The following is a 72,089-nucleotide window of genomic DNA, read 5'->3' on the forward strand; positions in this document are numbered from 1 at the left end:
TACGTATCATGCAGTATGAATCAACTTCAAATTTGACGCTCTTTCTTCAGGCAGCGAGGTCTGTGACCCAGGCGAGTGACGTCATCCTTCAGATGGCCGATGATTGGACGTTCCTCGACCTCGACGGTATCTGCAGACAGACAGTCGCCATGACAGCAAGCCGAAATCCAGCCAAAAAGTACACCGCTATCATGAATTGTGCGTAACTGATATCATGTGTGACGATTTTGCATTAATCCCCATACTCCTTCCTTCGTCTCTCTCACTTCTGTCCTCTCACATTGTTGATTCTTGGGGGGGGGGGGGGGGGTGTTTCATAAAGCTGTTCGTAAAGTTACGAACGACTTACGAGCAACTGGTTATCAGTTCTTGTGCTGAATTATGGAAATTCTGATAAGTACAGCACATCAGAACTGATCACCAGTCGCTCGTAATTTGTTCGTAACTTTACGAACAGCTTTATGAAACAGGGCCCAGAAGGATATAAAACTGATAATATAAAATATTTCGGATAAAATCGTAAGGAACATCCAAACATTTGCGACAGTACTTGAAAGGTGATACAAAAATAACAGGCGGCATTGTCTTTCATATTCTCATCCCAGTTTTATTCCTTTCTTTACAGTGTGTGACGACTTTGAGAAAGTGCTTGAGGATGACGTCACTCTGGAGAAACTCATTGGTTGGCTGGACAGACTTCTAGACACCTATGTCACGAAGGTGACTAATGATCCATTTCTCTTTTATTTTGGTGTATATTTTGATGGGACTAAGCCCCCTGTACGACGTGGCGTATCAATATCTGATTTTGGTTTTGGCACGGCACAAGATGTATCAATTTTATGCTTGAAATTTTATGTTTCAAGTACATTAAATTGTGTATAAAACGTTTGCTGTACATCGCATCCATGAACTTGGTGCAGAATATCGGCAGAAGTATGAATAAAACAGGACAACCTCTGAATAAAGGCCACCCTCACGTGACTGTGAGGTTGATTGCTATCTCACAACATCCTCATTATTATTTTTCCCCATACATCAATCAATAGAGTACAAATGTTCTGGAATTTGTATGAGTAATCTCATTATCTTGTCTTGGGATAGAAATGGCATGTTATGTTCGATATCATGAGCAGAATTATGAGTGAAATACGTGAAAATAATAAGAGACGACAGACCGGTGCGATATCCCTTGCAGAATTAAACAGTCACATACTCACATCATGTCTATGACTTTTCAAGGGTGTTCAGTGGAAAAATTACGTTACTAAACGTTTCATGACCTCGACTTTATTGTAATAATCTTCTTATATCACAAACGTTCCACATTGTGTGTGGACCATTTTCATTAATCTTAATTTGCGCGTAAGAATCTCGCGCACTGTCTGTAGTCGCCTAATTGAACAACATTGTGTCTTCACATTGTCCTCATCATTTTGACCTTCATCACACAGCCCGGTAGCGACCAATCTGATAGTGTCGCAAACCTGACCCGGAAGTTCTTGCTGACCTGGTCAATCATGAGCACAAAGGTCATGCGTGATCTTACATTGAATAGCGCCCCCAGCTTCGGTGAGTGTCTTCTGACAATGAAGATCTCCTTTGCAAATGCTTGGTGTTGATGAGAGAAATCATTACGCATTTCAGTGCCGGGAGTGAATTTTGGTATACAGTATATGTCCCCACCCAAAAAAACATAAACAAAAAACCCACACACACAAAAAAAACAAAAAAATAAAACAAAAACAAAAACAAAACAAACAATCGGATTTTCGCACTGATAACTTCCAATATGATTAAATTGCCTGAATGATATTCCAGGATGAGTATAACATCTTACCCATATTTTGCAGAAAACCCCATTCAATTTGGTTAAGTGGTCACAGAGAAATGTGGACCGTTGTAAAGCATGTCATGGGTCTGATTCTTCCAGGTTTAGTACGTGGATACTCTTGGAACTGCATAATGTGTGAACACAATGGACAGAACTTGGGGGGGGGGGGAAGCGATTTTTGACATGCTGTACAAAAATTCTCATTTCTCTTTGACCACCGAAGCAAATCGGATGGGGTTTTCTGTAAGATATGGGCAATAAATTATAGTTTTATACCCTAAAATTGTATTTGGATTGATTAACAAGTTTAAAAAGTTATCATTGCGGAGGGTCCCGTTGTAATTCTCTTTTTACATACGGTATAACAATGAAAAAATATGACAGTGATTATGAAGAATTGGTGTTAGTGACGCTGTAAAGCGAGGTTCGGAAAAACTGACGCATGTCCATAGACGGGTTATGCCTGTTTGTGTGTGAAAATGTGTATTTGTGTATGATATGATTATTTTTTAAAAGTTTTTCTGAACGTCGACACATCGCACTAACTGATCGATCCGTAGGTTCCTTCCACGTGCTTCATTTGGTGCTTGAGGAGTACCTGCTCTACAAGTCTGACCTCATCTTTGCTGAATGGAGGGTTAACATGTCTCTCCGTTATCTACAGGAGGCGCATGTCGAAGGTAGGCGTCAAGACTATCATGAACTGTTCTGGTATATCATTACCTCTATGACGCAAGAAGATTGCTCCTCATTCGGTTTCTAATGCAGGCAAATTCGACAGTTATCACATTAAAGTAGAATATAGGAATTTAGAATTTCTGTGTACAGTATAATGAAACGGTGACTGATACTTCAACATAAATGTAGGAGATTCTTGGATTTCCGCCCGACCCCCAACCCTAAACCTTTAACCTCTTAAAACATAGTCATCATTGTCGTCAGCATAAAAATGAAAATGAAGCACATGCGTACAAATCAAAACAAAAACTATCACTCAATGTGATTAATACCCCATCAAATACCGAGAAAGTAAACTCAGCTAACAATTAATTTGGATACTGTTTGTATAATGTTTATCCTCTTTAGCCTATTTATTCGAGTCTTTAACTGATCATGAATGTTTGTTTGCATCAATGGCACATTCATATTTGTCGTGGCAGCACTATACAGTATTGCGTTTATTTCATCTACTTTGAAGGAGAATTGGAAGACTTGTGGGTTGGTCCGCGGAGAGGTGCTCATGCGCCCCACGAAGTGCTTCAGTTGTCGTCTCGTGGTGTAGCCAATCATGCATCTCTGTCGTCGACCAATGAGAATGCAGCACGCGCAGAGGGATTCAGCTATTGGTCCAGAGTTCAGACCAGCGACGGCAGTCGTACGGATGTAAATCGAACACACCATGCTGTGTATCAGCAACAACAGCACGAATTTCAATACGGGCCTTACGAGCATGCGCACCATGAGAGGCAACTTTCATCGAACGCTTGGAAGGTTGGTTCTTCATTGGACGTTGTGCACGTGGTTGGGTACAATGTATATATACAGTTTAATGTACATTGTAATAAGTACGATGAAAAGGGCCTCCGCGCCGTGTAGCGACCAAAACACGTCCTCACAGGCGTGAGCTTATATATAAATCAGAGACTCCAACCCAAAGCACCTTCTGATCTGGAGATTCTCCCGCCTGAAACCCCTAGCAAACGGGAGACTCCAAGTTGATGTGTGCGAAGCGCAAAGTTCCTAGGGTTCTAGATGCTCTCTGGTGCTATCTAAGGCTTATTTTTTTCAACATACAATAGCAATAAGTAAGAAATCCTTTCCAACGGGAGACACAGAGCCAGGGCGGGAGAAATTAAATCTCAAACGGGAGAACGGGAGATTTTGCAAAAATGGGTTTTCGGCGGGAGATCTCCCGTCGAAAACGGGAGAGTTGGAGTCTCTGTATAGATTAATTATATAAATTATATTCCGTATATCGCTGATATACGGAGTGCATCAGAGAGGAAAAGAAAGCGTTTCATCTAAAAAAAGACCGTATCGTGGAAAAAAAATGATGGTTGGAAGTTGATGGTATAATTCACAAGCCCCAGAAGACTAATTTTTAAATAATTTATTCTATTATTATTATTATTATTATTATTATTATCATTATTATCATCAACATCATCATCATTACTATTATCATTATTATTATTATTATTATTATTATTATTATTATTATTATTATTATTATTATCATTATTATCATCAACATCATCGTCATTACTATTATAATTATCATTATTACATTATGAATACGTTCGGGAGCTCTTACCGATCTATTATGCCTACTGGTATTCTAAGAATGATGCCCACAGAAGTCCTATAATGATAGAAAATTATAGAAGAACTAATAAGCTTATACACAGTGTATCTACGGATATATTCATGTATGATTCAGTGTGCATGTCCCCATGTTGATATCTAAAGGGTTCTGATTATATTCATTACTCATTTGCTCACTTTTCTTCTGTTGAAAACAGACTTTCGAGCATCACCATGTGGGAATCGTGTCCGCCGGTTCCATCATCCATCCGTACGGCCCCACCCAGCATCAACACCACGGCAGCCCGGCTCCCCAGCATGCCTTCGCCACCACACAGCTCACACACTTCTAATTAACCAATAGCGAACGTTCAATCTCCGACGGGAACGCTAAGACGGAGCTAGTTAGGCCAAAAAGGTGTTCTGCTCATGCGCGAGACAGCTGTTTCCGTTACCCACACCGGGAGGCTGCGTCGTCTTAGCGTCGCAGACCTAAAGCTCGCTAATATCAGAAAGTTACTTCACCACAACAACCAGTATCGCTCACAATCACATGAAAGTTATGTGAGGGAAAATCATAGCTTAGTGCCGCCTATCAGTTTGCTCATACGAATAAGAATACACATACTGATAAGTGTCAATTTTGTTTTATTTTTTTGCTGTTGATAATTTACAAACTATAATCCCTCCCCTTCAACACTTCATCATCATGAATTCATAGGAATAATTTGATGCAAAGAGATATCATTAATTTCTTCCTACTGAATTCAGTTTAGTAAAGCTTTGTATGCAGGTCAGTGGGAGGTTTGTGACGAAATGTCGTCACCCTTTCTAATTTGTATGTCATTATGACATGCACTGTTACTTTGCAAACATGTGAATATCATTGTCAAAACAAAATCTACTATTATCACACTTTCATGTTTCACTTTAATGAAAATTTCCACTGTTTACATTGCTTTACTCTACACTTACTTTTTCAAAGTCAACTCTTTGACATGACGTTTCACTTTAAAGTACACGCCCATGTATCTTTGAATGTGGCATTCTTTTCAAAATTATAGTTCTGACAGTCTTTAAACAATATTCAGATGCTTACCTAACTCTTGAGCTTGAGGAAAAAAAAAAATGAAAACACTGCAAAAACCAGCTATATGTTGTAGATAGCTTCACAGTAAACAATCTCAGTTCCGGAAGACATAATGACCTTGAGACCTCTATCTACTCCGATGACCACGATGGTATCATCCCCGTCACGTTATTCAATCCCTTTTTAAGACAATAGCTTCCGCTGCCACAATTAAAAAACAAAACAAAACAAAACAAAAAACAAAGTAAGGTCATCCCTCTCCTTATCTTACGAGAAGGAAATATGAGCGGTCTGAAAGCGGAAGAGAAGCAATCGTAATTTATCATTCACAGATAAATTACACCATGGTAGATGGGTGTTTCAGAAGGGATAGCTTGTGGTATTTGCAGCATTAAGTGTCATGCTTCTTAATGAATCGTATCATGTTGCCCAGTTGAAGAACTTGGATTACACGTATCGGAGGCTGGTTTCTATTGATAAATGTATGGATATGTGAGTTGTATCATGCTGTGCCTTGTATGTCCCATTTTATGATCCATTCTTTTCACAGAAGTCACATGAAAGAAGCAACAACAACTCTCTGATTGCATGATTTAGTTACTTAGGTTTTATTCAATAATTTATTCCTCACACAATCTGGACTCACATGCTACACACAAAAATCTCAAAATCTAGAAGGAAAATAAGAGATGACATGGCTATTGCATCTGTTCAGATATGAATAAACTGTGAATCTAATTTCCTTTAATAGCTCTACCACAATTTAAAGCACTTTTAACATACCTCATTCCTCAATAACAGGCAACTTGGTCCAGAAAACGTTCACTGAATGCTAATCTCATCATATCAAGGTTTCCTTCGTAATCTACTTTTCTGATACCATTCAACACAAATACAAATCAGTTGGTTTTGAGAAGGCTGAATTCATTCTCTACCTCTCTCTTACAGGTGCACAATTATACCCGGACGGTCCTGGACCAAACAGTACCATGACTGTAAATTGGAGTAAGAACCACAGTCTGATTTGCTTGCGACATACAAATATGTCTGGCGGGATTGGTATAGGTGTGGAATAACATTGTACAGTCCTGTATTTTCCTAATCACTCAGTACTGTAAAGAGGTGTTCTAAAAGTGGGTACGAGTACAATGTATGTATAGAATACACTGCTAATCACATGGCACTGTGAGTGCAGCACACACAGTGTACATGATACTGCTACTAGTAACCTCAATTATAGACGTACACTAAGGCATGATGTATATCACTTGATTTGGTTTGCTTTGGCTGTGTTCAATCCTTGCTTAGGAACTGCGTTACTGTTCAGGTATAGCATGCTTTCAAAAAGAGCAAGAAAGACCTTAACACATTCATTACTGATCAATGCATAAAGACATAAGCTTACTACAATTGCCCTTTGTGGACATTTTGTAAAACAATCAATTAAAAATGCATAAACCTTCAATTGCAAAGAGAACCACTAAAATCCTTTGACCACAATTTTCATACAGATCAGCCTGAGTAGAATATGACATGCATGTGCACTCTTTAAATATCTTCTCAACATTGTAAAATCAACTTTATCTCCTTTTGACTCACACTGTAAACTGATTCCACACTGTCAAAATGCCTGCCAAAGGCTTGAATATGATGTTTGTCAAATGACTATTGTTATTACTTATTAGTTAATATTGTAACCACTTTGTTTATCATTATCAATATCATCATCAATGATATCATTTTTTTTTCATGATCATCATATGTAATAGATACTATCATTACATATTGTACAATCATCTAAATTTAAGATGCTTAGCTTTGACCAGGATTCTGTCATGCCCTTTCTGATTATATGAATGATATTTAGTGCACTCATTTTTGCAAAACATATCTAACATGTTAATACCTTTTAGGAAGAGGACAAAGTAATAGAGATTATGAAGATAAAATTGAAATCAATAAAATATATGAGATTACAATCATGTACATCTCCTTAAAGGATGACAACTTTAATGGAGGTAAGGAGTTCAGTAAAAAAAAAAAAACATGTCTTGCCAATCTTCATTGTATGATAATGCCATAATGTTAACCATTGTGTGAAGTAGAAAATTAAGATTACTTTCTAACTGTGGAAGGAGTTAATTCCACAAGATTCTGTAGCAGACTGACCAACTTACTGACATACATTGTAGTCTAATTGCTATGCTACTGTACACCTCTTCAAACTCAGTTTGACAGTCTGAATAAAGTATCACCAGCTACTTCATCTTACACATATTTCAACATAGACGACTTCACTTGTGAGCATCTTTGCAAAACTGCATTATTGCTGATAATTACGTACATGTTTGCAAACATTTCTTCTCAAAGAAATACAATTCAGATTTGAATACAATAAGACAATGTAGAGTTGTGCCTTACAATCAAATTGTTTTGCTCAGATTAAAACAATCAAGCACTTTTTTTTAAACAAGGCTATGTTTCTACACAAATTCCTACAATAATTGACACTTGAAAAATACTTGTGAACAGAGCATGACTATCCCTGTCTATCTTTAACAAATTAGGTATATGACAGCACCAATTAAACCTAAAATATACAGCACATCCTTAGTCACAAAGGACAATAAATCATTCTACCCAAGGGTCTCAACCCAATAGGTCAAATTGAATTCAAATATCAATCCACTGCAAAGAATGCATTTTGTAATGGATGGGGAGATTCATTTAATTGAGTATTGACTTTTACATTATTTAAAACAAAATCTCAATCATTAGCTTCCAAGTGTCAAATGACATGTGAAGACAGAGCTGCCACTGTACCTTGGTACATCAACATTTCCTGCTGATAAAAGACAAGTCTTTCTAATTAATATAGCTAAGTGTGAGTTGGAGCCAATGGCCCAATCAATTGAGAGGTTTGCAGTTATCGAAAGCTGCAATAGTTTGCAGGCACAATGTCTGTAGCCAGGACACACCCATGAGCATGAGCATTTGAAATCTGTTGTTGCTGTTACTGCAACTTTATTCCCACTAATAAGAGTGGCAGTAAATCTTGAGCTGTGATGGGGTTATGAAGGGAACAAGAGTAGTACCAGGAACAGAAGAACTTTGTAAATTGACACTGAGAAATTGTAGAAAGTTTAGTGAAAATTAGGGAAGAAGTTTTGAGGATGACTTAATAGTGTATTTTTTATTCTATACAATCTGTAAAACTAATATGCAGTGTAAGACATTCAGAATATTGCATGGTATGCACATATTGAATGGAGAAAATAAGTGATGTGACAGTCTGATTGAAATATATTTGTTGCATACACCTTGTTTGTTTGCTTTTATTCTTTCACATTGAGATAGTATATGTCCTGAAATAGTTACTTTATCCATGGTAGCAAAACTTGCCACAGATATAACATAAGACTTAGGAAAAAATAATGATTGTACATGAGAAAAAAAAGGTCAAAATTGTATTTAGAATACCTTAGATTAATAAAATTGAGTGATAATGATGAATCAAAAGAGACTGATTATTGATTAAATAAATGCAACATGATTCAGTTGAGGGTATAATACCTCAAAGTGGCAGTGTGTGTATCAGTTTATTTGTCCACCGATGTCTATCATACATAGAATGCTTAAGATATTGCCATTGGTGCTTCCATCCTAATCAACCATTCTACATCATGACAGGATGATCTACACAACCTGCATAATAAAATATGTCAAATTGAAAAAAAGGGTCTCACTGCCAATAAACCCTTCAAAAGACAGTGTACATGATTTTATTTGATTTGAGACTACTGAGTCTACTGAGACAACATTCTTGCATCATACGTGTCATAAAACAGCCCTACATCTCTGCTCTATGGCAAAAATAAAACTTGAAATGCTAACACAAGTCTTTCATTCAGCTTGAATTCAGGATGCTACCATGTTTGCTTGATTTTCTATTTTGTTTACCAATCAACCTCTCTTAATGACAGAATGAGTAGGGTAGAAATACATGTATGGCAAAACACATGCCCCAACTTCCATTATGCTCCCTTCTCACATTCAACCCTGCACTGCTAATAGGATATACATGTAGGCCTACAAATTATGTACAGTAGATGTGATGTTAACCATGGGTACATTATTTTATATGACTGCAAATGGTTATACACCCATAAAGCAATGAATACACTGCCATTCAGTAAGAGCTCTGTGTAATTATGAGCCATGGGTACTGGCCTTTTTTGGTCTAAAAGGTAGGAAGAATATAGCGTATATGGATCGAAAGGGTGATCTTTGTGGGCACGGCAGAAAAATAATTTTTGGGTGAAAAAACAAACAAAGTTCACCCTATTACAAAATAATTTCATTTCAAAGCACTCAGTACAAAAAACATTCCCAAGAAAGACACAACACTGCAAATGAAAAGGATAAAATCTTTTGACTCTATGAGCCAAGCAGTGAGATACACCTACCGGACCTTGTATTACAATTCATATACTGTCCTTGGTCTCAATAGTCTGTTTAATATACTAAGTACTCTGGGTTTCAATAGATCAATATACTGCCTTGGCTTCAAAAATCAGGTCTATATGCTGCTTCCAGGATTATAAGTATAATTTGGTTAGTTTGATATTGCCCTGGGTTTCAATTGTGAAGGCAAGAAGACTACAGTCATTAGACTGCTTTCTCTCACATAGAGACAGCCCACACACGGTGCATCAATACGCAATGAATTTTGATCACATACATTGCAGTGCATCGACAAAAAGCAAAGACCTGATAGTAAAAATAAAGATGATAACCTTAGCAATGATGAATTTAATCAGTCATAATGATAGGAGCAAAAATTACAATTACGACATGATCCTAAGTATAGTATTTTTGTTTGTTTGTTATAAATCTGCAAGTTTGAATGGAAAAATTCTTCGCCAAGGCACACAAGCATTTTTTTTTTTCATGCAGCATGCTAACATCATGATGAAAACAAATCACTGCATTATGCCTTGCAGCTTTAAAAAGCAATATTTTTCTTTTCCTGAAATTGAGGCTAGTCATTGGCACATGCTAGCTCTGATCTCATGAGTCATTTGATTACTCGCGTGTTTGGTATTCACAGGCAGGAGTAGGCTTGGAAAGTCTGTCTAAACAATAAAGTTCTAAAAAATATTTCACATACAAAACGTAACACACTAAACCTGTGAGAGTAAGAATGTAATGTAACAAGTAGCTGATATGCTTCGGATCCTTACATGCACTGTTAACCCATCATCCCTATTCTCATGTAAAACCAGATTTTTTTTTCTTTTTTTTGCTTGAATGATACTTTTATAAATGAGCCAAAACTAGAGTTAGGGCCAGTAGAACATAAAAGAAATAGAGGTTGTTTAATTATTGTTGGCTGAAAATTATTTTACTTTTATTTGGGAGACTGTGCACAAAGACTAACCAACCCAATGTCAGAGGTCACAGGATTTTGATCTTGAGTTGACATGTTGACTATTTGCCTGCCAGTGAGGGAGGCAACACATGACTAACTCCAGCACAATGTCTTCTGTTTGCATATTAGTCTACAGTGACATGCACTGACACTAATACCCTGGATAGTCACCCACCAAGAAACCAAGCAAATGCCACTGAAATACCAGCTAGGCCTACTACTACGGTAGTACTATCGTGTACGTGTATTGTTACATTGTGTCTGTAATGAACCCATCCATTTAGTGCACCATCAGCTTGTCAAGCAATCTACATTGTAATTACTGTATCTATTGTACAGTATGAAAGTGAAATTTTCCCATAAAATTTGCCTGCTGAATTAAAGGTGTGATGGTTTTTATGATAGTAAAAATGTGACAAATTATTTAAAGAGCACATGAATAATACAAACAGGCAATCAAAACACTGTCCCCTCTATTTACTGTAAGCTGAATATTGTACTGATGAACTGATGTCAATTACTCACTTGTAATCTTTTGCACAGTCATTAAGTCAGACAATGAAATACAGTTTTTAATATCATGGACAAAGGGGAAATGAATCCCATTCATAACTTGCCATATCACCTGCAATTATCAAAGTGGTTAGAATGATTAAAATCAACTAAAGTTCAACCCAAAGCAAGGCTTTGTAAATTCATAAGAAAAAAAATATTCCAAAACATTGCTTAAAATAGGACAACAACGATGGTATATGGACATGTGAAACTACCCTAACAGGCAAAGTTATGATTATGCAGTGAGGGTACTTTGTAGACAGTGCAACTTGTATAATTGCACTGATACACCAAACAGTCAATGACATTATGGGCTTCAATTCTGACAAATGATGTGGTTTCAACAACCATTTCACACATGGTCTTATGATCAAGTCCATACATTGTAAGAACAATAATGACACATTTTCATGCTATGGTGCTATGGCCACTGGATGATAGTGTAGTACCTCATGCCCTGAAAAGCAAATTTTACAATTTCATTTTGTATAACCTTCTTTCTGGGGCACAGATCTCAAAACAGTAGAATCAACCAAATACACATAAGTAGCTCTCAGCTACATAAAACCCCTACAACAGCTCTACCTGGAAAAAAAGACTTTTTTGAATTCAAACATTTCACTTCGCAGACATGCACACACAAATATCAACATATAACAGTCTACAGTGCTCTAATTAATTTCTTTATATTTCTACAAAATATAATAGTTACAAATTATGTACCATACATTGCAAAATTATCAACCTACGTTTGCTAAGTGAGTCTCCTCTACATTCTATAATGGCAAGATTCGTGCAGTAACAAATCAACCAAATTTCCAACAAATTTTCACAAAACAAAATGATAGAATGTATCAAACAATTTGAAAAAAGTAAAAGGAAGAAATAAGGGATGGAATTAATCTCTACTGTCATAATAGAATTAAGAGACCTAAGATAGGAATACAGTGTTAAAGTAAAATTTGTCAAAGAATCAGTAACATTAGAACAACAATCTTACACTTTCCATGACAAGAGTTGAGACACTAACTTTAAACTTCAATTGAAATGCATGAAATGAAAAGATGCTGCCAACCCATGCATAGTGTCCACACTTGAGTTGATAAATAGAGCATTGTATCAAAGTCCGCATTCTTTATTCTACAAAATGAGAATTCATTACAGCAACTAGAGTAAATGCTTTTTGTGCAAATAATCTTGACCTAAAATGAATACCGAATGAGAGATTTTAATGTATCAAAGCATGTTGCATTCTGGAAGCAGTGGCTTTTATTTCAATGTAAAAAGAGTGGAAGCAAATACTGTGTTTTAAATAAAAAAGGAAGCATTTTGAAAGCTTGGCTCTTATGCAACACATCACTGGTTTGGTTATGCACAGAACATCGGCACAAAATATCAGCACATGCAAAAAACCCCGACCTGTCCACATTTTTTGCAACATCTTTTTTTTTTTTCCATGATAAAGCATGCAGCAAGCTATTTGGTGCTTTCACCCTTGTTTTGCTGACTGTCTAATACATGCATATTACAGCATTCATACAAAACTTATATGATGTGATTTAATCAAAGAACTATTGTAAGATAAATTGTCTCAGTTTGGATTTCAAAATTGATAAGGGCAAGTTTAGTGCAGTGCTAACAATTTGCAAACCCTGATTAGGCATAAAAAATATAAGAATATTTCATCTTTTGTAGTTGATGAACTATCTGCCTACCCAAGAGAGGGTAGGAGCTGTGGTTAACTCTACATGACTCATGCTACAAATCTAGTCTCTGATCCCAGGTGTTCTGCACCATGTTCCAGACACCATCACACACATTACACATCTGCTGCAATGTAGGAGGGCATTACAGCCTGTGAAAAGTCTACTGAGATTATGTTACTGAACCAGCCTTTGTTAGTGGGTTGTCACTGAGATCCACATAAGACAAATGACCACAGGAGGACTTGATGGAAGGGAAATGTTAATTCTAATTTGCTCTTCAGTCTTAACTATGGTGTTCCATTTCCCTTAATCTTGAGCATGTGATGATATGCTTGAATTACATGGGAAATCCTGACAGTCTAGAAATCACACAGCTAATATGTGGAGAAGGAAGTATGCGTAGTCCGCATGTGTGTGTTTGTGTGTGTGTGTGCGTGTGTGTGTGTGTGTGTGCATGCACGGGGGGGGGGGGGGAGGGAGGGAGGGGGGTATTAAAGTTTGACAGTAAGGATTTGTTAAAGCAGGATACAGACAAACATTTCTAGCAAAAGGATCATTTCATTAAGTGACAGACAAATGCTTCATAAAATATTAGCATTAGCTCTTCTAAATTAGATTTCTGAGTTTGCACTGAAGTGGCCTTGGAAGTCATATTTCTTGTCATTATTCCATTCACAATTGTCTATTACAAGTGTGACTACGAAACTTCGACTATACACTTATGAACAGGAGGGACTGCTCTGAAAGCTATTCGGTGACTCTAATCAAATACGCTACGGTAATTGAATTACATTTGTAATGCACTTCACTTCCAATACCCCCTGAAGGTCTGCCCCTTGATCATATCTGTCTGACATTACTTGTTTTGTAGAATGTCCCAGCTGGTGTATTACCTCATGCAGTAATTAAACCAGTTTGTTAGTGTGAACACCACTGACAACCTCACCTAAAATGCAAAAGGATTTCACTACAATGAGATGACATACACGATAACATCACAACCTCTTCAAGTCACTGTATCACTCCCTTAACCCAGTACCTACATTGTACTGGAACCAGGCATTATCTGTATTCACTCAATAGTAGATTTCCACACCTTGGAGGCAATGAATTGAGCTATAAGTGCTACTGAACACAATCTCATCAGTAGTGTCTTAGTCATGGGGGAGGGGGGGAGGGGGGAGGGGGAGGGGGAGGGGGAGGGGGAGGGGGAGGGGGAGGGGGAGGGGGAGGGGGAGGGGGAGGGGGAGGGGGAGGGGGAGGGGGAGGGGGAGGGGGAGGGGGAGGGGGAGGGGGGAGGGGGAGGGGGGAGGGGGAGGGGGGAGGGGGAGGGGGGAGGGGGAGGGGGGAGGGGGAGGGCATTAGAAGAATGGAGACTTTGATATCACAAAATTTCCCATTGGGTCTGTGTAAGAGATTATTCTCAGGCTGTCACTCGAATGAAGCTACCAAATAATTATAATACTGGTATTTGCTTTCTTAAGATGAAGGAGCATCCAAAATGTACACATGCATACAGGTAGGCCTAACCTGGGTACTCTTATTTCTGTGCCTGCGTGGATCAGCACAATACCTACAGCTGTAAATGTACGGTGTACATACAAGCGCATACATTACAGTTGAACCTCTCTTATCCGGCCTCCCTTTATCCGGATCTCTCTATTATACGGATGCAATCTCGCCGTGATTTTTGTTTTAATAATTACGGGAGGAAAGGGGGATTCCTAACTCCTTGAGAACTCCTACACAAACACACATGAATTACATATTACTTCGAACATGATTAACATACATTACATCAAATTTATTTCCAAATTGCTTACCTTCAGACATTTTAACATTCCCAAACATCCCCAAATGTAACAACGAAAGGTTGCAGTATACACATTACTACATGTGGTACTACAATTCGCTACATCAGTACATGTGTATGTATATGTACGTGTATAAAGCATTGAGTCTCCCGTATCCGGCCAAATCCCTTATCCGGATGAGCCCCGATCCCGACTTGTCCGGATACGAGAGGTTCAACTGTATATGCATAGTATGTGTATGTGTTGTGGGGGTGGGTTGGATGGGGGGAGCAACACACATTTTGAAAACTCCTGAAAATGAGTCTAAATCTATGCTCTTTTTGCTTGTACATATTAGTCACGAAGCCAATACAATCATTCCATTTCACAGCATCATAGATGCATTCTACAGTCACACTCACTATCATTTATAGTGGGCAAATGTGACACACAGTCAGCACTGCATATCAAAAGTTGAGTCAACTGGGGTAGGAAAATATGCTGCAGTTCAAGCAAACTTCACTATTCATAATGAGATTCAAACAAATTCTAGTCTTGTAATTTTCTTCTACTTGGGAACAAATTTGAGATATGTATTTTAACATATTAAAACATAGTTGACAAATGCATCTCACAGGACTGTATGACACACCTTGCTCTAAAATACTTGTAATACTCCAAATTGCAGCATGGCCTATGCATGGGGAATTCCTTGAACTAAAATGACTCATTTTTAGATGATGTGAATTTAGTTGCCCTCTGCCTAACAAACCAGAATTCGTAAAACCACAAGAAGATGCAACCCTTTTCCCATGAAATGAAGACTCATTCATGAAGAGGGTTTACAGTGCAGCTGCACTTCCCTCTGGTACAATAACAGTCGTGTGCATCTGAGGAAGTCAGCCATAAGATAACGAGCACAGCCAAAGTCACTGCAGCGATAATCAAATTTTTCCATCTGTGAAAGCTGATTAAGGGAAGCAAGGCAGAGCATGACAAAGAATGTAACCTCAAGAACAACTTTCCGACCATGTACATGCATAGAACTAAGATGTGAAAAAGTGTTTGATCCTAGCGGGGAGGCATTTAATAAAAGAATCTCCCTGGTTCTGGCATTAGTTGTGTGGTGAGTTGCTAAAAAGTCATTTTTTTTCAAGTATTACTTGCATCAATGACATCATCGACACCTGCCTCTCCTCTGGTGATCTTCTTACCCCGTGGTCCCTTCCCCTTCTCGTCTGAGGAGTGCTCGTCGGGTGTGGCCAGGTCAACTGATGTAGGGTCGTGACCCATGACCCTCACAGGGTCGTGGGCAATGTTACGGATGTTGAAGGGGCACGTCTTCAGGTGTTCAGCAATAGGGGGATTGTCGCAGAAGCCCCAGGAGGTCACAGGGGTGAAGGCAGTACTGAAATGCCACACCTATTGAATGAGCAGAAGAGTAAACACACCCTAATTGGTCTACGGTCTCAATACATTGGTTCATGATATTGCAACACACATTCTTAGATGTTTCATTAAAAAATATATACTTTAAATTTCATAAAGTTGACAATCAGCTTGAATTATTGATTTTTACCCTGATCCTCACGGCAGTCAAACCAATAGTACACCAATACGAATCACTGATGATCTACAATGAATGGCTTTTGAAAGCCTGTTAAACTTCAAAACCTGACAAACTTCCTTATTCTTTGTCAATTTTGATGACACTTGTACAATTCTCTTTGCTTTGTTCTCCTCTACTCATGTGTATTCATACTACCATGACTGAGTAGGGTTTCCCTTTTTAATCACACTCATTCTTGAGAGCTGCTGACTGTGTCAAACTGCTTCCATTTTGCTTCAGTGAAGATGGTAAAAGTAAAAGGATTTAGACTGCCTCATTGCTACTGCCATCCCTGCCCCCAGCTTACCTTCATGGTGGTTCTCCAGCGCCCTCGATGCCTCTCCCACTGTAAGACCACCATACCCCGCTCCTCCAGGAGACTGCAGCACACCTGACGAAGGAGCTTGGAGACCATGGCCACGTGGTTGATAGTGAAAGAGTCCAGGAAGCGCAGCAGGTAGCGCAGGAGCTCAAAGGGCAGCTGGCTGAGATGGTCAGTCTCCTTGGAGACTCCTTGGGAGTGTTCCCCAGATGGCAGACAATCCTGGTGGGATCCACCTTCCACCTCCTCAACCTCCAATCTCTCCTTTTCTATACTCTGGACACCACCATTAACAATCATGTCGATGCTTTGATCACCCGCATGAAGATGAACATGTTCTCTCTCTGAGGCACTGGGGTCAGATGTGGCAGGAATGGAGGAGACCTCCACTCCAGATTTCTTGCTGCTGGTTTCCATGGAAATGACAGCATCTTCCTCCTCATCCTCCAGACCATTCACCCCTGAGCCAAAGTCTTTATCTAAATCTGAATTGCACTTTGTTGGTATACACTCATCACTGTGATTATCTCCAGGCATTCTTGTACCTAATCCATCATGTTCTCTGTCATCCTTTACATTAATGCTGCTTTCACTGGAGCTAGAATTCATCAATCCATTACAATGAACTCCACTGTCATTTTCCTTTCCACCAATTCTCTGGACATCTTTGACTGGTATCACAGTTGACATACTCATAGAGTTTTCTGGCATCCCACATGTGTCTTCCTCCATGCTCCCAACACACAACGATTCCTCTAGCATTGCAGGCCCACTGCTGAAACCCGAAGACTGGACATTCTCGTCGAGACACAAGCCAAAACTCTCCAGGTTTTCACTGTGCACTATGTGAGCGCCACGGGAACTGGGAAAGAGGCGGCGCTGTGAGTAAGTGCAGCCATATGGTGCTAGGGGGCAGCGCTGCTCCATCCATCCATTCAGACCACCGTGGATGTCACTGTGAACATTCTGGAAGTGGTATGGGTATTCATCCCTACGAAATTCCTGCCATGAGAAATGTTTCACAAAAATATACACTTTATTCCCGCACATCTGTGGGGCAAAAATGATCACTCACGAATTGGAACCACGCCAACTCTAATTACCTATTGAAATGTAACTGTATTCACGCACATGTACACATTCTAAACACATTCACTGTTGCAGAGGTATGGGCACAAAAACAAGAGAATTTAAGAGAGCTGGGCATATGCTTTGCACATACACTGTACACAATTTACACAGGAAGGTGCACTTTATCTACAATGTAAGTAACACTACTTGTTATTCCACATAATATTTTAACTGCCACTTCAATTTGACCATAGAACAAGTGTGTGAAGGTATTTGTCAGAACTTTGTCAAGTCTACAGTTCGGCATTACAGGCATTGATTGGTCCTGTAAGTGAAATTGATTTTCTCTTGTACTTTATATGTACCTGTATGTATCATCTGGTGGTCTTACGTGTATGTAGAAAAGTGTTTACTGCATCTATAGGATATCATTATGATTTCAATACTGCATTGCATTATAGCGTAGAGTATAGAAATGAAATCTTACTGTCTGAGAGGTCTCTCTCTTTCCCTTTCCAATACCAGGGATAAGTTTTAACAGTTACTTGTAGTTTGCATGAATATCTCAGCTCTTGCTAACCTGTGCACAGAGGAAGGTGTACATGGAGTCCGGCTTGGCCTGATATCTAGTGATAGACTCTAGGGAAAGGTCGAGGCTGAGTGAGTGTCGGCTGTCCACTGAGCCGTTAGAGGATGACGAGAGGCGGTGTGACTTGTCCGAGGAGCTGGACAACACTGTTGGTGGCTGGATGATGATGGGCTTGGAGTGACCACGGGTCGGCGCTGCCGAGACGTCCCCAGTCCTGGACTGTGTGACAAAGACGGCCGGAGTATGCATGTCCAGATCTTCACTGGACAGAGTAGAGTTGAGTGAGGTTGGCTGAAGAATGTCTGGACTCAGCTGGTGGGATGTGAGGATAAAAAGGACATGAGTATGCTGGTATGGTATGCTGGAAAGTAGGTTTTTGGTATTACAATTCCCTTGGTGAATTAAAACTATTCATACATGTAGTTGCCAACATTTCTGACACATGGTCACTTTTGTTCAGTTCTTCCACTCTTACTTAATAGCGGTGCAGTTTTATGACCTTTGATCAATTCGATATGAAATCTAGCTTTGGTGCAATAGTCATTGAAATATGGTACCAAATGTAAAGAAACAAATGCTGTGTTCACTGTTTATATTTGGAGATAGCATTAAAGAGAGATCATGCACTGATAGCACTGAATAAAAGAACAGGCTTATGGTATTTGACCGAGATATAATAAGAAATTCATGTTGTGAGTCTACTCTTGACTTCACTATAAAAGAAGAAATGATGTATGAATTTGAAGTTCAGTTTTCTCTTTACATCATAGATGATGCTCAAAAGAATGCCTGCAAAAATTAAACCAGGAAATAAGGTACCATGGGTGGATTGAAGATATAATTGTTTTAATTGTTAAAAGTCTTAAATATACCTCCCCATTGATATCCATGAAGACATGTTCTTCCTTCCCATTATGAAAATGAGTTTTGTCAGCACATGGGTCACTTGTGATTCCATTATGATGTTTATGTTCAAGTTTATGATCAGCACATGAAGGATCACCACTGGCTGACCCCTCCAGTCCCCCAGTAGCACCAAATGATTCACTTCCAGTCTCCTCCACCTGCATAGCATGGTGGGAGGCCAGCACCCTTTCCATGCGCTCCTTACGCCGTGCACAGTGTGAGCAATGGATGAAAGGGTCTCTGGGCGGTGCAACCGGTGAATATGGGTACGCAACCCCATTACTGGCACTGCTATCGTGGTTCTGACGGTACAGTTCGTTGCATATACTGCGCTGCAGTCCTGGAGGAGTGCGGGCTCTCTCGCGATCTGCTGCTTCCTTCTCATCCTGCATTGCCTGCAGCAGGTTGTCCAGTTCTTTGCGCTCTTCTTCGGTGTCATGCACCTCATTAGAAGTCAGCTGTGCTGATAAAGGCACCGCCGGGTGCCTACGGTTCAGTGCATTGGTAAGGATCTGCCGTGTCCGCTTTGACGCTCTCATTGATTTTGTCAGCATTCGCTGATCTCTCAGTGCAAGGGCAATGTCCAGTTGGTTGTAATTATCTGGTACCAGCTGCAAGGGTTGTTGTGGTTGGCGCTCACTGGCATACACCGGCCATCGGTTCCATTCCATGGTGCAATTTATGACACTGGCGGGGCATACCTCAAGGTGCCTGCATATAAGGCGACGCTGCATCTCCACGGGGCAGCCATAGATAGCATTCACGCACTCAACCTTGGCATTTGGACAGAGCTCACGATGATCCTCAGCCTTACACCGATGGAACCGAGCACCACAGTCAGCGTCACAGTTTACCAGACTGCAGGCATTACCCGGCTGTGGTGACACCGAGCAATGGCGATCGTAGCAGGCATCACAATGGCCATGGGGAAGATCTGGTTCCACTTCCACCACCATGTCTGCAAAGGTATGTATAAAAATTAACTTGATGCTTTCAGGAACTGGATGTCTTTTGTCTCACATGTAAATGCAGAATTGCCATATAAATTTAAGTTTAAATATGATCAGGAAAAGCTCACCTTATTCATCAATTTAGTGAGTTTAATCCAGATCAAGAGAAGTTATTCTTTTTCAAGTGGGGATCTCAATGTGTGGCTTTAAAGTATCTAAAGCAGAAAAGGCAATTATGCAAATCATTATATCTCAGCATGATCAACGAACATGATTCCGATAATTTGCTTGCACCATGTTACATGGAAAAGCTACCTAAATGTCTCATTACAGTGTAAGGTTTGCTAAGTATCAATCATCCAAATTTATGAGCAAAAGTAACAACTTTATACAGTGCATTCATGCATACACACACACACACACAGTGCACATGATGTAAAAATGTATATGTATGTACACTGGTAAGTGTACAGATTAACACAGACACACAGGCATGCACACAAACACGTAAATGGGGGTCTGCAATGCAGTAAGTGACTGTTTTTGCTTTTGTTTTTGTTTTCCATGCCAACTATGGCATACATGTGTGATGAAAAGGTGGTCAAAGGCTGGACACTTAGAAAAGACTAAAGAAGCCAAAGTACATGGTGTATAAAGAGGCCTGTAATATACACGTACACTGTCCATGCAGTAATTCACAGGCCTTTTAAAATTCACCAATGCTAACAATATGTGAGCTGTATAGAATGCAGTGCCTCTACGCAATGTGCAGATTATACACTATACATGTATGAACAGTGGTTTTATAATGGGTATAAATCAACATTTACAGACAGGTTCATTTTCATGGAGTGGACCATGGTGGGGCATACAGTAGACATGTCTACCAGCAAAATTTCAAGCTAAAGGTGGGTACCAGTGTCGCTGATATTTTTTGAAGGAATTTCAGGATAAGTTTTCCCCAATAAAGTTCTGATAAAACAGACAGAATGTCTGCAACAGTAGTACACTGTAGTTCCAACATTAAGCATGGATTTTGTAAGCCTACATGAACATCCTGTAGTATTGATGCCCACCTGACCTATTAGCATTGGGAAAGGAAGAGACAATACAATGCCAGGTATACTCATACACAATGCTTGCATCTAAAAAGAACTTACAGTTATACAGCTATTACAGGACACAGACATTGTATGATCCTATCACAGCATTGTTCATTTTCGAATGATACATACTGTGTGGTGGAACAAATAAACAAATATGATCCATCAAGGACTATTTTCCAAATAGCTAGATGTAGGTAGCACACTCGTGAGGTTTGTGAATGAACATTTTTTTTTTTCTCCCTCTCTGCCTGAACTTCTAACAAAAAAAAAAATCTACAAAGCACAATCAGCAATGAACAGGAAATTCCTTCACAGTTAGATCTACACTTGAGACCCTGAAATTCTTGGTCATTATTTATTTTGTTTAACCGTTTTGTACTGCTTATTGCCATCGTATGATATTATCACTTAATATGGCTTAATGGATTTTATAAATGTTTAGTGTCTGTCACTCTAATTAATCAATTTGATTAGAAATCTTTTCCTTGTTGAACTGAATTCTTCTCATTTAAGAATGTATCAAGCCAGAGACAGATGATGAGCAGAAGAACTTGTAAATCCAGAGAATGCTATTAAAGTGAACATTACAATGTAGCTCCACCACCAACTCCAATTCTATTTCTGACTCATTGTACAGTATAATTCAGTATGTAAAGTACAGGGGCCAATGTTCCTAGTCACACAAAATGTAGAGTGAAAACATACAGTGTATCTTACAAGTGTGTGTCATGAGTCAGAAGTTACTTAATTGAAATCTCATTAAAGGAAACACTCTGAATGATTCAATGAAAGGGAAGTTAAAAAAAAGGAGATTTTACTCTCGAGGAAATTGGGAAGATGAACAAACCACCACCACCACCACGACATACACTAAAAACTTTTGTTTTTACACAAAACTGCAAATTAGCATTTTCAGCTAAAGAAAAAAAGCTTTAGGTTTTGTTTATTTTTCTTTTCATGTTGATCAAACAAACAAAAAAATTTTTTTATAGGAAAATGTTCAGCATCATCACTGTGAAAATCTACTTGGCATTATGAGATTGTGGTAAAAGTATAATTTTTCAAGAAGACATGTGAACATGATGAACTCCCCATTCTAGTTATTTCAGTCTGATTTCATGAATGCTCACAGTTCTTAGAGTTACAGTACAATTCATGGCATCATTTTTTGAACAGAAAAACCTTTTTTGAAATACAACTTGCATTCTGACAGTTCATAACGATCAATGAATCAAAAACTAAAAAAAAAACCCAAAAACCAAAAAACAAAGCAACACAGACTATGATAGTCGACTAAATGCATGCCATTCAAGCATTGAGTAGATACTGCTACATTGTTTGGAAATACAAAAGAAAAAAAAAAGGTTTTAATACAAGATTGAAAAAAAAACATGTATTTAATACTTTCTCTGTCATATCATTGAATAATGAGCATTTTCAGTCCCAGTGTATTTCATTTCAGCTGAAGCTATACATTGTAAGCACTGATTGGAAAATTCAATGTCTCAACCCTTCCATATATGTAACATACCTGCCAACATTTCAAGATGAAATATCTTACTCGTGGATTGCAAAAATCTTATTTTATATGCAAACTGAAGTTAAAAATCTTACTTTCGGTCAAATCTTCAGAAAATAAACATGAAAGGTATACGGTATCTAAATATTTTTTAAAAATCTGATTTCTCTGACAGAAAATCTGATTTTGCTATTTTTAACGTAAAAAATCTTACTGAATCTGATAAAATCTTACTAGTTGGCAAGTATGATGTAAGTGTTCATAATGATGAAAATTAAATTCATTACAGTCTGACAGTCTAACTTCTTTGTACATGTAGACCAACGTCAAGGAATCCATCCTTTCTTTGATGGATATGGTTCAGAGTCCAGACAAGATCCCTCTCCATAACTGATCTCTATCATACAACCAAGTACCGGATACCGGTGTGGTAGGCCATTCATGTATATTTGAATATGACATTTATCTTTCTCTCTAAACATGTTTACATTTCTAGCCATGGATCTTATATTAAAATCAATGTCGTTGAAAAACAATTTACATAATCAATGCCATGACTTTTGAAAAAGAGCTCCAAATCTGAGTATGCAACTCAAGTCAATGCAAGAAAGATGTCTTCACGTTAGGATTTTGATATCAGAATGGATTTATTCAACCCGTTGAGGACGGTTTGATTTTGCTACAACACGCATTTCCCATAGACACTTGCCCGAGTATACACGGGACTCGTCCTCAACGGGTTAAAAACAGTGGGATAGGATTAGTGAAATGGTTTAAAGTTAAGCTGGTGTTTGTTTGAGGGATGTACGTAGCATCACTGCATTTTTGCATTGGTTATAGCATACAATTGTAGCTATGGTCACTTCCTAAAATCAAATGAAATGGTATAATTCTAAACAACCTACAGTAGCTAGTAAACTAGTTAGTAGTAGCTAACCTTACTATTATAATACTACAACAAAACGCCGGCAAAGATATTTCCAGAGCATCATGTAATTTACAGTGTAGGATCTACTATTACAACGTGCCAACTGATATTGATACAGGATGTGATGGACGTACAGTAATTGAGTGGGCTGTGAATATACACTGTAACGTTCGATCTGACAAGTGAAAGACTGTAAATTAATAAACAATCATCAGTCAACATCGAACCACTGTGACGTCCAGTCTGTGCATGCTCATACATAGGGATAGCACACATACATGTATGTGATCATGAGTGCATGTCGGTTGTAACGTTAGAGTTCATTCATTCATTCATTCATACGCCACAACCGGCAACCTACGGGATCGTACGCGACGGTACCCCGCATTGCTCTTCGAAAGTTACGTACACTGACTGTACGTAACAAACACGAGAAATAATCATCGGGAATGAAACCTGAATGACATAATCTTACCTTCTCACAGTTTCTTGCACCAAAGACCGAAATTCAAAGTGTCACTTCATTTACGAACATTGCCTGTCTCACGCTCGGACATAAACAAGGGTGATTTTGTCCGAGTCATCGGCCCTTTGTTTGCGCAATGCCTCCCTGTCAAATAGTTGAGATGTTTCCCAACGAGTTATTTACCTTTTACGGAGAGAGCATGTGTGAAAGGTCATCGATAGTGATATCACCATGACCGATCCCAAGATCGATCTTGTCTGTGATCGTCAGATTAAAACGATTTCACAGGCAGCTTTATCACGACTGATCAAGTCGTATTTTAGATCACATATTAGAATAGATTGCAAGTGTAAATCTACAATTTATCATTACCAAGTACTCCGTTCGGCAATTGTCTCGTTGTTGTTCTACACTCTTTAAATAAATTTTTACAAAACACCTTCACAAAAATGGTATGATTGCATTGGTGCCCTCTTTTGTCAAAAAACAAAGAGGCTACGCAACCCGTTTGTCTTTCTTGTACGCACGCGTTGCTTGCGTCGAAAGAAAATTTGACCGAAATCTGTCGACAAGCTGAGAAAAAAAACAAACAAACAAAGAAAAGATAAAATCAAGAAACCGACTGCCTGAGCCAAACTGACAATAGGTTCCGCACCCCCGGGCAATTTAGGCCTACTGATTTTTAAGTCAGTCAACTCTCTCACGTTGGTGGCGCCCATTATGGAAGAATAATTCTCTATCGTTGAATTTTCATAATATATTCGACTGTGTTTTGTTTGACTTTTATCTCTTAGCTTTCGTTGATCAAATCAAAGCTCAAGGCCTACATCAAGACTGATGCGATTGAACGCAAAATTGGGTGGTGTTTTAGACAGCCTTGCTTCTTTCGGGGTCCTAAAAAAACCATGTAAATTTTTGTATCAGCGATTTGTGTTTATCTTGCTATTCATGTTTGGTTTTTGAGTAAACTTGAATAAAATTGAATTAAATAAATTGACTGCAGGCCTAACTTGCAACTGGAAAAAAAAAAAAACCAACCCAAAACCCAAACCTCTCATTTTTCAGGTTAATTTGTGCATGAAAGTCGAATTACTTGAAACAAACTCTCTATTAACGTCATGTGACGTTAAAAAGGGGTATTAAAACAAAAGAAACCATTCATTCCTGGATTACCCTACAAGGCAATTTCAGAATGTATTTTACACTGCAGTATTAATTAAGATTAACATTACGTTTTTCGATTTGTGACCAGCAGTTAGTGGAAATGCAGGAGTCAGGTGCATAAATCTGCTTACTTTGGCACGTCCGTCCACACACGCCATAAGTCACTAGAGTGACAACGGTGCACTGTAAAAACATCGGTGTTAGATTTAACACCATGGGTGTTAAATCTAACACCGATCAATCTTCAATAGAGGACCACACCCACAGGTGTAGAAAATGTATTGTGACGGTGTTAAAAAGTGTTCACCTGGCACTTCGTGAATTTGACACTGTAGCTGGTGATATTTTTGACACTGCGCTAGAGTTAATTCATTAATGACACTGCATGGTGTTGATTTGATATCGGTGGTGTTAATTTCAATGGTATAACACCCGTCCAGTTCAATAGGAGACCACACCAACTGGTGTTACTGTGGTGTAAATGTGTTTACACATTTTTTTTCTTCAAAAATCAAGTACTTTATCGGAAAATTCTTCATCGTCTTGTTGAAGTTCAGAATTAACAAGAAATTCAGTAGCTAAGAAACTATCAACCCCCCCACAATTTTATATTTTGAAATGACACCCGGAGGTGTTAATCTAACACCATGAATGAGCACCGAAAATTTAACACCAGCTCGGTGTTTCATATTTAACACCGGACTTTTTGCAGTGTGGGCACGTGGGCATTGCACAAACCAACAAGTCGGAGGGGCTCTGATTTGTCGTCAATGCAATATGTATAATCTTTTGAAGACGAACTTTTGTGTGCTCTTTTAAGAATAAAAACGTGAAAAAGCAAATTTTCAGCAGTTTCATATGAAATTTTGAAGTTTAAGATTTTTCCCTGTCCCTCGGATAGGACATAAAATGGAGGTCCCATGTATGAGAGAGTAACAACTCATTCACGTAATAGATCCCGCTTCATTCATTTATCGCAAAGAGCAGGGTGTTTAACCCGGTGAAGTGGTCCCACCTCACATCCAACTGGACCCCATGGAAGACCAGCTTAACGTAGCTGAATATGGACTATCCAGCCATCTTCTTAGATGGAAATGAACAAACAAACAAACAAAAAGCAAAAACAAACAGTCAAACAATTATAACCATGGCGTTTTTGCCATCCTATTTCTTGCCAAATTTTTCATGCAGTACGAAGAAGTTTGTATAGGAGGTGTCTTTTCAATCTCCGTTGGGACCATCTTCCGCAAAGCAGCAAAAACTGCTGCAACTCTTATAGTTCTTTTTATTAACTGTGAAGGTAACTGATATTCTTCCCTGCTCGAAAAATCTAAAACTTCATAATTTCATATGAAACTATTTGCTTTTTGTCCATGCCTTCTGCCCTTTATGTATATATATATATATATATATATATATATATATATATATATATATATGTGTGTGTGTGAGTATAATGTATATATATATATATATATATATATATATATATATATATATATATATATGTGTGTGTGTGTGAGTATAATGTATATATATATATATATATATATATATATATATATATATTATTATTATTGTTACTATATATCTTTGAAGATATCAAATAACAATCAGATTAGTAAAGTAATCGCATTCATCATCAGCTTCATGGATTATGTAGTTAGTTAAAGCAATTAATGAATTTGAATTCAAGGTATACTGATAGACAAATCTTTCGAATTTTTATCATGCTGTCGTCGGAAAGCCCGTGTTTGACCTATTATTCAAAGCCACACGAGATAATTTTTTTTTTCACGCTACGCAAGGCAAATATCAAGTGTATGTCTGATTAGAATGTCTCGACATCAAGCCGATTTTCACCACACGAGGACACACAATCATCTGGCAATGAGATGTGAGTAATCAAGGTTACATCGAAAATACACTTGAATTTCTGTTTAATGTGAAACAGCATCAGATCGTAATATGACCGTATCATTTAGAATGTATCAGAGAAATCTATAGCGCTAAATCATTATAAATTGCATGCACTGCATTATATGACACAGACTTACATTTCACACGATTACTATGTGTAATAAACTAAGAATATGCACAAAATATTTAAAGACAATAACTATTTCATCATGATTTTGGTTTCTATTTTCCTTTATTATGCGAAGCATGAAGGTACGTACAAGTAGTATAGGCCTACTATCAATAATTGTTCAATGACACCCAGGCTTGTGTTGGGGGTTTTGCCACATAGATATATATGCGTATAGTTTTCGAAGAGAAGATGGTGGTCCTCCAATGCACACGTGTCATTTATGTGACACTGAACAATGGAAATCCTGCATCACCGCCGAAAGGAATCGACAGTTAAGAACTAATTTTATATCTCGAGCTCTAGGTGTATGATTTCTTTTCACTCCAGCAACATTTCATCACGTGAGTTTCCTCGAACGAATTTATGAATACATTAATTGGCATGGTGCATATTCATGAAAATATCACGCACTATCTTAAGCACTAAAATACAAGCAAATTTCGGGAATAAGACTACAGCCTATACTTTTACTTCGTAAAATCTCTGTAAAATCTGCACGTCAGTTGCTATGATACATAGACAAAAAAGCATAAAGTAGTTTATAACACAATCTCGAAAAATCATTAAATGCACTGATGATGATGATGCTGATGATGATCCACAGCATTTGTAATCTGTTTTAAAAACATTCATAGGTGCAGACTCCTCCAAGAGAATTAGCTCCAATGATCCAAGAGGTGAATGTGCTATACATAACTAATCATATGGCACTGTAATGTGACAACGTCAAACACGGACGTTTGACAATGTTTGATTTGCAGACACATAGAAAATACCAGCTGCATTGAAAGTAATCGAAATAGTTTCAATTCTTACTTACGTAAGCCAACGGACTGATGTTGATATACAAAGTCTTATTCTGACACAAACTGACAAAAAGACTTAAATGGAAATCCTTGTGAAATACGTGACTGCGGTTGAAAAAAAAGAAGAAATATGTTGAGTTCTTTATCAGTCCTATACGGATACGTTTCTAACTTATACATGATGCTGTCACGGGTTGTGATTCGTCTTATATAATGATAATGTATCGGGATACGATACATAATTATACAGTGTTTTTGTTGTAGGTCCTACCAAAGGTTTTACACGTGTAACAATGAGCTTTCCATGACATCGTGTTTTTAAATTGCGTTGAAGCAGACATGGAAAAAAAAAATAACACCTTCATTTAAATGAAAAGGAGTTTATTCTTACCTGTCAGCAGAATCTTGCTGCTGCCTATCACAAGACTTTTGTTATTTCGTTTTTGAGATCAAAGTTTGGGATATAATTACTTAAGAATATAAAATTATTTAAAAATTTGGGCACACAGTTCGGCTCGAAAAGCAAGAACGACAATGATGCAAATCAACATTTTTATGATGGTTTGAAATCAAGCTGGGTTTTCGGCCTTTTAACTATAGGCCTATGGCTTAAGAATAGCATATACTGGTACAGTAAATATGCGAATATCATGTGTATTGTTTGTCAGAGTGCAATACAGCGTGTACGCAGATTATATAAAAAAAAAATGCATTAACACATCTACAATGACGATGCTGAATGTTAAAAAACAGGAAAAGAAAAACTACGGTAAGCATTGCATGCAACTTTTGAAAGCTGAACACCGAAGTGTACAAATGGGAGAGTTTAAAGATTATATTGACAAAAAGTGCTGGATCATGATATTGTGTGAGAGCGAATTAATACAGATGACTACTCTCATTAACAGCTTTCTGGAGCTGAAGTTTTGAATTCTGATTAGCCAATCATGACTTTGCATGAGACAAATTCAAAGTTCTCAGCTTTTGTGATAGGCTGCTGCAGCTCAAAACCCAATACATTAATTTATCTATCAATGAAAAAAAAAATGAAAAGGTTTCATTCCAAACGTATGTGAAATAACCATGAACGATAGAAGAAGATTGTCCAGTTTCAAAGCAATTTTTTAAAAGTCATGATAGCGTCGTCATTGTAAAACTGCAAGACTCAATATCGGAGAATAAAATCAAAGGAAAGAAAGCATGAGCAATGAATCCATTATGATGTAATGTAACTGATTTGCTTATTGTGTCCTTAAAAAGATATATTTGCGGCTGCACTATATATAGTAAAGATTTACAGTACTATTTCCAGTTGCAATATCGTTTAATATGGCTTCTATTTTCTCTTGCTGATCATGATCTTGTATGGTATCAGCAGACGCCCGGCGGCTGTCTTCGGGATAAGGTTGATAAGACTCTCACTCTCCTTGCCCGGTACTTTGGAGAAGGTGTAGTTCTGGAGGAACCAGGAGAAGATGAGGAAGAGGTCGGCCTTAGCAACCGCCTCTCCGAGACAGCTACGGCGACCCGCTCCGAACGGCATAAAGCTGGGAGGGTGCTGGCGGAATGTGCCGGCCCCGTCTAAGAAGTGCTCTGGTAGGGAGTGGAAGAACATACACGAAGATATGTCATGAGAAAAATATACAATGTAGTATGTTAATGAACTTAAGTTTCAAAATATCGTATCTGATAGTCAGCTTACAGGTTCTCACAAATCCCGAAATTGCCGACACGCTCCTAATAGACCTACCATCGTGTTCCACAGTGCAATAATGAAGCAGGCTCTCTCGACGAGACGTTTAGTTGTATTGGTGGTATTCTACATCTTTTGCCCATCAGTATATAACACATGTTTGCAGCCATGTCGGTAATCATCGACGTCATTCGTTGGCTACATTCGTATGCCATTGTGTGTGATGTACTTCATTGTTGTCGATATTCTGATTTTCGTGTCACATCTCCAGCCATCCCGGCAAATCTCGGCACGTGTCGGTACATGTCGAGACATCTCGTCAAATCTCGGCACGTGTCGGTACATATCGAGACATCGAGGCAAATCCGAGCACATTGAGTCGACACTTTTCTGTGGACACGCCGCGCCGATTGATTATTCCAACTGAAAACACCACATATAGACCATGGTGAGCATTATTTCTGAAAGATTGTTTGTTTGTTATGCGTTTCTCCAAATCACTAAAATCTACACAGAGAATACCGACTACATTTTTGTTTGTGAAATTAAAAAAAAAACAACAACAACTATAGTCCTACACTCTCACACGGTCCTTTCATGCAAGTTCGGAGACGCTACATACATAAATCACAAAGATTGCACTTCTGTTTCTATCTGAATAGGATCGATATTCCCTGAATTTCCATGTGGAAATACAAGACACAGAAATGCCAAGCATATGCTGACGACCAGGTCCTAGGATTGCCTACCTGGCTTGAAGGAGTGTGGGTCATCCCATTCCTGGGGGTCAAAGTGCATTGAGTGAGTGTTCATGATCACAACGGCGTCTTTGGGGATGACGTAATCACCTACATCATAATAAACAAAAATGTGAAAATAACTATTTCCGTGTCTATGAGCGGTGGCTAGATTTTAGTCATCATATTCAATAGAGAAAGAAAAAGTAGTCTCGACGTTTCATGAAAAACCCGACCGGTGTCTATTACATGTATATCACCAGTGACTGTTGTCTGCCAGGGAAAGGCTCTAAGATGCTGTGACTCAGTGGACAAGACCACGGGCCCTCAATTTTGAGGTCATCGATTCGATTCCGCTGAAACCAACCGTACCCCCTTGACAAGGTACTGTACGTTGTCATCGCATTTCCCTAGAGCACTGACAGCCCGTTGCTTGTAAAACACAAGATCCCTTTCTCACTGGGTACGTAAAATCAGGAAACTCGATTCAATATTTTTGGAACACAATATGAAGAATTGTGTTTCATGAACAATATAATATTGATAATATGTCCTCTTATTTCAGATTGTTCTAAATCAAAGGACACGCCCCTCTGTCACACCGGTCATACATCAGTATTGTATTATATGAGACAAACATTTTTTTCTTTCGGTAGATCTGAGAAAAACAAACAAATGGTTGAAAAAAATCATTTCTTATCAGTATATTTACTTTTTTTTTTATTATTTTTATCATTTTTTGGGGGCATGGGAGATAACCAGAGTGCATGGCTCTCTATGCTATGTTAAATAAATATTTCCCCCCAAATATTGTCATGATTATGATTCCTGTATTCTACTAGTGTATTGAAGGTGTCCTGAAATTACAGTGGAATGGAATACACCGCTGGATTACAACTATATTCATTCGTTACTTTACGTCGAAAGTAGCGCATTCGAAATATACATTTCTTCTCAATCTTCCGTGGCAGCATTAAATTCAGTCAGTATCAACGTATATACATCGGAGGGAATGACTCGAACTTAAAGTGCTTATACCTATCGATACTCACGTATCTTGGTATCGCACATGGTTGAATGCGGCAGGGAGGTAGGAACGATCGTGCTGTACCGCATCACCTCATACAAAGTGGCCTCGGTGTACGGCAGTGTCCCACGGTCCTCGATGGTTGGCACACGATCACGGCCGACCACGGAGTCGATCTCCGCTTGGGCTTTCTTCTGAATCCCAGGGTTCTCGGACATCAAGGCGAGTGACCAGTACAACGTCTCTATGGTAGTCTGTGTTCCAGCTGGATGAATTCGTAAAAAAGGAATGACATATAAGAGACCCACTGGTTCTGCAAGTGCTCACCTGAGTATCGGAACTTCACCCTTCCCGCATTCTTGCAGACATAAATTAAGAGGAATATAGAAAACTTTGGAGACTTTGGGGGTCTCCATGGGACATGATGTCCATTATCTTGTATATTCCATCACATTGGCAATGGTGCCTGCCAAGTTTGTGATTAATTTGACCATGCGTTTTCAAAAAGAAGATTGAAATTTGAAAAATTTCCACTAATTTGGTCGAGGCCCGAAAGAGAGATCTGCCACAAACAAACTACAAAGTGTATATTCATTACGTGAGATTATATCACCAGTTTCATAGCCCCGAAATAAAATGTTCTTATTATTCGAAGGCATTTGCGAGCTCAATATAGATAATGTGCAATGGCACTTGCTGGGAGATATCATGTGATGTGCTTTCGACCAACCCCCACCCCGTTTTATGATTCTAAATGTTGTTGCCGTTATATTGCTATAGTGTTCAGGCGCTGCTCATTCAGTTGTGAATGATTATTTACACCTAGGACCCTAAAATTATTAATTTTTTTGAAACTGAGAAAAAAATGCAATGGAAAATGCCTCGCGGTGTCATTTTTACCGCCTGTTTGCAGATACTGAACAGATCGTCATCAGAAATCATTGGCCTTTGATTGTTTAGTTTCTGGGCACTGAATGGTAACCTTAATCCCGGTCGCCTTGTGTCACCAAAACGTAATGATACCGTTGAAGAAATTATTAGAAATACTGCAGTCTTTTGTAAAAGCGAACAAAGTAATGCCGGGATTGAGATGAAAATAAGAATAAAAAGTTAATGTCATTGTCTTTACCGCCAAAGATGTCCAGAAGAGTCTGCAAAATGTGGACATCGGTCAGTTTGTCCACATTCTCTCCAGCTCGCTTTGCATCTTCTTGGGTCTTCAGCAGCATACTGTAGAAGTCGCTGATGTTGTCTTGAAAAAAAGAAGACAACGAAGGAATGAATCTTTCCTTATTCATCATGTCAATAATTTTCAGTGTAAGTTGTTTCGGACGCCATTGCACGCTGCGATCATAACTGATCTTGAGAGTAATTCAATCAATCTTTGATTGAAAACAAAAAGCACAATTTCTGAACTGTCGACAAGTTCCAAGATTGCTTAAATGAAGAGAAGGACTGAATGAGAACATCAATATGCAAACGCTTTCAACTGCGAAGAAATGCTTTGATTGAATAGTGGGTGCACGCTCTAGGGACTCTATTACACCAATTCTGCGAAAACTTCGTTAGTTTTCAGTTGAAAAACGTGCTGTATTAAGATAATTTGACAATATAATGTTTTTAAACTCAGAATAATCTTTCTCCTTCTTACATTACAGAATTTATTCATCACCACATTCCAACACGAACTCTTCGATCATCATCACAACATCTTTTGTCAGTCTATCCTGTAAACACACAAACATGGCAACATCGTTCACATCGTCAGCTACCTACTCTTTGGAATTCATTTCCTCTTTCAATTAGAACCATATCTTCCTTTGATTCTTTCAAGACGGTACTGAAAACTTACCTATTCAAGTATTGATGATTGTATATGTCATGATTGATTGTATATGGTATGTCAAGTGCATAGAGAATTTTGTTAATTATTATGCGCTTTATAAATGTGAATTATCATTATTATCTTATATAGAAGTGTGGTTCTTTATTTGATCGATTATATTGATCCACCCATATAGTGAGTTAAAATCGCAATTTTAGATCCAATCTACTCCACACCTAATGCACATGCAAACTATAATCGTCAAAGAGTTTCAACTGCCCTTAAACCTGATCGCGGCGAGTGCCGGTCGGCCAGAAAGAGCGATCGAAAAAACAGCCGGACGGAGTCGTTCAGCATTTTTTTCCCCCAAGGACTTATGGCTTACGTGTAAAATGTAGTTATCAGGATTCGGAACTTGTGTTGCGCACTACTTGTAATGCACACGAATGTGCAGTATATCTTACCAGGGTCATAGGTTTGCCTTTTGTGTTGCTCAAGTTCGGCTTTGATGATATTTTCGAACTCTTCCGTGAGCTCTTTGATCCTCCGTGGCCCGCTGGTAGGAACGTACTTGGCCCAGGAGAAGAAATCAGCTGCAAGACCGAGACCGAACTCGGCATTGAGCTTGTCGTTTACCTGCATCCATTCCTTTACTTTGGGATCGTGAAGGTCGTAGCTAGATTGACAAAGATCAGCAGGATTCTTTCAAAAGTTCATCGAGATATTAAGGATACAAAGAAATTGTCCCCAAGAAAGGAAACGATGAAAGCTTGTTAGCAAGCAACTAGAGAACTGTTATTGCTGTTATTATCATTACTATTATTGTTGTTACTACTACTACTACTACTCCTATTATTTTTCGGCATTTCAGACATGACATTGTGTACATCGACAAATACAAAACAAATTTGATTCAGCATAACAAAGAATGAGATAAACAATAACGAAGACTGAAAACTTTCATGTCATCTCTGAAGACAAGCCAATGAGGATCGAGTAATAGAGCACCAAACCATGCACCATTCAGCAGTGGTTGTATACAATGTTGCAGTGTTGGCATTGAGCTCGTCCAGTGTCGTCATTTAACTGCATCCATTCCTTGATACTGGGGTCGTTATGCATTAGGAATTATCACTAAACAGTTAAAAACCCATACACATCACGTGTGTATAAGTGCTTATTGTGTATGTTTATACTGAGATCATGATGATTTGTGTAATACCTCTTTCCAAAGCACATCTGTGAGAGGACATTGAACATGATCAGAGTAAGGAGGAGTCGAGGGTCGATCGGCTTCCCGTCATTCTCGGCTAGCTCCTTCTCCACCTTCGGGTACACACTGGAGACCAACTTTTGCAGGGGCTTGCCGGTCGCAAAGTGCCTTGAAAATAGAAGAAAAAATTCACGATATAAGACCATAATTATGATGATTATCATTATCATTACCGTTCTCATATAGCCCATAATACCTTTGGCAAGGTCTCTATGTGCTTTAAAGGAAAAAAAGACAAACAGGAAAAGATAATTACAGAAACAATAAAATGTTGCATAAATCATCTGACAATCATTATGTCACTTTTTGAACAGATAAGTTCTTTAAGGATGTTTTGAACTTATTGATGGAACTTGTATGCTTAATATCACTTGGGATGTGTTCCACAGTTCTGGGACAGCATGCTTGAATGAAACTACGTTTACCATATCAGTTTGTTGAAATGGAGTGTATAACATGTAGATCCTCCCGTGACGATCTAAGAACTCTCCTAGGCCCATATTTTACAAGAAGTTATGAGAGATAAGAAGGAGCAATTTCGTGAAAACATTGATAAACGAGCAATAAGATCTTAAATCCAATACGCGCTCTGACAGGATGCCAATGCAAGGCCCCTCAGACAGGTGATATGGTCTCATATTTCTTGGTCTTTGTCACAAACCTTGCAGCAGCGTTTTGTATGACTTGTAGTTTCTGGAGTTGGTGATGATGATGGTGATGATGAGGAGGACAATAACATTAAAATTCATGATAGTGATAGATAGCAATATAGGGTGTAGACCCTATTGAAAGGTTCTTGAAGCACAATGGTAGAAATAATATGAAAACAAAGACATTGCTATGCTATTAAGGAAAATGATGATGATGACGATGAACAGCATTTATATTGCGCCATTTGTCTGTATAGACATGATAGAGAACATTCAAAGGCGCCCGGCTTCCCAAATATAACACATATTATTCATGAGTTGATAGAAGCTAGCAGCTTGTAGGCATTTTACAGTCATGTTGTTTACACTCTTGTCTTTGTTTTTTTCTGTCCCGACATGTCTGTTTGGAAAGATGACATGCTTTGATTTACTTTATATCTTACTTTTGAAAGTTTGGAAGTCTAAGATTTTGAGTTAATTGTAGGAGATGACTACTAAGCACCGCTTTTTAGTGGAACCCTCATTTTTTTTTTTTCAGATCATAGATGACATTACAAATTTGGTTTGAAGCTATACGCTTTGAATTAATTAGTTACCTCTGATTAGCATCTTACACTGTCAACAAAAATGTTTACTCAAGATCATTTATATTTTTTATGTAATGTTCTGAGAAAAAAAAAGAAAAATGAAACGAAGTGAATTTAATTTAATTGATATAGTGTCAATTGTTATCATCATTATATCTTTGTTGTTCTGAACGTTGTTTTTAACAACTCTATACCCAACCTTTCGATGTATACAAGCCTTTGATGAATCAGCGATAATCAAACAATACCTAACACAAAATAACTTGCTGTGATTCCTTGTAAAATTCAGCAGACACTTTCCCTTGATCGGTTGCATTTCTATGACAATTTTGTTTCATAATCATTATCTTTGTTTTGATGATAAAAATTGGCTCTATTTTTCAAACCTGAAAGAGTTTCCAACACATTTAGCTTTCTCGCCTGGAAATGAGACTACTTTCTGGAATAAATGGTCAATCGTCCTACCACGGAGTTATATAGCTCAATAGGGTTTTATACCTGAGTGCAGTGTGTCCAAGTTTCCGATGAAGCTTCCACGTATCAGAGTAAGTGGTGAAGGCAATGTCCTTAAACCCTTCCGTGAACAGGTCGACTGCGATGAATCATCAAAAAGTGCGAGTAAATAGTTTTATCTAGGGTAAAAGAAATGAACTTTGGCTCTTCTTCGTATGCATTACACTAGAAGGACTACATCACCGCACCTCTACAATCTGGCTCACGTAGCTTATTATTCAAAGCTGCATTTCTACTGCAAAATAGCGTCCATCAAAAATACCACAACAATATAACTGCTACTAATATACTTCTAGTACCCCCCTCTGTGACTTTATAATGAATGGAAACAATTACAATGACTGGAATAACCCACAAAGCAAATATTTTCCCCACTTTCATGTACGTAAAGCCAAAAATATGAAATCCCCACCCCCTAAAAAAAGCAAGTTAAGTAGGGAAATGACGGAATATGTTTGCCAGGCAGAAGAGCTTATTTATCATGATAAAGATTGTTTATTCAAAATACTAGTAGAGGATTTCTCCTCAAAGAGAGAATATTTCTGTCATGGGGGATAAACCTTCCAGCAGTATCATTTCTTCTGACAGAATCTTTTTTAAACACAAGAGAGTGAGTAGTTTACAGCTAAGGAGTGCTTTTCTCGTTTGAGGGTTATACATGTGGATTAGACATTATAGTCCGAGCACCTTAATTACCTATACACGGAGGGGGGGGGGGGGGTGGTCAATGGTCAATGGTGAATTTGTGTTGTCATTTCTTTTCCAATTATACCATTTTGTTTTCCATTATCCAATTTTTAAGACGAAAAATGGGGGGGGGGGGGAGGGGTACATAGCCCCACCTCCCGCGGGTCCAAAGACACTCAACCAACATAATCATCTCCAATATAGTCCTCGATAAAACGGCTACTGTTTCTTACATGTGTGGAAATCAGGACGTCCTGCGAACTCCACACCCTGCTTTATCACAGCCTCCTTTATGATGTCTTTGCGATTTAAGACCACCATCCACCGCTGTCCCATCTTGAGGCCAAAGATGTCACCGTACTTCTTGGCCCATTTACCGAACACTACCTCTGGGCTGTCATTCATATCTTGAATATAACAACGAGAGACGGAGAAACAAATCTGGCACAAGTGCAATTGTTTAACGACGCTCAGCACAACGCTGTTCAGACATGTCAGAGACAATCGATTTTGATCAAGGAAGAGGCCGGAATCAATCAATCAATCAATCAATCAATCAATCAATCAATCAATCAATCAATCAATCAATCAATCAATCAATCAATCAATCAATCACTCACTCACTCACTCAATGAATGAATGAATGAATGAATGAATCAATCAATCAATCAATCTATTAGTTATTCTATCTATCTATCTATCTATCTATCTATCTATCTATCTATCTATCTATCTATCTATCGCGATCTATCTACCAATCTATATTCATCTAACTATTACTGTATGTCGGTCTCTCTGTAGATGTGCATGTGTGTTTGCATTAAGAAACATGATATTGCAGGTTATTATACAGTTGGCACATCAAGAAATACAGCTATGATTTATTCCCTACACGAGACAATAAGCATGCAGAGGGTAGAGAATAGCGGAAACCTGTTACAGGACATCCTATAAAAGAAAGACAAAAATACCGACGGTTTCCTATCAAAAAAAGGGAGAGAGAAAGATTGCAAGAGATAAGGAAGAATAGAAAGAAAAACAAATTAAACATAACCCGAAACGACACACCATTCATTCTATCTAACTCACCATAGATGCTACCCACAATGGGAAGACCCCTTGGTCCGGGAGGGAACTTGCTTGGTCGGCTGACGCTCCATATTGCCATGGAGACCAGAAGGACTCCAAGAGTTGCTGTGATGGTCAAGCCATTGACCTGTCCGAGACTGGACTCCGTTAGGGTTCCTAGGAAGTCGATCATGGTGGTGACTGCAGCTGACGTATTTCACTCTGCTGATCTGTACAGTGTTTAGTGTGTAACATTCTGGCATGAAAGATACCATGAATTATCAACGCATTTAAACAGATCTGTGTACAACGTCTTATATACTCATCAAGATTACACCACATTAAAACATCGAAGAAAGTCTATGACAACGCAATTAAGTGGAACTTAAACTGGACTGAGTGTTCTTAAGCCTTGAATCTTGCAGATAATATAATCCTAAGAGGAGTTTGTCCACGAAGCTCATATGAAATGGGATGAATGTGCAACAAGACAGTGAGAGTATCGAAAACAGGGTAAGTGATAGTGGAAAAACATGCAGTTTTATGTGCAGTAAAAAGGTGACCGTGCATGCAAGGAAAATCCAGGGTTGGGTTCAGAGTAGTTTAGAGAAATCCGGAGCCTACAGGAGGGTGTACCTCTACTATATGCAAGTGGGGCAGGTAAAAAAAAATAAGAAGTTGTGAATTTCTGTAATTCTTAGCAAAAAATTCTCGAAAAAAGTCGATATTGATATGCAAATGAGTGAGTTGATTCCATCACGTCAAACTTTGCCATGTAGTTTGCACACAAAATCCTGAATTTGTTAATCTATTTTTTGTTCAAACGCAATCATGCCCCAATCTCAAATCCTACTATATGTGACTGATCATTATTTGGAAGTATTCAGTCTGGAGGAACATTAAGTTTTATACTTTTACACATTTTGGGGGTCTTTTTTTCGTACATAATCAGTAAAAGATTGTGAGATAATGACATCTTCAGCTCACTAATTTGCATGAATGTTCGAAAACTGTTTTGCAAGAATTAGTATAGCTTCAGAATTTCCTAACTTCATCAATTTTCAACGGATTTTGATTAAATTTTACTACTGCTTTCCAGATAAACTCTTTGATTGGTCCGGATTGCTACGATGCGATATCCGTTGATGTTAAGAAGAACATGATGCAAAATCAAGAGTACGATAAAGGATAATGAACGATGTTAAATTTCCACCTCCATTTCCGGCAGCCTCCAAAGTGCGACATTCCTCGCAAAAACTCTTCCCTATACAGAGGAACTTCGAAAATTGCTGTTGTCAAATCGTGTGATGGCGAGATTACAGGTCGGTATTCATTTGAAGTTAATAGACACTTCATTCAAAGTTAGGAGTAATGCGAGGTGGAAAGTTCTACATTTCCACACTTGCTTCTGAGCGGTCCCATTATATCCATTGGTTGCTGGTGCGCGAATTGTGCTCAGACGGTGAGCTCAACGTGAATACGTTTTAAGCCACATTGATGCTGTAGACCGATGTGGAACACCTCCATCATGAGATTCAAGCACCTTCATGTGAATACACAATATCATGTCTTTTTTTGTGTGTCGTAATGTGAATTCTACACACAAGGCATAGAAAGAGATTAATCATGAATTCAACTCACCAACTGTATCCTGATCAATCACAATAACTCCTCGTTGCTCTCAGAAAAATTTGCTTTTCCTTTTTGTTTCCAAACCTTCTCCGCGTACATGACTGTGAGCGGAGGGGGGGGGGGGGGGGTGCTCTATGCAAATCGCTTCAAGCTATATACTGAACAAAATAAACACTGTTGATGGTAGGAGATAGTTCCAAATAGTTTTGGGGGATGCTGCTGCAGCTATCCTATTGAGGGATACAGTGTTTTCGATCATATAGGCCTACTCATTGTGCCATTACAGAGTATTATTTTTATCAAAATTTCTAGTACTATTTTATAAAAAAAACTATGAATATGGGGGAATATATCAACACGAGAAAGCAAAGTCACGCTTTCTCCAGCGGCAATGTGGAGACAGTGCCATACAGGAGCTATCTGAGAGAGTTTATAGGGTTTTGGTGTTGTTATGCCCCTCGATCTGATCGACCGTAAGAAAATCATTACACATTTCATTACTAGAAAATTGCAGGGCCATGCATAGGCCTACTAGCTAGCTGATGTAATTATGAAAATTAACATGTGAGCATGCATGTACATGTAGCTTTTAATTTAGGGGCATTTGTCATTGAACTTTGGAATGGCTCTGTGATTCCCTAAGGCCACCAAAGGTCCTTGGAAGAGTTCATATGTTGTTTTAGTCTATATTGTGGACCACTGTTACTTTTCACCGTCCCAATAGCGCAACGTACACTTTGGACGAAATCTCGACTCGTTAGGTCAACTCAAACACACGGTTTGGTGTACCGAGTGTACGTTGCGCTTTCACGATGAAATACTGGAAGAAGGTGAGAAAAAAGAAAACACAATCAAAATCTAGACTATAAAGGGAGTCTCTGATATACGGAGTGCAAAGACAGCATTGACAGAATCTGAGAAGCTTTGTGGAGCGCAGAGCAGACTTTGTACCCTTTATAGCCCGTAGGCCCTGTTTGACATTCGAAAGCGTTTAAAGGATCTATGCATTCCAAATTTGTTTACTGTAGTGCTGATTTTTAATATTAAAACCTGATCTCCACGTATGAGTATCCAAATATGAGAATATATTTTACAATATTTTTTGTCTGCGATTTTTCTTCAGATTTGGGACCTACTTGCATCCGCGCCCACAAAACTATTCTAAACAAGATTCTGTCAAAGACGTCGTGTGTCAATCACTACTATCAATTTTTATCATTTTTTTTTTAATATCAAGAGAAGGCATTGGAATGCAAAAATACCTGCTTTAACTTGTTTTACCTGTTGATTAAGTTAAACCTAAATTTGCCTTCTCTTGCTTTGATTTTGCTCCATGAGCATGTATACAGTATTTTTAATTTTGTGCCTTTCGTGTTCTGTGTGGCGTATGCAAATATTGTTCGTTGACATGCAGTCTGCAGCGCGAACTTTTTGATCTGTTGTATGCTAAATTTTGCATATCTTTACAGCGATGTGGCGCAATACCTTTTATCTGTGTGCGCACATATTTGAAGAGCTTCATACATGTAGTACACGTATATCGCAGCACTTTCCCTTTCCATATCATTAGCAAAGAAGACCTGATAACTGAGATTAATTGAAAAAAAAATATTTTGTTCTAATGTTGAGTGACAAACGTATTGATGGGAGAGTCGCGTTTTAAATGCAAGGAAGGCAATGCAATTCAGTGGCAATCGCGATGCTATTTGACCTTGAATTGCATTACGCAACGGACCAATCAAAACATTCGCCTTGAAACAAGCTCACTTTTAAGTAGGTTCCTTCATATTTCTGTAGCATTCATTCACAGATTCCAAACTTCATAGATCGACCACTATATGTCTTATATATTTGTAATATTCTATGTATGTCTGCAGCTGGATATCATGTATTTCATTTAATTTTGTTGTATTTGATGTATTTTTTCATCGAGAAATATGAAAATAAATTGAAATTGAAAAAATTGAAATTGATATTGAAATTGAATACTTTATAGCTGCAATGCCGATTGCAAATAACCAGGAAGGTGCTGCAAAAGGAGACCCCCCTACACACACACACAAACACACACACACACACACACACACACACACACACTTAAATCTCTCCTTTGTACTCATGCTCCTGTCGCGAAGGAGTTATACGCTCTGTCGTGGGTGTAAAATTGCTCTTTATGCAAAGAGAGAACTTCTGTTCAGGTATTTACCTAAATCACAATGAATATATACTGCGAACAGCAGGTCGCTGTCCCTTCAATATATTCGGTAAAAATCATTTCATGTATAAGGAGCAGGGCAAACGAACAAACAATCTTTATAACTGTATAAAAGCGCAGCTGGGAGCATGTAACAACAAAGCCAGTGGAATATAATACTAGCATGCAATTGCCATTCTATAGAACCTCATACGCACAAATTTGCACACACTGCGTCGACTGCGAAGAGATCCCCCTCCTCCTAAAACATTACCCTGCAATGACCATTGGCAAGCTTGAGGTACATGTATAAGGCTGGGGGGGGGGGGGGGGTAATGGCAGCCATCCTCCGGGCTGAAAATACGTTTCCCGCTCAGAGTAAATAATAATAATAATAATAATAATAATAATAATAATAATAATAATAATAATAATAATAATAATAAGAAGAAGAAGAAGAAGAAGAAGAAGAAGAAGAAGAAGAAGAAGAAAAAGATGAATAAGAAGAAAATGAGTCATTAAACTACAACATAGTACATTGCTTTACGAATCGTTGTGTGACAGAATAAGAACATTCTAATGCATTCAAATCCTCACCATATTTCCGAAACAAAGGTAAACTTCGACAAACAAATTCTGCAAGAGGCTTGCCTGGCGACCGATCAGCAACGCGCCATGGAAATGATTTAAAACTTTAGACAATAACATTTTAAGTAAATGTAACTGGTTCGAGAAGAGTTGTTGGTGAGATAATTGCCAGTATGAATAAAGTAAACGTGCATAATTAACGAAACTATACTACACTAATCGGATATCTTATCCAAGCTGTGAACACTCACCCGTCCTTTCCTACGCCCAGCTGAGAAGACTAGTGAGGTTCGATCTGGTTTCAAAGCCGCCCTTTATATGAAAGTATGCTCAGTGCAAGGTTATTTCAACTTTGTATTATTTGTAGCACGCACGGCTGAGTGGAAGTTGACACAAAAGAAGGCAGGAGAATGAAGTGATCAAAGTTCCTGGCAAACTAAACAAGATATCATGAGACACTCGGTGTCTCGTGATTCTTCATCAGTATTTACTTCAATGTGAATTATATATATATATATATATATATATATATATATGTATATATATATATATATATATATATATATATATATATATATATACGATACTTGTAGTCCGCGTGTTGATACCAGTACCGTAGAGAAGATGACGAAGTACGGTGGTAATGCATTTCTGTCCAACAGTGCTATTTATTCAGACCAATTTGGTCTGGATAGATAGCACTGTTGGACTGAAATGCATTACCACCCTACTTCGTCATCTTCTCATATATATATATATATATTAGGGGAGCGAGATGTGATTTTGAGAGGGCTTGATAGTTGAAAACAATGACATGAAAATTAATTGCTTTACAAAACAAGTTTTTTTTTTCTGATATCTTTTATATTAATGTCAATAGAGAAAACGGACGAATATTTGTAACGTGTGTAGGATCATCTCTTTTTCATAACTTGGTAATACTTATATTGTGATAGTTATGATAGATTAGTACAACGTCCATTGGAGAGTGAAACATTAAAATGAAGTTCTGTCGGTAAAATTGTATTACAAATAATTTACTGTATAGTTTGTACAAAATTCAGTCCAGTACTAATTTCATTTTATTTCATTTTATTTCACTTCATTTCTTTTTCCATTTTCAAAAAAAAAAATATGCACACAATCACTAACATAACGTAATTATGTGACCACCAATTTTTTTCTAAAGTATTCATATGGGCTCGTAAATTGTTCAGTGATAAGATAACAAACCTTGAATAAAGTCGCATAAAACTACGAAAATAAATATTGAACAAAGTCGTATAGACTTTAATACCACCATATCCTGTAGTATTTCTGGTTCTCAAAAGTTTTGACTACTCCAACTATTTCATGTTAATCCGTTGAAATAAAACACTTTGTATTTTGACTAGATTCGAAAAGATATTATTCTAGAATAGGGTTATTTTTTGCTTTTGCATAATTTTCATCCGTCTGTTTTAGTATATTTTGCTTTTCATATTATGTTTTATGGGGACTTTCACTGAATGACAAAAAAAAAAAACCCATTGAACAATGTTTCGAACATTTATTAAGCATGTTAAGGTTATAAGAGGGTCAAATTTGTTCTTGAATTTACGGGATGAGCATCACTCTAATAGTTCTCACACATAATCATGTGATACCCTCTATCACATTATAAATATATATTGTAAGACATAATATAATATAATATAATATGATATAATATAATATAATATAATATAATATAATATAATATGATATAATATAATATAATATAATATAATATAATATAACATAATATAATAGTAATATATGACATGATATGATATAACATTATATCATAATATGATATAAATACAATATTATTGTATTTATATTGTATTACATATAAAACACTTTCAGTAATGAACATATATCAACCTTAGATTTTACAAATTATTGTCTTACCAATAACTATCGTATTGAAATATAATCACTTTCTCATTAAAATCGTCATGATGGTCATGTTTGTGTTGTTGTTTGGGCACTAAGATTTCGATTTGAGCTATTACGGGTGACCTTTTTATAATATTATTATCCCGGTATGTATAGGCAAAGACAAGGTTATTTTACCATCAAACTGAACCTATATACCCCCTTTTCTCATGTCTTTCTCATCCTCTTGTTTTATTTATCCACGTTCTTCTGTTTTCTTTCTTTCTAAATTCTTTCTCACTTCTCTATGACTTTGTCAAAAGCGTCAGATTGCAGATTCCAATTGTATATGTCAACTTTTAAATGTCAAATGTTACAACAACGATATATCTGGGTAAAACATAATCAAATTCTTTGAAAATAAAAAAAAGATTGAAGATTGAAACGGCATTTCTTTTATGACCAAAACAAATCAATGTGATTTAGATTTCTTAATTTTGGTTAGACGCGGGATACATTCATCGCTTGTTTATTTCCTCTCTTTGATCACGATTTCGTATGGTGTCAGTAGACGTCCGGCGGCCGTCTTGGGGATGATGTTGATAAGGTTCTCGCTCTCCTCGTCCGGTACCTTAGAGAAGGTGTAGTTCTGGAGGAACCAGGAGAAGATGAGGAAGAGGTCGGCCTTAGCAACCGCCTCACCGAGACAGCTACGGCGACCCGCTCCGAACGGCATGAAGCTGGGAGGGTGCTGGCGGACTGTCCCGGCCTCGTCTAAGAAGTGTTCTGGTAGAGAGTGGAAGAACACACCAAATAATTGGCCAGAACCTAAATATCACTGAACTTAAGTTACAATATTTCACAGTCAGTTAGTAGGTTTCTACGACTCCCGCATGTGCCGATATAAATGTTGCACCTGGTCCCATTCGTGTACCACGTACGAAGAAGCAGGCTGTATAATACAGACCAAACGTTTAATAAGCTCATGTGCACGTTGGAACAAATGACCTTTCTATTTTCTTAGTTGATTAGGCACTTTACTCATATTCAAATCAACATGATGCGTACCGGTTAGTTTGCCCGGCATAACAATTTATGGAAATTGTGTTAAACAAAAAATGATCTTGCATAGCGAGACCAGGTGACCAGAATGGTCCGTCAAACAACCCTTGGGGAAAGCATCCATTTCTTTGTTTTGATTTGAATGCATTAAAACATGTTTATATTCGTATTACCGATACCAGGTTTGCAGTCAGGTGGATGTAATGGCAAGTATCATGTACAAGGATTACATGAATAATCATTATATGACAGATGCTTATCTCCTTGAATTTAAAAACCATCATGCGTTTTGGTACCAATGACCCTTTTCTGCTCATGCGCAAAGTGCCTCGAACACTAGCTTTAGAGGCAACTTAAAGGAGACCTCCGGATGATTTTCAAATATTTACATTTGAACATATATAAATTAGTTATACTGGGTACAGAGTTTCAGTATTTATAATGATTGGGATGAAAAATAAGAATGTTTTCGAAATTTGTAACAAATTGCAATGAACAAGGATGATGACATGGCAGCCTCACCATAAGAATGCATGAGATGTGGCTCAAGGAAGCAGCACAAAAGAAGAAGGCATGCATAGATTACACACAGGTGAGCTTGCAAGCATGCGGTATTGTAATGGAATGACACTGCTACATTTCTGAGATATGTGAGGCTCCTATGTCATTATCTTTGTTCAGTGTAATTTGTTTAAGGTTTTTGAAAGTACTGTTTCTCTGCTCAAGAACCACAATAAATTCTACAAATCTATACATGAAGCTGTTGATTTATGTACTACATGATGTGAAATTATGAAAATCGTCCGGAATGCCCCTTTAACGCCTTATCCAGGGAGGTGCTACAGAGACGGAGTGGCAACTCTTCGTAATTCATGCAAACACATGTTTGAGTTCAAGGCGTTACAATAATTGGATGTCTAGCATTCCACTACGCTTTGAAGTCATGCTCGCCACCGCTCTAGTTGCAAGACGAAATTCGGAGACGAAGAACGCATTTCACCTTTCGATGAATTACAAGCTTTATTTTACCGTAAAATTTTAAATGAAATACTCGAATTGATTGATAATAGTTTAGGAAAGAATTCAATATTATAAACACGTGTTTCTAGTTTCTTCGTAGTGCGCAAATCGAAATGAAATGAAACTTAGGCCCTCTTGAAAACCTAATATTTTTCTATAATGCGCACATTTTCGCATGTTAGTTTTTATATCTGCATTTTGATTCGCTGCTCCAATTCAAGGTACACAAATCCATTGTTGCCATCACATTAAGAGAGAGAGAGAGAGAGAGAGAGAGAGAGAGAGAGAGCGAATTGCAGTAGGGGCAAGTATTTCTAGATGTTAGAGCGCTAGTCATGATTATTGATGCTCTCTTTTGTCAAAGCACCTGGTTTCCACCTGTAGTTTGGCGCATAACTTCTCGGCGGTGCCAAGCATGACTTCAAAGGAGAGCAGGATATGAGGAGTTGTATCTCCTTCTCTAGCACCTCCCTGCCTTATTCTCAAGCGACGTTTTGTACCTTTTGTCCAGCAGCAACACTGGATAGTGGTGCTGTGATGTTGTGCTGGTGTTGATTATCATTGACAAAACTTATTGATTGTGCACTTCAAGGGGTGCAATGTATATACGACCTTTGGTTGATATTCTGTATTTCATGTCACGCTACCGGTTATCTCGGCAAAATCTCGGCTCACTTTGTCAAGACGTTTCCCGTCAACCGGGAAACACTCAACCTAAGAACAGTACGTAGAATGTATCGAATATTTTTCTTGTGTGCGTGTGTGCGTATTCGTTTTCCTTCTTTTTGCATGTCTCCAAAACAGTAAAAATTACATGGAAAACATCAACTTCGTTTGTTTGATAAAAACTAATCATACACTCTCGCACAGTCTTTACATGAGTTCGATAAGACCATGGACCTATGTAGGTCCATGATAAGACTACCGAATACATAGACAGGCTCGTAACTATGATTTTTTTTTTTTCGGGGGGGGGGGGGGAGGGGGATTGGATATGGGTCGAAATCGAAATGAGTGAACCTTTCTGACAAAGTGAAGAGATCTTTTTTTCCCCCTGTGGGAGGGGAAACAAAAATGTAACGTTCAATGTTGGAATACACACATACACACAATAGCGTGAGAACGTAGTGTCCGAGCTGGGGGGGGGGGGGGGGGGGATATAGAATCTCTTCCATGTTAGGGAACTTCTGCACTTTAAGAAATTAAATCTAACAATGTGATGCACGCTTCGGGTGGAAATGTTTAAAAATTTGAAGTCATATGTTGGCTATGTATCGTTAAACACCCCCAACAAACCGAATTCTTAATTGCTGCATGATTTTGTAATTTGCTGAAGCTTGTCCTAGGATTACCTACCTGGCTTGAAGGAGTCTGGGTCATCCCATTCCTGGGGGTCAAAGTGCATTGAATGAAGGTTGACGATCACAATGGCTTCTCTGGGGATGACGTAATCACCTGTATCATTTTATATCATCAAAAGAATGAACTTTTTTTTTTTTACCGTGTATATGACCGGCGGCCAGTCATTTTCATTAAAGAAAACAAATACAATTTCGAAATTATTCATAATATAGTATAAATTATCATAGTCGGACATCCGGGTAACACCTAGAGTCAAAACAAACCCACGACCGGCGTGTTTTTGTAGGCGAAGTTGTCAACCTTTCTTCCATGATTGGCTTTCGGTAAATTCCATGAAACTATAAGACATGGTAAATGTTAACATATCTGGTAGGCAGTAGAAACTTTAATAAGAAATTACGATAAAGTCCCCTCTTGAATCTGTTGAATCCGCATAGTACTATACTTGTGTGTAGTCATCACTGCTGATTTGAAGTGAACCCAACACATTAACAGTGCTGTCCACAAAGCAAATGAAGTCCAGGCCTTTCTCACACCCAATTTTTGCATAAAATCCTCCCTTGTCAAAGCCACAACTTACAAAACGTTAATTTGACCAATGTAGAATTTCAAAGAACCTCATGCGCAAAGTGGAAATGGCCCAGAGAATAGCTGCGAGATTTATTCTGAATCGCCACCATAATAGTGTCACCAAAGTGTCACCAAAATGCTGCAAGAACTTGATTGAACCACTTTGTAACAGCGCAGAGAAAATGACAGACTAACCATGTTATATAAAATACACAATAATTAATCAAACTTCTTTGGACGAGGATCAGGTGAGTGTCAGACATGTCGCGCGTGATCCTCATCGGACGATCCTGCCTCATCGGATCACCGCCCTCATGTCTAAATCTGAACTGATAGTCGACAACACAAGTCGGATCCACCGGACTGCGATTTGATACTCTTCGGTGGCTGCTCGGTCACACTGCGGTCACCGGAATCGATAAACTTAACTTCCGATGAGTGACCGATGAGAGAAAATCTCTGTGGAATGGGGGTATCAGATACCATACTCGCGAACTGAATTGCATTGTCATTCATTCTTTCCGAGAACAGCAAGGCCGAAGCTGGATTCCTTGTCCTCGGAAATTGTTGCAGCGCCATCTGTGGGGGCATTCCGTAATTGACTGACGGTTGATAACAGTGGCTAGTCTTTGTTCTTTATATTTGCTATCTATGTGCTTGTAAATATCGTCTGTAGATAAACTGTATGATAATGTCAATGACACTCAAATGGACGCCAATTACGGTGAACGCACAGAGTCTGAAAAAAATCTTTAAATTATTGACGGAAGCAGAACATCTAACGTATACCTACAATACAACCAAATAGTAAATGAATGTTGAGAGAGTAAGAAAGACAGAGAGAGGGAAAGAGGGAAATGCAATTAACCATCATCTATCTACTGGTATATTTCCAATCCAAATGTACATATGCAAGCTATTTAGTGCTACTCAGATTGTCACTCAAACTACATGTGTTCGGTTTTCTGTAACCATACTCGACTAATCACTGACTGATGTTTTGATTTGTTTTTTTTCCCCTAAGAATCTAGACATAAAGACAAATGATAACAACAATCTTCTCAATTTTGCTTTACTGCATTTACTTCTTTTCTTCGGGGAAATCGTTTTTTGTCATGGAAAAACACCAGAGAGTAAAACCATCTAGTATTGAGATAAGGAGAAAAAAGCGTTCTATTCCTTAATTCTATAGATCTATTCGGAGTATAGGGGTGGGGGAGGGGCTTCAAAAATAGGAGTACACTATCAAGGATAATACAATAGGTTATGCAATTAGTATTATAGATGCATAGGCTAAGTCAGTTCATAAATTAACTATTGTTAGACATACCGATGGCTCCCAGTTGTGACTGGAATTGACATTAACATAAAAATAGTGCCCAAATTCAACAGGTTTTTGGTATCCTGGAATAATAATGGAACGGACTTACACACCTAAGAGGTATCTAATGTATTCAATACGGAAGTGGCTCATTCCTTTTGTCCGTTCCGCATGTAGCTATTATATGAAGTGGTGTAGCAGGAATGAATTCCTTCATAACATAGTTCCTGGCAATCAATACTCACCTATTTTGGTATCGCACATGGCCGAATGTGGTAAAGCAACAGGAACGATCGAGCTGTATCTCATCACTTCATACAAAGTGGCCTCGGTGTACGGCAGCGTCCCGCGGTCCTCGATGGTTGGCACACGACCACGGCCGACCACGGAGTCGATTTCCGCCTGGGCCTTCTTCTGCATCCCCGGGTTCTCGGACATCAAGGCAAATGCCCAGTACAAAGTGTCAATGGTAGTTTGTGTTCCAGCTGCATGCATTTACACAAAAAACAAAAAACAAAAAAAAAAACCAAACAAACAAACAAACATACATACATACATACAAACATACAAAGCAATCAAACGAAGACCCAAATACCAATAAGAAAGATTTTAATGAAGCAGCTGCAGAAAGCAAACGCTTATCAATTATCTAACATTTTCACAAGATTGCATAGTAGTCCTTAATAATACGCTTACATCATGTTCCCAGCGGCTATGGCAGCCCCATTTGCCCCAAACTAGTGAGCTGTGGGTAGGGAGGATATTCTACTGCCCCCCCCCCTCCGGATTCTAGTCTTGTTCCTTCCAGTCCTCCCTAACGACCGCATCTAAAGCCCTGTTTCAACAGACCTTACCCTGACAACGGTCGGTGCAACGGCCGGGTTACCAAATGTATCGTCTCAAGCAATAAAACCGCAGGAGAGAGGGAGGAGTAGCGTTTAAACATTTTTCTTTAGAATTTAAATTCTAGTAAGCTATCATTTCCTTTTAAATGGTGAAAAGTTGAAAAGCTTTGATGGTTTTAACCTATATCAAGGGAGCTGAATCCGAATATGGATAAGACAACTTTTGTATCCCTGAGGTTCTGAGATATCCAAAATAGTCGCCAAAAATTGAAAATTTGATATTGAGTATTTCCGTATTTAAATAATGTTCAAATTGAGAATAAATCGACGGTTTTATCTTGTTTCGAGAGTGCTAAATCCGAATCTAGTTGATTTGCAACTATTTCACCTATGAGATTTTTTTTTTTTAATATCCAAAAATTGAAATTCCACGTTAAGTGTTTCCTTATAGATGGTGAATTAATCAATACGAAAATTATGGTTTCACCCTATTTCGAGGGTACTGAATCTGGATCTGGTTGATACAACTGTTGAATTCTTGAGATTTTTGAGATATCTAAGATTTCTTGTATTCTTTTTTGGGAGCCATCTTGAATATCTCAAAAAAACTCAATGATGCAAGACTTGCTGAACCAGGGCGCAGTTTCACAAAATTTGTCGACAGTGACAAGCTGCGATAATTGTTATAAGCTACTGAAACCCTTGCATCCAATTGGCTGAATGCTATTTGTCATAGAAATGCGGCAGTTGTCACTGATAACAACTTTTAAGAAACGGGACCCAGATTTGGATTCAGTACCCTCGAAATAGGGTAAAAACCATCAATCTATTTCAAATTTATTTGTATCTTATAAGGAAATACCAATATCAGTATTTACATTTGGCGGTCGATTTTGGATATTCAAAAATATCTGGAATGTAAGATTTGTTTTAGTCAGATTCGGATTCAGCATCAATAGGGTAGGAACATCAGCTTTTTCACATATTCACTGTTTCAAAGGAAATATGGGAATTTCCATTTTTTTTTGCGAACATGTCGAATATCTAAAAATCCTCAACAAGAATGCAATAGTTGCATCATCCTGATTCGGATTCAGTACCCTGGAAATGCTATAAAATGCCATTTCTTATCCAATTTTTCACTGTTTATAAGGAAATAGAAATTTCAGATTTTGGTAGTCATATCAGCGGCCATTTTGAATATATCAAAACCCTTACGGATGCAAGAGTTGCATTATCCAGATTCAAAATACGGTAAAACCACCTACGAAAGAAAAAAAAAAAAACATCGGGCAGACGGTAAAACAACGTTCAGCCTCTGGCAACCAGACAAACAGAAGAATCTCTCATCTAAACCCACGGCGTGTTACGTTTCGGGCAAGCGGGGCCGCCGTGGCCGCCGGGACTCACATTGTGTAAATGCAGCATAAAAAGTCTGAGATGGTTTTCCACGGGACTCACGTCCTGTTACGTTTGCCATCCCGTCATTCCGCGTTGTGTCACGTCTACTATCCCGTATAGCTGCATGAAACGTGACTGCCGCGGCCGCCGGGAGACGTACCATTATTGCGATTCATATGGCTGTAGTCGCATGTGCGTGTGAGCAGGGAGGTGGAAGAAGGTGTGAGCGCGTGTTTGTGCGAACAACAGGAGAAATGCGAATAACCCTTCATGCTTTCACCAGATTCTATTATGATTAAACTGAAATATATTGCATTTCCAGGAAGGGCTAATTTTAAATACTCTCATAATGTCAATTCTTGTCCCTACAGCGATGTACAGTACGAACATTAGGTGTTTCATGATTCTGATGCTCAACATTGTTGCAGCCTCAGCTCTGTTTGTTTTGATATTGATGAAAAATTATCATGAATACTGTATTCTGTTTTTAAGAGCGAACGTCTCAATCTCAGTCAATCTGACCAGTGTATTTACCTGTGAAGATGTCCAGCAGTGTCTGCAGGATATGGACATCGGTCAATTTATCCACGTCCTCCCCTGCTCGCTTTGCGTCTTCTTGTGCCTTTAGCAGCATGCTGTAGAAATCGCTGATGTTGTCTAAAAAAAAAAACACACACACCAAAAACGTATAGATGAATCTACTTCATGTAACATGTTAGTTTTGCTCTGTGTGATTTCTTGGACGCTGCCATCATATTGGTATTATGGTATGTTTTATTCTGATAGTAAGAGTAATTTAGCTCAGTGAATACTCCATGAAAAAAAAAAAAAATCTAAAGGGCAGCAAATCTGAACTGCAAACCAACTTTATGATTCCAAATTATATTGAAATGATAAATACACCAATTTGCAAACGTTAATACTGTAAGTCGGGAAAATATTCTAATTAAAATGTCCCTTCGGACGTTGGAATTATGATACACTTCAATCAAGGAAGTATTGGCCGATGAATAAAATGACGTATATATATATACATATATATATATATATATATACGGTCGGGACCCCTTCTTGCACTCTCTATATATAACTGCGCACATGACAATTTACACAGTCGTCACTACCTCTTGAACAGTTTGAAACTGCCTTTCCACCACACCCCGGGATTGTTGGCCGGCCAGGGGAGCCAAGGAAGCAATCCGACTGAGTTGCCAAGACATTTTGTAATTTGTGTTTACTTGCACTTGGCAAAATTAAAACTTACTTTAGTTCTTGAAATTCACTAAAAACCTCAATTGCCAGGGTCGTTGGATTGCTGGTTGTGTTGCACCAGTTCAGATTTGATGACATTTATGAAGTCATTCATAAGATCCTTCATCAAACGTGGCCCGCTGCTAGGGACGTACTTGGCCCAAGAGAAGTAGTCAGCTGCAAGACCGAGACCAAAGTAACTGTTAAACTCGTCATTCAGCTGCATCCATTCCCTCACTTTGGGGTCGTGAAGGGCGTAGCTAGATTGATGGAGAGGAGGTTAATGCTATAAATGGTAGTACAGATATTAACGGCGAAGAAAGTGTCTTAAAGAGGCTTTACAATGTTGAGATCGGGGTAGGTACAAATTACAAATAAAGATGTTATTAAGATTTATGTATTATTTTACGATTTTCTCCAGAAAACAAAATGGAATGTATATAAAAATATTCAAGTATGAACGAAAAGTTAGAATACAAGGAAGACGAAAGCAGATGATGAAGAATATTTTTGTCACGTCGCTGCACGTCACTATATTTTTGGTGTCTCTCTTTCACTACAAAACACAAAACTCCTTCATTCTCCAATCTCCTCTCTCTTTTCTTCTTTCACTCTCTATTTTTTGTCTATCTCCTTCTTTCTATATCTCTGTACACGTTTGATTGGATTTGAATCGACTTTGAATTTGAATTATTATCGTTTGTTTTTCACTGCCCTCAACTCAGGTAATAATAAATGCTTGTTATCAAGCGACCATGGGACTGACAGGCAGTTTTCAAGTCATCCTCGAAGACTGGCAATATTGCCTCGAGAGGCAGAATCACTGCCGGTTATCAGAAACCTTATACACATCACATGTGTGTAAGTGCTTGTTGTGTATGTTTATACTGAAATCACCGGGTTTTCCTGTCGTGTGTAGTACCTCTTTCCAAAGCACATCTGTGACAGGACACTGGACGTAAGCAGGGTAAGGAGGAGTCGAGGGTCCATCGGCTTCCCGCCATTCTCGGCTAGCTCCTTCTCCACTTTCGGGTACACGCTGGAGACCAGCTTTTGCAGGGGCTTTCCGGTCGCAAAATGCCTTGATAATCCAGAAAATATGTGAAAAATCACATGGGCTATAATTTTGTATGTGAAATAGACTTGTATTCGGCGTGAGACATCAAAGTCATGCAGTCAAGGAATACTGGATGAATATTCAATCAAATGCCGTCCATAACACAACACAATCTGCGTACAATGTATTATTCTTACTAAATGTTCCCTTATCCGCCTGCTTTTACGGGAATATAGGATATCATTTTCAAAATATCTGTGTTTTAATGGTAAAATTTATAGAAATTGGTTTCTATTCAAACATGATTATACAAGTCTCAAACACATTATATTTGTTCGTCTTGGAATACGACTGGTTACTTGAAATGGCTCTACATACCTGAGGGCAGTGTGACCTAATTTCCTATGAAGCTTCCAAGTATCAGAGTAAGTACTGAGGATTATGTCCTTAAATCCACTTGTGAACAGCTCGGCTGCCAGGAATAAGTAAAAAAAAACCCCAAAGTGATAGAAACATGGTTTCATCTAGGGTAAAGGAAATGAATCTCACATTCATATGAAATACAATCCGACTCAAGTAGATTGCTAGATTGACGTAGCTTACCCTATTCGGCTTTTATACTTGTTACTGCAATACACACTTCATTATAAATACCACCATGTAAACAGAACCATCACTTACACTTTTTCCTGTGACTATGAAATAAATGGAAATGATAACAATTAGTCCAGTAACCGATAGAGCAAATGTTCTTTGGCCAACTTCGCGCAAAGAAAACAACAAAGATAAAAAAGCAAGTCATGTAGGGTGTCACAATGCGACCAGTTTTAACCCCCCTTCTCCTCTCATTTGCATTAGGATTATGCATGCTCACATCTTAGCTTTATTTTGAACACATTAGCTAGGGACTATTATAAGGACTAGGATAAGGTGCCAGTCTGACTAGCAAGTCAATAACACATAGCCCAAGATTTTAGCATAGTTCAGAGAGGTGAGTTTAATTGGGTAGGATGCAAAACCTTTTGTGTTTGTGTATGCAAGTGAGTATGAGAGTGCCTAGTTATGAGAGAGAGTGTGTGAGAGTAGACAGATGATACCAAGAGCTCCTTGCAGAAGGACGAAAAGCTGAGGAGCTGCAACCAGGCCCCTATATGTGTAGCCATAGGGAATTGGTTGAGGCACTGAGGCTAAGGCACACCCAATTTGCAAGGTGGTTTTAGCATGCCTGGCAAAACTAAACATTTGCAGACAGCGTGACTTCTGGCAACACAGGCCAGGAGAAGCCAATTCCAACGCAACTTTTGGCAGCACAGGCCAGGAGAAGCCCCACCTTCCCCCAGCTCGACTCACCCCTTTTATGAACTGGATGAGCTGGGCTCATGACAACGCTCATAACAGTTCACGACAAAGCTCACGACAAAGCTCCCGACAAAGTTTCAGTCCGTCTCGCTATATAACGTGACATCCTGCAGGATCAACCCCGAGATGCTATTCAGCGCGCAACTCTATCTGCACTCAGCATTACGCCACTCGTCAAACACTCGTCATTATTCGGCATTGTTCGCCGTCGGTCGGACTTCGGAGTCCCGCTATCAGAACTGATCGCCGTCCTCGTCCTACAGGATGACGCGTTTGCCCGTCGTTCATCCGCGCGTACGACCCGGGGACACCGCAATGTTGTAGACGTCACGATCGTGAACCGAAGGACTCGATAGAGCGATCTGCACCCCCCTTTTGAAGGTGCTACTTATCCCTTTAAAGTCCTTGCTTATGTTTACGTCTGCCACAATGTAAAATTGGTAGGATAACATTTTTTTGCAGCAACACTGTTTATGTAATTCCTTGGAAGTGTCAATTGTTGTACCCTTTGATTTTTATTTCATTTTGACGAGCCGGAAAGCACCGAGCTTCGTCAATAATAAACAATTTATTTCAAGGAATACATTTGTGCAACGCCGCCTTTCCTTGGAGTTCATAATTTATACCATTATACCACTGTAACAGGACTTAATCTATCGTCAGCCAGACTACTCAGAGCCAAGAGCTGACATAGGGAAACATTTGAACGTTTTACACACATGAGAGCTTTTGCTTTAAACGAATTCTGAAAAAATTCTGAAAATGAATGATTTCATCGATCGTGAACTGAAGGACTCGATAGAGCGATCTGCACCCCCCTTTTCAAGGTGCTACTTATCCCTTTAAAGTCCTTGCTTATGTTTACGTCTGCCACAATGTAAAATTGGTAGGATAACATTTCTTGCAGCAACACTGTTTATGTAATTCCTTGGAAGTGTGAATTGTTGTACCCTTTGATTTTTATTTCATTTTGACGAGCCGGAAAGCACCGAGCTTCGTCAATAATATACAATTTATTTCAAGGAATACATTTGTGCAACGCCGCCTTTCTTTGGAGTTCATAATTTATACCATTATACCACTGTAACAGGACTTAATTTATCGTCAGCCCAAGGAGCTTCATTGTGTTTGAAGCTCCTTGGTCAGCCAGACTACTCAGAGCCAAGAGCTGACATAGGAAAACAATTGAACGTTTTACACACAAGAGAGCTTTTGCGTTCAACGAATTCTGAAAAAATTCTGAAAATGAATGATTTCATTCACAAGAATTTTTTTTTCAGCAAAGGGAATTTCTTCTAATAAAAGTTTTTTTTTCCTTTTAAAAAGTGTTTTTCCCCGTACAAGAGAGCCCCTTTTCCCACATAAAGGCGAGTGTTTCTCTTAAAAGAGAGTAATATTTGTTTTTGCATCAAGGGAAAGTTTTCCTCGCAAGAGTTTTCTTTTATCTTTTTCTTTTTAATGGAAAGCAAGAGATTTTTGGAGGTGAAGTTACATAACGCGTCCGGATCAATGTGGAGTAGTGGTGCAATTTGCATCACATGCAATCTCCAGTATATCTTCAGATAAACCACAACTATTTCTTACCCGAGTAGAAATCAGGTCGTCCGGCGAACTCCACACCCTGCTTTATCACAGCCTCCTTTACAAGGTCCTTGCGATTTAAGACCACCATCCATCGCTGTCCAATCTTGAGGCCAAAGATATCACCGTACTTCTTGGCCCATTTACCGAACACTACCTCTGGGCTGTCAGTCATGTCTACACAAGAGATGGAGATACTAAATTGACTCAGGTGAAATGGTTTAACCCTCTGTGCCCTTTTGGTGCTAATTGGATTTAAAACGAAAGGGTGGACGAAATAATCGTGAAAAAGCGGTCCAGGTACTAGTAGTTCCATTTATACAACGAGGAAGAGCTAGGAATCCGAACATGAAAGGCCTTCCTATTCTGTTCATAGGGTGTTGGGAGAAGTCTGTTCATGGAGCTACGTAGCTCCATGGTCTGTTGTTAACATTTTCCTGGTTTTATAGAGAATCTTGATTTTTCAGAACTACAAGCCTTACAACCATCTATCTATCAAACACCATCTATCGATCTATCTTTCTTCTGAAATTACTCAGTACATATAGGGCCGATATTATGTGTTTGTTAAAAAAAGAAAACCGTGCTTTGGGGGTGTTTATTATGAGATGAACAGTTGGAACGTATGTGAAAATAATCATTCACCACACAACATGCCTGCAATGGACTGAAAATTAAAAAAGGATATCCCTCACAGACCTTGCTAAAAAAAAAAAGAGAAGAAAGAAGAAGATCCCAAAAATCTTCCCGTTAAGAGAGAGGGAAAAAAGATACAAAGAGATGAAGAACTACAGAAATGAAAATAAACAAAATAAAGCCAAAACAACATCACTTGTTGTTTTAACTCACCATAGATGCTACCCACAATGGGAAGACCCCTTGGTCCGGGCGGGAACCTGCTTGGTCGGCTGACGCTCCATATTGCCATGGAGACCAGAAGGACTCCAAGAGTAGCTGTGATGGTCAACCCATTGACCTGTCCGAGGCTGGACTCCGTCATGTCCGTTAGGGTTCCAAGGATGTTGATCATGGTGGTGTTACGACCAAAATCACTCTGAGAATGATCGCACAAAAGAAACCATCAACTAATGCTCAGGCGGTTTATTAACAGTGATATTGTGGGTACAGACTCGTAATCGGTTTTCACATTGATCATTACAATAATGATCAAGAGAAACAATTATAAAACAGTAATGGAATCACATACACGCATGACAGCCAAATCTGAAATCACAAGGTTCCCTTTGGAAATATCCAAATACGATGTTCGATGCACAGATGAATGATCCTTGACGCACCGATGAATAATTCCTCCGATGTAAATCCAGAGGCGAGGGTTGTGATAATCCTCGGTATAGATCCGGGGTAAAAATCCAGGATATACGTCCACGGCGAAATGTGCAGAATCCAACGTTATGACGACCACGTCCAGTCGATGCGTTGAACGATGATTCACTTTATAATGTTCAGCTAGGAATCCAGCCCGTCACAGCTCTGCCATAGCAATGTCCGTTGACATTAAGATATGGAGTCTATCTCCAATGAAGGCAAATCAATTCTCTGCAGGCAAAATGTCTCCCGGGCCTTATCTCCACAAACATAACAGGTCAGCAGGTAACACAGGACTGACTATAACAAGTTGCTTCAGAGCCAGAAGTGACGTAACTCTCAGAGCAGAGGTGTTGGGCACTCTGCCTACAGCAGAATTTCCCCGGCTTTCATATCCATTCACCCCTTTCTAGCACATTCTGTAACTCTCTCCAACCTGGGGCCACACACCTGAACAAACTAGCAAGTCCAAGTTCCAGGAATCCTGGATGACTCACTGCCTACGCATAACTATGTGCATAATATGATCATTGCCAAATATAACTACCAATCACATAGGGCTACAGGGACAGTGCCTCACTCTGCCAAATATGTTAGCACTTCCTAGAACATTCTAGACTGAGTGAGAAATCATTCTAGATCGAGTGAGCTATAATGTATTCCCTGTCACATGCATGTACTGTAGCTACATTGTATACCACCTAGAAAATTCTCCACTGATCTGGTCAGCCTGTATGTACTCTATCTATACCAAATAGAATGTTCTCCATTGATCTGGTCAACCTGTGTACATACACATTAAAACGACCATGCATACAGTACATAATACATAATACATGTACATATAGTGTGTACATTTGTGACAGTGGTGATCGCAGCTAATCGACTGATTCCCGCGTTGTGCACTGTGGAAGACATTTGCTTGCTTTAACTTCATCAACGCAATTTACTCAAAACAAGAACATGAATCACTTTCTGTAACAGGAGACATATTCCATTGTAAGTCGATGGCATTTGAAATTACAAATGACGAACGGATATATCTATTATCGGAAGTATAAAATCCCGCTCTTTCTTTAGCAACAATGTGTAAAAAAGGCAAGAAGGTAGCTCTTTGATAAACACGGCTGAGTGAGATAAAATGATTATTGGCCGCTAAAATGAATGCCATTCTGATAGGCAGTAAATAGAATATGGCATCGCATAACTCTTGTGAGGCCAGGAACCCGGGAAAATAAGAGGACCAAAAATATTAGTCCAGGGAAAACAAGTACTGTATACAAGGCACAATACTTTGTGTAAACCATCTGGTATATGATTTTGCCTTAGAATTTCCACCAACAAATTAAAGACGGCAAACCTTTTTCCCTCTCAGATAACCACTTTAAGGAAATGCTGTGAACTTGAAGAAGTATAAACATTCCAAAATGTTCCGGACCTTCAGGGCAAAATGTAAGGTTTTCTTCAATGACAAAGCCAAATTTCTACTGCTTAAATTCTGTGCTACAGTATGGCCTATTCAATTGTCAATGTCGTTTTCCTTTAAAAACATTTGATAAAAAGGTTTCAAAGTTAGTAGGTATCTACATGAGACTTCTTTTACAAGTTATGATTTTCCATTTATGAAAATTTTGAACGATTATGGGACTCTAAAGCCTGTAAATGAAATTTGTAACATTTTCAAGGATTACATGCAATTTTTGTGAAAAGTCACGTCACGATATACCAACCCAACGAAAGTGATTGATGACTACTGGGGATTCAGTCTAGCCAGGGAGGTGGTTTCCTCTCACCTCCCTGGTCTAGCAGACCGCAACTGCAGCGCTAGTAACCGTGCATTCAATTGGTTTAAGCAATGAGGAGCTCTGTGTACACAACTTCTACTACTTCGATTCCACCGATTTTTTTTTTTCTCATCGGTTAGTCGTCGGACGCAAAGTGTTTTGCTTGATGAGGCAGGATCGTCCGATGAGGATCACCCGTTACATGTCTGACATTCACCTGATACTCCACCAACTAAATTGGATTCATCAGACGGCGATCCTATTCACTTCGGCGGGTGGCCGGAAGCCACAATCTTTGCTTCTGATGTGTGACCAATGGGAAACAATCTCTGCGGGAGCTGCCCAACACAAATCGACCCCTCATCTGAGGGTAAACGATATTCTGCTCCTTCAGATTGCTATCCGTATCGGAAATCGAAATGGACTGGTCATTAACAATTATCAGATGCTCATCTGATTGCAATCTGCGATCTGCCTGAGTGTCCGAGAGCCGCCCAATACAAATCCAATCCTCATCTGAGGGTACACGATATTCTGCTCCTTCCGATTGCTATCCGTATCGGAAATCGAAATCAGAGGGTTACACCTCAATAATCCACTTGTCATCGGACATTCATCGCATAACGTGTGATGGCAATCTGACGACCAACGGATTATAAAAGGAGGATGGGATCCCAGGGTCAGCTGGTACTTGCGCCTGACAGATGTTCACCTCACAAGTGACACTTCTTCACTCTAGAAACAGCTCTTCACTTAACACCTGCATTGGAAAATGGTTCCAAGGGAGATAGCAACGAGGCAGGGAGAGGGCTCAAGTTAAAGAACTAAAAGTTAAAGTCCTAATTCCCCTCCAGCATCTCAAGTGTCAGTAGATTCCACTGCCTCTCAAACGCCACTACCAGCACTCGTGATTACCTGTAGGACAGCTCAGGATGATTCGGAGGTAAAGGAGGCTCACATCAACCCCATTGCTACTGTTACTGAGACCAAGGGCTCCCTCAGTATTTATTGATAACAACACTTGAGTTAAAAAACAAAGTGAAATGAAGGGAAAAATTGTTATGATGAAAGCATTGTTTTGAAACGCTTTAATCCTTACTTATCTAAAGATCTCACAGATATTCTGGACGTGACACTTAAACTCAAATGTTTTGTACATTGTGAATTTTCAGGAACCAATGGGCCAGGCAGTTTCCATGACTGCTGCTGTTACCACCACTACCACTACCTCCACTACCTCTTCTACTGCGACTCTCGCCGATGGATATAATGAAGATAGAGATGATCAGGGAAGGGACCCTGATGGAGAAGACACCCAGCTCCTACCAGAGAGGACGCAGAAACCAAGGCCTCCCGTCCTTCCCTCCGAAGAAGAGATGGCTGTGATGGCCAAATTCCTCAAGGAGAACGATGGCCTTTGGGGCCTACAACAAATCAAGAGACCTGTGGAATGACACCCAGGCAAGAGCACGTCTGTGGGATCAGCAGAGACATGTCATGAATGATAAACAGGAAGGGGGACACACCATGAGCAGGGCGAGGATGGAGCTGCAGCAGTACACGAGAGCAAAGCTTGGTCGGTGGTTAAAGAAGAAGAACAAAGTGGGTCTGGAGTTGAGGTCTTTACTGATGTCAACAGGCACCTGCTGCAGCTGATCAGCTTCTCGATCCTTCATAATGTGCACGGAGCAAAGGTGGAACGTACGTGATTTGTGTTAGGGCATGAAAACGTAATTGTGCAAGATACATGATACAATAAATTAAAAAGTATACAGTTCAACACATTTTTTTTTTTTTTGGGGGGGGGAGGGTTTCATGAACCATCTTGAATCATCTTTGATTCATATTTTCAGATTTCTTCATATCAAAATTATTAAGATCTGAAAACAATACTTGTATTGTATATTTTCAGCCACAGGAACATGGCCAGAGGACCAGCACCTCAGGAGGTGTGGTGGTGGTGGTGATGGTGGTGGGGGGGGGGGGGGGGGGAGGGAGGAGGGGGGGGGGTAGGGAGAACCAGGAGGAAGGAGCAGAACAAGAGGTACAGCCTAGCCATAGGACAGGGAGGTGACTGTCATAAGAAGTCTGCATATGGAACATGGAACCAGCAGAGATAAAACTCCAGTTCCAAAGGAGAGCAAGGAAAGCAACTGATTGCTCTGATAGTGAATTTGAATGACCGGATTTTAAATTTGATTGCTGATTCAGTGCTGCGAGCGTGGAATGCATGAACTTGAATGCTCGGAATAGGAACGTGAATGACAAAATTATGAAATTTACCGGGAAAACCTATATGCTGATAGGAGCTTAATCAAAACCGTACTCACCCGTTCTTGCCTGCACGCCCTGTCGAGAAGAGTATTGGGCTCCCGTTACAGAACCGCCCACTGTAGAGGTTGCTTTACAGTACAAGGTTATTTAACTTTGGACTATAACATTATTGGTAGCACCATGGGTCCATGGTAGCACGTACGGCTATACGGTGCAAGTAGACACAAACGAAGGAAGAAGGACGAACTGATCAAAGTTCCAGATATCATGAGACACTCGACGTCTCATGAGTCTTCAATGTGAACATTATTTACACATTATCTATATGCGTACATTTAAGATCACACACACAAAAACATTCCACACATTCATACATACTTACATGCACGCATGAATGCATGTATCCACACACGAAGGAGGTTTTTGGTCATACAATAATTTACCCACACATATTAAATCCCTCATATAGTCCCCATAATGATATCATGTATTAACAAATAAGAACTTCTTTTTATGATATAAAGGATATTATAAGTGGTGGGTAGGTGATGATGGTTAAGTTTTTGACATTCTACAGTCATAAATAGACAGTGTTATAGACCGCACTGCATAAAACAATATTATGTACAATGCAGATGGAAACGTGGAGTGATAGCTACATAGCTCTTCGCATGGCGTCTGGTCGGGCTAATGGAATGGGAGCTAGATTTATGCAGACGGCATTGACCAGGCCTGTGATCATACCGACTTTAGGGTTTCACGTATCACCATGTAGTCTAGTTGTGACTGTAATATATTACATAAATATATTTAATTACATAAATATCTTTAATCTTTCGATAATGAGTTTTGATGATCAAATCATGCAAAAATACCACTATGATGTGTTGTGGAGCCTCCTCTAAGGCATATAGAATAGGCTGACGTCATGTCTGCGTTTGCTGGTCATATCATTTTGTCGGATTTTTTTTTTATAAATTTCATGCCTTGTTTGCCACGGTCATTAAAAATTATCTTTTGAAGTAACTGAAGATGAATCCGTATTTGGGTTTAAGTCAATTGATATTGAAGTGTTTCGAAGACTACTGGTAGTAATTAGATACTTAATGTAGTAGGATATATGGTCCATGTAGTTTGTAGATTGTTTAAATACACATTGTTATAGGGTTTTATTGTGATTTATACAGAAAATTTATAATGTGCTAGTACTGTAGGCCTATATCTGAAACTATGTAACATCTATTTTGGAAGATGTTACAGCCAATAATTTTTCATATTCTATAATTGTATTAATTTTGTTATTTTAGGTCTGTGTATACATCGTGTCGCTTTCTGTGATATTATTTACATCTTTGTATAACCGTTCTGTATTTCTTGTTGTATCATCCAAAATGCTGCAATTTAGTTGTTCGTTGTGCTAACCCTTTCTCAATAAAACATTTCTAACTAACAAATCGTTGATTTTGTCACGTTATCACTATAAAATCTATAATAATAATGCTAACAATGACAAATCACTGTTTTAATAGACCTGAGCAAAAAAAAAAAAAAAAAAGAGACTAAAATAAACTTGAACTTCAAACCACACAGATGACACGAGCACATTTCAGATATCGTTCATTCTTGCTTCTCACATAAGGGGTATGGAGGAGGAAGAAGGATGTTTCATAATTCGTAGTATACTACAATGAACGAGGGTGATGACACAGTAGCTGCACATAAGAATGCATGATTGGGTGCTTATTGAAGCAGAACAAAAGAAGAAAGCAATACTAAATTTTTACACAGGTGAGCCTTTAAAGCACGTAGTATTGTCATGGATTGACATTGTCACATTCAGCGTGACATTACTGGAATAATATGTGAGCTTCCGACTCCATCAATCTTGTTCACTGTCATGTCTTGGTTTTTTGAGAGTATTGGTTTATCTCGCATGCTCAAAGACCACAATAAATCACGAAAAGCTTTACATGGTACAGTCGATTCATGCACTGCATGACATGATATTATACAATTATGATATAAATCATCTGGAATGCCCCTATAAGACGCAGAAGCTGGTTTTCACGAGATCGTATTTAGCGAGATGCTTGATATAACGAGGTAATTTTGTTGATCTTTTCCTGTAATATTCTTTTGTTTTTATTCTGATAAAACGAGATACCCGATACGACAAGGAAATTTCAGTGCCCCTAAGCAGTTGGTAAAATAGAGATTCATGTAAAAGCAGGAGTTTATAACAACTGAACATCCATTTGAAAATTTCATATTTAACTTTGTTTCCTGCTAATTTTTCACTGTCAAAATTTCACAAAGAAAATACATGTGCAAAGAATCATGAAACCAGGGGTGAATTTTGCATTTGAACTCGTGATATAACTGAACAAAAGATGACATAAGATAATAGAGCAATATGATTTTTATTTTTTAGTGTTTGACAGGGTTTCAGGGATTGACACAAAAGCAGTGCTGCAAAGCGTGATAACCCTAGAAGAAATCTATACTATATATATCAACTTTCTTTAATAATACAAAGTGCAGTAACATGTGCATAAAAGGCTAAAGACAGACCGGGGGGGGGGGGGGATGTGTTTTATACTTTATGTTAGGCGTAGGCATATGTTATGTATATAAGTATTAAACTACATCTAACAATTACTTCTTGTAAAATGAAAAAAAAAATCTAATTCATGATTGATTAATTTTTGACATTTCTTTATACGTTTGTCAGTGTTTGTACTTCCTTTAAAGGGAGTCAGCAGGTGTATCTGTCTGAGGGGATTTGGTAGGTGAAATGGTTATACACTGTATTATCCAAGTTTTATTGTCAATTAAGGGCTTTGTGTGTCACTACTATCTTACAATCATTTTCCTGGCAAATGGATATTATTGCAGTACGTATTTAATATAAGTTGCTGGTTTATTGTATGAAGAGAGCTTACAGAATACAGAGGAGAAACGCTTATAAAATGATTTTGAGAAATGATATATATATATATATATATATATTTGTAGGGTATTTATAATAATACGTACATTTTCAAATGATTAGAGAGAGGATTCGTGTGTGAGAGATAATTCAAACATAATGATTTTGTGCACATCATAACCGCTTATTTTTGTAATAAAAGTACATGATCTAGCTGGTTCTCAGTGCAATTCTTTCAAACAATATTCCAATACCAATATTCATCATGGCAAAATCAATACATTGTAAGTATGTCGCAAGAATTAGAGAGCAATATGGAACACTGGAGATTGTACATCATCAATAGAAAACTATCGCTGCCGATTTTAGATATCACCTTTGATCTACTACCAAGTTATGCCCTGTATCTCGTAAACACTATTTTACCGAGTAAAACATTACGGTCGACTGTATCAAAAGTTCTACTAAAATCCATAATGTTTTTATTTTTGTTTGAGTGCAAGTTTGTAATTTTTCTCTGTAGAAGTCCATTTATTGCAAAATCAGTGAAAATCTTGTGCTAAAGCCCAATTGAGCTCGGTGAATAATTCTATTCATCGAAAAAAAAATGTTCTATCGCTGTTTACATACAAGTTTTGAGTTAGTTTTGATATGCATGCAAAAAAAAAGAAGAAAAAAAAAGAACTCAGACCATACTGTAAAACAAGGAATTTTCGCGTGCATTTTAATTTCGCGAATTTTGTGAGAGCCAAGATTCGCGAAATTAAAATGCACGCGAAAGTTCTTACCTACGGGTGTACACTATATGCATTGATTGCCAGTGGCAATTCGCAAAAATTTCATGCCACGAAAATGGCCGTCGGCTCCAATTCGCAAACAATATCAAGCCGCAAATGTATCGTGTTTTACAGTATTTTTGAAAGGTAAGTAGGATAAACCCTTTTTCAAAATAAATTGGTATAATTTTTGGTAAGTTTAGTGAATCAGGACAACGTTCAGTGCAGAGTGATTTAAGATCAAACAAACGTCCTATTGTAGAATTGTGGTACAAAATGATTTGCTTTAAAGGTTTAGATCTAATGTCATCATAATATTCTGTACTCTTGTTGGATCTTTGACGATTTCAAATATTTTGTGACCGTGCATCACAAAACGAACAAAAAATCGCATGCAGTGATTTTGTGTGACGACTAAAAATAGGTGAAATGGGTCAACTTAGCCAATCTTGAGTTTTTCATATTTTCGGAAAGAGCAAGTCTTCCTCTACATTATGTTAAAGTTTGGGATCTTAAAACAAACAGGAAACTGTGTTTTTAGCAGTTTTTCTCGAGCACTTTTTTGTAGAACAGTGCGATTAGATATGAAGACCTGAATATAAGAACGACCCAAGTCCAAATTTTGGCCAAATTCAGTTTGACATCGGAAATTGTAGCTTATGCATGGACTCATCTTGCGTATAAATGATAAATCCTAATAACCCCCGGAAGTGCCTGAAATGAATGAGTCAAATCTTATATGAATGTAAGAATTAAGGACTTGGGTCATTCTTACATTCATATTATAGCGCCCTCTCTCATCCTTCTCCCATCTCTATAGCAGAATATCATGTACATGATTCAAAGAATGACCCAAGTCCGTATGATTCAAAGAACGACCCAAGTCCATCACACAAAATGGCCTCTCCACAATTAATGTAAATGTTAATTGTCATAATATGTTCTAATTTGTATATACAATGTTGACTTCCCATCACAGTTAAATAGAATTTCATTGGACAAATAAAAATAATATGAAGTTTTTGTTAAGTTTACTCGAAATGGTCTTTCATGGACTTGGGTCGTTCTTATATTCAGATACTCATATGCCTAATAGAGTCCCCTTTTCAATTTCTTAAAAACCGTGTACACACTCTTCACTTTAAACTTTAGTAACTTTAGAATCGATAATGCTACTGCTTTGAAAGTTCACATTTATCATGGACAGAATATGTTAATAAAGCATGCTTAATTTCAGCTTAATCTGATAATCCTTTCATTGTATTGCTTTGGTGATTAACATCCTGTTTTTTGTCCCGTTCATCGCGCAGCTAGCACGGCTTGGTAAAGATTAAGTGCTTGAATAGACCCTTTACTTCAGAGCCTATTTTCTCAGTTCACACTTTTCTAGAGAGTGTGCTTTCTTTCCCATATTTAGATAGGTTAGAAGACTCCATTTGAATTCAGTTATATATCATATGAAGAGTCTGCTCTTTTAGAATCTGCCCTTGACTAAAAATCCATGTCTGGCGACTTTTTGTTGGTTTTGTGATGCAGGGTCGTAATGTTGGTCTGTTGGAATAACATACATTGTGATTTGATTTTGTTCGAAAAACATATCCTAAAATAGGTTAGGAATAAAGTCCTGCTATTCAAGTTTCTGCTGCATGATCTTCATCCATGTGTTTGAATGTAGGGCTATCTACTTTCCACATCATATTTCGCAATTATTTCATACAATGCGATGATCAAATTCGTTCTCTAATTCAATGAATAGGCATCATTCCAGTAGTTGCTACCATATGACATACGTACACATAATATACGTATACACATTATGATATACGTATTCATGAATTATTCTCGGACATACAAAGAATTACATCAATACACTCAATACACAACTTTTTTCCCCTACACATCGTCATGTGGATCATGTCTTGTCTGCCTGTATCAGTTAGAGCACTTTAATATTGTTTTCAGCTCTTAAGATTAAGTGGGCCCTAGTTATACTGTAATTGCCATAGTATGAATTTGCACAGATAATTTTCTTTTACCATCAAAGTGAACTCATCAACCTGCTTCTCTTATCTTCGTCTCCTCCCAGTGCTGTACCTATCCAAATTCCTATCTTCTCTCACTCACGATCTGAATTCTTTCTCACATATCTATTACCTTGTCAAGAAAGTCAGCATGGTCAGGTTGCGGATTCCAATTGAATGATTATGTCAACTCTTAAGCATAAAATGTTACAATAACGATGATAAGTGGGTAGGTATTAAATCATAACTGAAGTTTTTGATAGGTATTAAATCATAACTAAAGTTTTTGATAATAACAAGATAAGGGGCATAGCTGCATTGCGTTCATGACGTACGATTACATTTCCAAAGTGGTTTAAATTTCCTTATTTTGGTTATAGGCGAGGGACTCTATCGATTGTTTATTTCCTCTCTTTGATCACGATTTCGTATGGTGTCAGCAGACGCCCAGCGATTGTCTTTGGGATGAGGTTGATAAGGCTCTCACTCTCCTTGCCCGGTACCTTGGAGAAGGTGTAGTTCTGGAGGAACCAGGAGAAGATGAGGAAGAGGTCGGCCTTAGCAACCGCCTCACCGAGACAGCTACGGCGACCCGCTCCGAATGGCATGAAGCTGGGAGGGTGTTGGCGGACTGTGCCGGTCTCGTCAAGGAAGTGCTCTGTTAAGGAGTGTGAGAACACGCAAAAATATCCATTGACCAGAACCTTAATATTGAACTTGGTCTAAATGTTTCACAGTCAGATAACAGGTTCACACAAATCCCGAAAGTGCCGATACCTTGCGCCTAGCGACATACTATGAGGCACCATCATCCACAATACTTTGGCTTTGACATTGCGTGTACCTTCGGTCCAGCAGCAATGTTGGATTCTGGTGCTGCGGTGTTGTGCTGGTGACGTCACTTACTGATTATACACTTTATCGTGTGCAATATACGACGTTTTGTTGATACTCTGTATTTCATGTCATACTTCTGGTCATCTCAACAAACCGCGGCTCACTTTGTCGACACTTTTCCCACCATTCGGGAAACATCGATCCTCAGAAGACCACATGGACTAGAGTAAACAATTTGTCTTTGTTTCGCATGTCTCCAAAAAGGTTAAGCCTTTATGGAGAACATCAACTTTTTCTGATAAAAGATAGTCCTACTCTCTCATACGGTCTTTTGCCGTGTTTGCATTAGAGGGCCTGGATTTTGTGTCCATCAAACGTGCCCACCGGGTCATTGAATTATATTCTAAAAATAGAAAAGTTATGTGGAGGGCATGTACCCCTATGAACGTATTTCTGCCCCCTTTAACAGGAAAAAAATATGTATCAGGTATTTGAAATTTTGGAATGTTAAAGTAAAGATTCAACATTCTGAGACGCATTTGAGTGCAATATTTGTAAATTTTTCGATAAAAAAACCCGAGATATGTTGGTTATTAATCATTGCATTGAAAAAGCACCAACCCCCTCCCCCCCAACAAAATAAATGTTCAAATTGATGGGTGATTTTAGCATCGTCGAATCAAATTATCTGAATTATCTAAATGCAGAGACAGAGGCGGATGACAGTATGAAGGTGGGAGGGGGGAGATCCACACACTTGATCTTTGCATTTCTAAAATTTGAATTTCAACCATGTGTTGAACACATAAGGGAGGAATACTGGGAAATTTTTTATCTTGATCATTATCATATTTATCGTTATCAATTCATGTATTTCATTGCAACTCATTGCAACTGATTGACAAATTGCCCTACATCGACGTAAATAAGCACTGAATTGATCAGTGTCTTAGTAGTAGCCATGATAAAAAATCATGGGCGTACATACTCGAGCAGGATTTGAACCTACGACCTCATGTATTTCAGTTGCAAAAACACAAGACAAACACCCCGCAGCGTGCGGCCATTGGGAGGAGAGTTGATATTTGTAAGCTCTGTAATCAATTAAATGTTCTATTCAAGCAGAACCTACTCGCCAGCGGGAGGAGTACGACCCCCCCCCCCCAGTTTACGGGCCTCATAAATCATATATATTGCAGTTCTTTTCCTGTCTCAATAAAGTACCCCCTAAAGTACTAAAATAGCAGGTAGAAAAATGTCCCAAATACCCCGAGGACCAGGTCCTATTACCTACCTGGTTTGAAGGAGTCTGGGTCATCCCACTCTTGGGGGTCAAAGTGCATCGAATAAATGTTGGTTATCACAATAGCTCCTTTGGGGACGACGTAATCACCTATATCATATCAAAAGAATGTGAATCATTATTACCGCATCTATGAGCAATGACCAAAGTAACCATGTTTAATACAGAAATTAGATATCATCTTAGCATATCAGGTAATATCGAACAGTACCACATGTATATTGACTATCACCAATGACTCTGGTCTGCTGAACAAAGCCTCAAAGTTGTAGCCCAATAGAAGTAAAAGCTGTGGCTCAGTGGAAACTAAGGACTCTCAGTGTCAAGGTCTTGAGGCCATGTCGTTGTGTATGAAGCAATTATTGCTTCCTCAGTGAATACATGAATATATGAAATATTTATTATTACTGTATAGAGAATAATGGTTTTGATGCCTTCTAATTATAAATTCTCCAATCCAACTGTATAATGGTGTGCAAACTGTTAGGCGTATTAGGACTTTTGTATAATGCCCTAGAAATTGTGCTTTGGGGCTTTTCTATGTAAGAATTGAATGGTAAAAGCAAACGATTCAGCAACAACAACAAAAATAATTTCACTTTGGCATGTACTGCATTTACTATTTTCCTTTCAGGAAATCGTTTTGGTATAGAAAGTGCTAGAGAGTGAGAGATATACAGTGCTAGGATTAGAAAAAAAAAAGTGTATTTGATTCCTCTTTTTTGTGTAGGTGACTTGGAATTACAATAAAATGGAAGTACACTACTTGATCAGAAATGTATAGCTAATCATTCCATACTTCCACACTGGAAGTAGTTCATCCCCAAAATATATTCCTTTTGTATCTTTCGCTAGTGTTTTAGGAGGTACTGCAGCTTTTAGTCATTACTTAGCTATTTTTAGAAGGTGACGAATGAATTTGAAGAACCTGACGATTAATACTCACGTATTTTGGCATCACACATGGCAGCATGCGGCAGGGAGACAGGACCGATCGTGCTGTACCTCATCACCTCATACAAAGTGGCCTCCGTGTACGGCAGCGTCCCACGGTCCTCAATGGTTGGCACTCGATCACGGCCGACCACGGAGTCGATCTCTGCCTGGGCCTTCTTCTGAATCCCGGGGTTCTCGGACATCAAGGCAAAAGCCCAGTACAAAGTGTCAATGGTAGTCTGTGTCCCAGCTGGATGCATTCGCACAAAACAACAAACACACAAAGGAGACCAACACGAGAAGATTTATTCACTGCCAAAGCAGTATTACGAAAGCAAGATATTCAGAAAAGAAATTGTGGGAAGCAAAGACTTGTTTATAAATTTATAAAACAGCACACAGTTTCCATTAGATTTTCATGATATCCCTTCATCACGCATGGGTTTAGGCGCACCAA

At 38.5% G+C, this 72,089-nt stretch overlaps 4 protein-coding genes across 4 annotated transcripts in view; all 4 read right to left on the reverse strand.

Annotated features, from left to right (window-relative positions):
• Positions 1-15,520: 15,520 nt before the first annotated feature.
• Positions 15,521-24,330, reverse strand: LOC140226276 (F-box only protein 30-like). The gene is made up of 5 exons (XM_072306774.1): positions 24,189-24,330; positions 19,177-20,168; positions 18,296-18,616; positions 16,630-17,646; positions 15,521-16,135 (listed from the first exon to the last, which is right to left on the reverse strand). Exons 2-5 carry the CDS (start codon positions 20,164-20,166, stop codon positions 15,866-15,868), a joined length of 2,598 nt encoding a protein of 865 aa, XP_072162875.1. The 5' UTR covers positions 20,167-20,168; positions 24,189-24,330; the 3' UTR covers positions 15,521-15,865.
• A 5,188-nt stretch (positions 24,331-29,518) lies between these two features.
• LOC140226277 (steroid 17-alpha-hydroxylase/17,20 lyase-like) lies at positions 29,519-38,494 on the reverse strand. The gene is made up of 9 exons (XM_072306775.1): positions 38,323-38,494; positions 37,467-37,640; positions 36,532-36,625; positions 34,746-34,904; positions 33,988-34,199; positions 32,828-32,950; positions 31,724-31,963; positions 30,684-30,782; positions 29,519-29,834 (listed from the first exon to the last, which is right to left on the reverse strand). The coding sequence occupies exons 1-9, from the start codon at positions 38,492-38,494 to the stop codon at positions 29,578-29,580; spliced, it is 1,530 nt and encodes a 509-aa protein (XP_072162876.1). The 3' UTR covers positions 29,519-29,577.
• A 6,548-nt stretch (positions 38,495-45,042) lies between these two features.
• LOC140226279 (steroid 17-alpha-hydroxylase/17,20 lyase-like) lies at positions 45,043-58,473 on the reverse strand. Its single transcript, XM_072306776.1, has 9 exons — positions 58,293-58,473; positions 57,447-57,620; positions 54,882-54,975; positions 54,369-54,527; positions 53,495-53,706; positions 52,730-52,852; positions 50,195-50,434; positions 48,053-48,151; positions 45,043-45,400 (listed from the first exon to the last, which is right to left on the reverse strand). The coding sequence occupies exons 1-9, from the start codon at positions 58,471-58,473 to the stop codon at positions 45,144-45,146; spliced, it is 1,539 nt and encodes a 512-aa protein (XP_072162877.1). The 3' UTR covers positions 45,043-45,143.
• Positions 58,474-68,957: 10,484 nt separating this feature from the next.
• Positions 68,958-72,089, reverse strand: part of LOC140226281 (steroid 17-alpha-hydroxylase/17,20 lyase-like) — a 15,715-nt gene continuing 12,583 nt past the window's right edge. The window contains exons 7-9 of the mRNA XM_072306778.1: positions 71,643-71,882; positions 70,688-70,786; positions 68,958-69,214 (exon numbers count right to left, since the gene is read on the reverse strand). Of these exons, the coding sequence (XP_072162879.1) occupies positions 68,958-69,214; positions 70,688-70,786; positions 71,643-71,882 (596 nt within the window). The remainder of the gene's footprint in view (positions 69,215-70,687; positions 70,787-71,642; positions 71,883-72,089) is intronic.

This window comes from Diadema setosum, chromosome 3 (assembly GCF_964275005.1).
Source record: "Diadema setosum chromosome 3, eeDiaSeto1, whole genome shotgun sequence".
Taxonomy (NCBI): domain Eukaryota; kingdom Metazoa; phylum Echinodermata; class Echinoidea; order Diadematoida; family Diadematidae; genus Diadema; species Diadema setosum.

Bases quoted from the DNA above. Each gene is read 5' to 3' on its own strand.
- LOC140226279 (XM_072306776.1), bottom strand. From the start codon at position 58,473: ATGATCAACATCCTTGGAACCCTAACGGACATGACGGAGTCCAGCCTC. The intron at 57,621-58,292 runs GTGAGTTAAAAC...TCTCTTGTGTAG, and splicing joins CATTGTGGGTAGCATCTATG to ACATGACTGACAGCCCAGAG. The intron at 54,528-54,881 runs GTATGTAGAGCC...TGGATTATCAAG, and splicing joins TTAGGTCACACTGCCCTCAG to GCATTTTGCGACCGGAAAGC.
- LOC140226277 (XM_072306775.1), bottom strand. From the start codon at position 38,494: ATGATCGACTTCCTAGGAACCCTAACGGAGTCCAGTCTCGGACAGGTC. The intron at 34,200-34,745 runs GTATTACACAAA...TTGTCAATCTAG, and splicing joins CAGATGTGCTTTGGAAAGAG to CTACGACCTTCACGATCCCA. The intron at 31,964-32,827 runs GTAAAGACAATG...GAATTCATCCAG, and splicing joins TCTTCTGGACATCTTTGGCG to CTGGAACACAGACTACCATA.
- LOC140226276 (XM_072306774.1), bottom strand. From the start codon at position 20,166: ATGGTGGTGGAAGTGGAACCAGATCTTCCCCATGGCCATTGTGATGCC. The intron at 18,617-19,176 runs GTATATTTAAGA...ACATCCCACCAG, and splicing joins TCATGGATATCAATGGGGAG to CTGAGTCCAGACATTCTTCA. The intron at 17,647-18,295 runs GTTAGCAAGAGC...TTCTCATGGCAG, and splicing joins ACACCTTCCTCTGTGCACAG to GAATTTCGTAGGGATGAATA.